This window comes from Mesoplodon mirus (genome assembly GCF_964341445.2).
Source record: "Mesoplodon mirus genome assembly, chromosome: 14".
Taxonomy (NCBI): Eukaryota; Metazoa; Chordata; class Mammalia; order Artiodactyla; family Ziphiidae; genus Mesoplodon; species Mesoplodon mirus.
This window is the reverse complement of record NC_138990.1, coordinates 73175291-73247379: the sequence shown is the minus strand read 5'-3', so window position 1 is coordinate 73247379 and position 72089 is coordinate 73175291.

Genomic DNA, 72089 nt, shown 5'->3' with positions numbered 1-72089 from the left:
ATCTCTTTGGAGTGTAATATGAGTTGCTCTCTTAATCTTCCAACAGGATATCTTACAGGTATTACCTTAAAGGAAATTTAAAAAAAATAATTTTCATTGTTTACTTCTATTAACTAATTCAGTAAGTGAAATAAGATATTTCCCATTGTTTCTTTTTTTTCTGCTTTATTCAGTTACTTTAGTAATTTCTACCCAGATGAATAGAAATAAATGAGTCTCTTTTATTTGAAATATATCATTTTTATGGTTGCAGGCAATATCAAAGTTTTATAAAAGTTTGGCTTTTAGCCCACCATATCTATAATGAGCATTTTCCTTTTTAAATCCCAAAAGGCAACATTGAAATTTTATATGATGAAGTAAATCATCCCCATTACAATCCTTTCCTTGCTTCCTTAAAGAAACCCAGAAATAAACTTTCATAGTGAAAAAGTCCCAAAGGGTCTTTAAAAATATTGTAATATAGATTTGGGCATGATGAGTATAGAACATAAGTGATAAGTGATGAAAGTAAATCTTCATTGTGCTATTATATAAAGTGACTAATTGTGTATCTTTGAAGTCTTTATCTTGGCCTTAATTTGGAGGACTCACTCTCAGTTGACAACTTTACTTCTTATTTATCTGAGAAAATGGAAGCAATTCACATGCATCCACCATCAAAACAGCAAACTTACCTAAATCCATCTTTATATTCTGGTTGCCCTGCTGTTACTGGAGATGAACTGTAATAGGAGTCATACCTCCTACCTAAGGCCAGTGCTTCCCTGGATCTTTTTCCCTTATGCCCACTCAACTGCATCTGCAGTTGTCCCTTCTGTCTCCTGTATCATCAGTTTTGGTCATCAAGAAAGCAACTCTTTGAATCTAACTCTCATTCCATATACCTCTCTCTTTCTCTGCATCCATTCTTAGCAAAATTTTACCTTATGAGATTCATCTATACTCACTGTGTCCAATTCTTCTTTTTCCTTTCCCTTGTGAATTAACACAGTGAGGTTTTTGTCCTACCACTCGTCATCAGCTCTTGTCAAGGCACAAATGACCTCCACATTTGCATATCCAATGGTCAATCCCCATCCTCATTTTATGTAGTCTATCAGCCTCTGTAGACATAGAGAATTGTTCTTGAAATACTTAGTCACTTGAGACACAGAAGAATGGTCCCTTGATATGTTTCCTACCTCACAGGTCATCCCTCAGTTTCCTTTGCTGGTGATTCTTTATTTTTCCAAGCTTGAAACTTTGGTGTTACTCAGAGCCAAGTCACTCTTTGAATTCATTCCCTATGTGATCTCAATCAGTCTCATGGGTTTTGACATCATCTATCACTGATGACTTCCAAATTTGTATTTCCAGTCCAGGCCTCTACCCTGGGCTCCAGATTTATATATCCAACTGCTTATTCACATCTCCATTTGTATGTCCAACAGCCTTCTTAAAATTAATTACAAATCAACATTTTGATTCCTCTCTCAAAACTTCTGCTTCTTTAGTCTTGTTTCAGCAAATGGTACCTCTATTCTTCTAGTTGCTCAGACCAAGAAACTTGGAATAATCTTGATAATACATCCTATCTATGAAAAATGTACCTTAAGAAATATGTCCAGGACCTAATCACATCTCATCTTCCTCCAATACAACCATTATAGTACAAGCCAGCATCAACTCGATTTCCCTTGATCTGCTTTATTTTTCTTTGGAATATTTATCAACACCTGATGTTATGGGTTTAATTGTGTTTCCCCCCAAAAGTTATTTTGAAGTCCTAACTTGCAGTACCTCAAAATGTAACCTTAATTGGAAATAGGGTTCTTGTGGATGTAATTAGTTAAGGATGAGATCATACTGCCATTTTGTGGCATTTAAAATCTAGTCTCCATTAAAGGAGACCAAGACTTCATAGAAAAATAATAATTCCAGATCAGGGGCAAGAATTATGCAATATGAGCCTGGGATATCTTGATGGATTGGAAACCAACATATCAATCAATGTATCATGATGGGTATCATGATGTGTCAAATGGATCTAATCGTCAATATGATGGACCTCCAACTGGCCAAAGATGGAACAATTTGAGGACAAAAAGAATAATTAATACAATTGATTGAAACCATTAAATGCTATCTTATGAATTCAAAATAATATTTTAAAAGAGAGAGAAGTGGGGAACAGAAGAGAACTCTAAGGTAAGAAGGTGGGGCAACATTTCATTGGACACTACTGAAAGTAACTCAGTTCCAACATCTTACCCTGAAGACTGGCAAGTCAAAGGAAAGAAGTAAGCATTTATTCTGCCTCTCCTGTCTAAAGTGCTTTGCAGACTAATCCAATAACCCTATTGATGAGGGAAGAAAAGTTCTTTTTAAGTAAATTCCATAAATTTGTAATAGATGATAGAATCGGAAAAAATCACTACTACTTTCAAACTTCGATAAAATAAGTGATTCAAGCAAAAACCATCAATGGATGAACAATTAGGTGAATAGTTGATGGAGGGATCAGGCTGTCAACACTTGAACCCATTGATCAATCTTACCAGCATTAAAAAATAGGGCTTAAGACACTGTATGCCTCCTGATATAAAGCACACAGCACCACCTATAGATTATCTTTGCTGTAAAATGCTGAACTTCAACCTAAATAAGCATCTAGGGGTAAACTCAATGTTCAGCAAATACAAAGGGAAAAAGGAAAAACTAAATAATACCACAAGAAAGAAAACAGATAAATCCAGACTGTGGGATGTTCTTCAAATCAACTGAGCCAGTTGTTTTTGTTTGTTTGGTTTTTGTTTTTTTAACATGTCAAAGACAAAGAGCATGAAAAGGAGGGAGCAGAAGAGGGGCAGAAGGGAAATGCTTTTGATCATAAGAGGCTTCAGGGACATATCAAGAAAATGTCATGTGTGGGCCTTGTTTGGATCCTGATTCAAACAAAACAATTATAAAAAAGACATTTTTGAGATAATTGGGGGAAATTTGGTTATAGTACTCGGTATTAGATTATATTAGGGAGTAATTGTTAATTTTGTTAGGTGTGGTAATGACATTATAATTATAGAAGAAATATCCATATTTATTTAGAAAAATGTACCCAAAAGTGTAGCAGTGAAATGACACGATGTTTAGAATTTCTTCTGAATAATTCAGCAAAGAATAAAGAAGGATAAATGAAGCAAATGTGGCAAAACCTTGATAATTATTGAATATAAGTGGTGGAGATACAGAGTTCATTGTGTTGTTATTTGCCCATATGTTTGAAATTGTTCATAATAAAACATTTTGGTGTTAGAGCATTACAAAATGCTTCTTCAGAGGAATTAGGGGATGATTCTTCAGAGAATTTCCAACTGGGTAGCAAGGGAGAAGATAGATTGAAATATGTATATGGAGCAAATTGGCAATGAAGAAGGGAGCCAATAAGTTTAGATTCTTCTACACACAGAGCAGTTAAAGAAGGAGAAATGGCAGCACAAGTTGAGAGAAGATGGTGTGTGCACATATTGTGTGTGAGTTTGTGTATGTATCTGTGTGTGTAGGTTCGTGTTTGTGTGTTTTAGGTTTACAAAGAACCGAGCCTTAAAACATTTTGACAGGTCAAAAACAAAATACTCTAATAAAGATGTTTAAAAAAATTAAAAATTAAAAAAAATAATAAAGTGGGTTTCTTGCAGAAAAAAACAAAACAAAAAAACCCCCTAAAATAGCAAAAAGTAACATACCCATTATTTTCTAGCATATAAAGATCTTGAGGGTTTGGTTTATCCAAACAGTCTTATCACTTTCTCCCATGTTCACAGTAATGAAACAAGAATAATTGATTTAAATTAAAGCTGGCAACATTTATATTAGACCAAATTCTGGTTTTCTTTTTTTGTCCAGACACACTTGCTCCAAATCCACTTCTCCGGCCTGCACTCCATATCTACGTCTATGGCCTCTTGGCTCAGAGAGTGAGGTTGATGGGCTCTCTGCTGGCAGCTCTTTCCCCACCAGCCTTCCTGGCCATGACTTCATCCTGTCATTCACCCACAGAATGTCTTCAGTGACTCCCACTGCTCTTTGGAAGACTAGGCAATCCTTGAGCCTTAGTCTTTAAAGCTTTCCACTGCCTAACTCCAATTCTACTTGTTTTATTTTTACTATATTTAATTTCTTACAATCTTCAAATGAACCCTTTGCTCTAGCCAAGTTGTTCTACTTGTGCTTGACCTAAGGCATCTCATGCATCCCACCTTCCCCTACTTTACTCCTACTTGTTACTTCAGGCTCTGCTTAAAAACCATCTCCTAAAAGAAGGCTTCTAGGGCAATGCCCAGTGACTGCTAATTTTTCCCTTTCTCTGAGTTTCTATCAAACTTAACTATGTGAAACACTCAGGTAGGATTTCTTAATTTATATTTTTATAATACAAAAGATTATTTGCTATAACGTGTAGCATATGATTATATATACAATAGTACGAATAAAATAGTTAAAGATAAAACCAAGTTTTAATTTCAAAGACATAGAGAAAGATGTATTTGAATGAGATCCAAGGATGGCAGCCAGCTTTTGGTCATCTACTGCCTGTATAAATTTTAAATGGTTCACGTGGCTATGTTTTTACCACTTTTACCAGAATATGTGTTCCTCAAGGACCAGAATGATTAAACATTAATTGATCCGTTTGGTGTGTCCTTAGAGATCTTCAAAAAGGGAAGGCTCTTCTGCCCCACATGATAAATATTCATCTCCTGAAAGCAGGACAGTGTTAAATGATCCCCAAAGTACCTTCTAGTTACATCTTTTAGTAGTGAAACTTCCTTCTTTTTTTTTTTAAATCTAAGTTTTGTTAAGTGGGTTATATATATATATATATATATTTTTTTTTTAATATTTATTTATTTATTTGGTTGCGCTAGGTCTTAGTTGCAGCAGGTAGGCTGCTTAGTTGCGGCATGTGGGATATAGTTCCCTGACTAGGTATTGAACCCGGGCCCCCTGCATTGGGAGCGTGGAGACTTAACCACTGCGCCACTAGGGAAGTCCTGAAAATTCCTTCTGCTAACAAACTTCAGTAATGTATAGAGCACTACTGCTTAAAGCATGGTCCGTAGACCAGCAGCATTGGTGTTACCTGGGAACGTAGTAGAAATGCAGAATCTCAGGCCCTGTCCAAGATAATATTAAATCAAAATCTGCATTTTATAAGATGCCTTGGTGATTCACGTTCACATTAAAGTTTAAGATATATATATATATATACACACATACATATATACCTATTTTAAAATACTATATATGTAAGCATGCATATACTTTAAAAATATTGAAATGTTTAATGTATACATTAAAACAACATATCAATAATACTAAGGAAAATGTCTTTTCAAGAAAAGGAAACCATTTGATTTCTGCTCTTCTAAAAATAGAGTGCATCCAAAACAAATGTTCGGAATTTTCACTGGCAGTTGAAAAATGTGACACTTAGTTATTTAACAGATATCTTTTCATGTGTTCATTACTTTAATCATATTTTAAACCTATGTGCTAGATTACTTTTTATTAGCGAAACTCCAGCATTTTGTTCAATTTTTTCTTAACAGTCCTAATTTGACCCTTGGCAATCAAAAATAAAAGCAGTTTCACTACCTATTTTCTTGCCTTATTTACCTATTGATATATTTTAAATGCCAGCAGCTGTGTTCATATTTCTTCATTTGCATTATTTAAGCTACAAAGCAATAGCTATGTTATATATTTGTAAACTTCCCTCCAGCATCAAAAAAAAAAATGATTCTTGGTGATACAGCTGAAGATTTCCATGAAATTTCAACCTCTCTCTTAAATGTTTCAAATTACCATTAAAAACAAAAAACCTGAGAAATGAGTCTTTATGTAGAAAGTTGCTGTTGGAGAGAGTTTACTGAAACATTAAAAAATGAGGAAATACTTCTAAAGTTTTAGTTCATCCATAGTCTAATCTGGTTCTTGAAAATCTGCATGATGTGAACTGTCCACAAATACATTCATTTATTCATTCTTTACTTCTGTGTACAAATATTTATTGTTTCACTAATATGTGGCAGGCAGAAGTCTAGGCAGCATATATCCAGTGTAGAATAAAATAGAATGATCTTCCTGCCTTCATGGGGTTTACAGCTGGGCCCCAAATGAGAAAAGATAACCAGGGAAAGGATGTAGCATGAGTATTCCTGAGCCAGCAGAGTAAAACAAGGCCAGATTGACAAAGCCATGGCAAATCTGTTGGAGAGGGGCACAAGATACCATGGGAGAAGTAGGTGGAGGCTAAATTATGCAGGGCCCCGCTGGCTACAATAGGGAATCTTTGAAGAGTGCTAGGCTAAAAATATATTTTTTCCATATATAAATACGTATTTTAAAATATTTTATTATGGAAAATTTTAAACATATACAAGGAAAACAGAATATATAGTATAATGACCACTGTGTACCTATTATCCACTTTCAACAGTTATTAACATTCTGCCATTTTTGTTTTACCTATACTTCTTCCCTTTCCCTATTCTCACTTGATTATTACTGTATATTTCTTTTTTAGGTAAAATTTATATATTCTTAAGTGTACAAATCTTAAATATACAATTCTGACAAATGAATTTACCCATGTAACCCATACTCCCATCAAGATATAGAATATATCCATCACCCAACAATTCTTAAACAGTTTTATTGAGAGAGCATTCACAAAGCCAACAATTTACCCATTTAAAGTATATAATTCAATGTTTTTTGGTAAATTCACACTGTTGCAGAATCATTACCACTATCTAATTTGAGAATATTGTTGTCTCCTCCAAAAAAGAATCTCTATATGCATTGGCAATTACCCCTCATTCCCCCTCCTCAATTCACTCAGAGTCCTAGGTAACCACTAATCTACTTCCTGTTTCTATAAATTTACCCATTCTAGATATCTTGTATAAGTGGAATCACACAATACGCAGTCTTTTTTGACTGACTTCTTTCATTTAGCATAATATTTTCAAGGTTCATCCATGTTGTAACATGTAATGGTACTTCGATACTTTTTATTGATAAATATTAGTCCACAGTATGAATATACTACATTTTATTGATCTATTCATCAGCTAATGGACTTTGAGTTGTGTCTTCTTTTTAGATATTATGAACAACACTGCTAAAAACATTCAAGTACAAGCTTTCATGTAGACACATGTTTCTATGGATATATTGGATATATACCTAGTAGTGAAATTGCCAGGAGTGAAATTTTGAGGAACTGCCAAACTGTTTTCCAAAGTGGCTGCACAGTTTTACATTCCCACCAGCCATATAGGATGGTTTCAGTTTTTTCACATCCTTGCCAGTATATTATTGTTTTTTATTACAGCCATCCTAGTGCAGGGGGTCAGCGGCCTGTTAGGAACTGGGCCGCACGGCAGGAGGTGAGCGGTGGGCCAGTGAGTGAAGCTTCATCTGCCACTCGCCATTGCTCCACATCGCTCACATTACCACTTGAAACATCCCTCCCCCACCCACATCTGTGGAAAAATTATCTTCCACGAAACCTGTCCCTGGTGCCAAAAATGTTGGGGACCGGTGTCCTGTTTTTTTTTTTTGGCTGCATCAGGTCTTAGTTGCGGCACGTAGGATCTTCATTGAGGCATGGAGGATCTTTCCTTGCAGCACGCGGGCTTCTCTCTAGTTGTGGTGTACGGGTTTTCTCTTCTCTAGTTGTGGTGTGCAGGTGCCAGGATGCGTGGGCTCTGTAGTTTGGGGCACGCAGGCTCTCTAGTTGAGGTGTGCAATCTCAGTAGTTGTGGTGCGGGGGCTTAGTTGCCTCACGGCATGTGGACTCTTAGTTCCCTGACCAGGGATCGAACCCTCATCCCCTGCATTGTAAGGCAGATTCTTTACAACTGGACCACCAGGGAAGTCCCTTTCATGTGGTTTTTGGGTTTTATTAACATTTTATTTATTTATTTTTTTAATACAGCAGGTTCTTATTAGTTATCTACTTTATTTATATAAAGGAATATATGTCAATCCCAATCTCTCAATTCATCCCACCACAACCACCGCCCCCCTGCTTTCCCCCCTTGGTGTCCATACATTTGTTCTCTACATCTCTGTCTCTATTTCTGCCTTGCAAACTGGTTCATCTGTACCATTTTTCTAGATTCCCCATATATGCGTTAATATATGATATTTGTTTTTCTCTTTCTGACTTACTTCACTTTGTATGACAGTCTCTAGTTCCATCCGTGTCTCTACAAATGACCCAATTTCGTTCCTTTTCATGGCTGAGTAATATTCCATTGTATATACATGTACCACATCTTCTTTAACCATTCATCCTTCAATGGGCTTTAAGGTTGCTCCCATGAACTGGCTATTGTAAATAGTGCTGCAATGAACATTGGGATGCATGTGTCTTTTTGAATTATGGTTTTCTCTGGGTATATGTCCAGTAGTGGGATTGCTGGGTCATATGGTAATTCTATTTTTCATTTTTTAAGGAACCTCCATACTGTTCTCCATAGTGGCTGTATCAATTTACATTCCCACCAACAGTGCAAGAGGGTTCCCTTTTCTCCACACCCTCTCCAGCATTTGTTGTTTGTAGATTTTCTGATGATGCCCATTCTAACTGGTGTGAGGTGATACCTCATTGTAGTTTTGATTTGCATTTCTCTAATAATTAGTGATGTTGAGCAGCTTTTCATGTGCCTCTTGGCCATCTGTATGTCTTCTTTGGAGAAATGTCTGTTTAGGTCTTCTGCCCATTTTTTGATTGGGTTGTTTGCTTTTTTGAATATTGAGCTGCATGAGCTGTTTATATATTTTGGAGATCAACCCTTTGTCCATTGATTAGTTTGCAAATATTTTCTCCCATATGATGGTTGTCTTTTCATCTTGTTTATAGTTTCCTTTGCTGTGCAAAAGCTTCTAAGTTTCATTAGGTCCCATTTGTTTATTTTTATTTTTATTTCCATTACTCTAGGAGATGGATCAAAAAAGATCTTGCTGGGCCTCCCTGGTGGCGCAGTGGTTGAGAGTCCGCCTGCCGATGCAGGGGATGCGGGTTCGTGCCCCGGTCTGGGAGGATCCCATATGCCGCGGAGCGGCTGGGCCCGTGAGCCATGGCCGCTGGGCCTGTGCGTCCGGAGCCTGTGCTCCGCAACGGGAGAGGCCACAACAGTGAGAGGCCCGCGTACAGCAAAAAAAAAAAAAAAAAGATCTTGCTGTGATTTATGTCAAAGAGTGTTCTTCCTATGTTTTCCTCTAAGAGTTTTATAGCGTCTGGTCTTACATTTAGGTCTTTAATCCATTTTTGAGTTTATTTTATTTTATTTTTTTTGCGGTACACGGGCCTCTCACTGTTGTGGCCTCTCCCGTTGCGGAGCACAGGCTCCGGACGCACAGGCTCAGTGGCCATGGCTCACGGGCCCTGCCGCTCCGTGGCATGTGGGATCTTCCTGGACTGGGGCACTAACCCATGTCCCCTGCATCAGCAGGCAGACTCCCAACCACTGCGCCACCAGGGAAGCCCTGTTTGTGTCATCTTTGATTTCTTTCATCAGTGTCTTATAGTTTTCTGAGTACAGGTCTTTTACCTCCTTAGGTAGGTTTATTCCTAGGTATTTTATTCTTTTGTTGAAATGGTGAATGAGATTGTTTCCTTAATTTCTCTTTCTGATCTTCCATTGTTAGTGTATAGGAATGCAAGAGATTTGTGTGCACTAATTTTGTATCCTGCAACTTTACCAAATTCATTGATTAGCTCTAGTAGTTTTCTGGTGGCATCTTTGGGCTTCTTTATGTATAGTATCATGTCATCTGCAAACAGTGACAGTTTTACTTCTTCTTTTCCAGTTTGTATTCCTTTTATTTCTTTTTCTTCTCCTATTGCTGTGGCTAGGACTTCCAAAACTATGTTGAATAATAGTGGTGAGAGTGGACATCCTTGTCTTGTTCCTGATCTTAGAGGAAATGCTTTCTGTTTTTCACCATTGAGAATGATGTTTGCTGTGGATTTTTCATATATGGCCTTTATTATGTTGAGGTAGGTTCCCTCTATACCCACTTTCTGGAGAGTTTTTATCGTAAATGTGTGTTGAATTTTGTCTAAAGTTTTTTCTGCATCTGTTGAGATGATCATATAGTTTTTCTTCTTCAGTTTGTTAATATGGTGTATCACATTGATTGATTTGCATATATTGAAGAACCCTTGCATCCCTGGGAAAAATCCCACTTGATCATGGTGTATGATCCCTTTAACATGTTGTTGGATTCTGTTTGCTAGTATTTTGTTGAGGATTTTTGCATCTATATTCATCAGTGATATTGGTCTGCAATTTTCTTTTTTTGTAGTATCTTTGTCGGGTTTTGGTACCAGAGTGATGGTGGCCTCACAGAATGAGTTTGGGGGTACTCCTTCCTCTGCAATTGTTTGGAATAGTTTGAGAAGGATGGGTGTTAGCTCTTCTCTAAATGTTTGACAGATTTCACCTGTGAAGCCATCTGGTCCTACACTTTTGTTTGTTGGAAGATTTTTATTTTTTTATTTTTTTTTTTTTTTTTTTTTTTTTTGCGGTATGCGGGCCTCTCACTGTTGTGGCCTCTCCCGTTGCGGAGCACAGGCTCCGGACGCGCAGGCCCAGCGGCCATGGCTCACGGGCCCAGCCGCTCCGCGGCATATGGGATCCTCCCAGACCGGGGCACGAACCCGTATCCCCTGCATCGGCAGGCGGACTCTCAACCACTGCGCCACCAGGGAGGCCCGGAAGATTTTTTTTTTTTTTTTTTTTTTTTTTTTTGCTGTACGCGGGCCTCTCACTGCTGTGGCCTCTCCCGTTGCGGAGCACAGGCTCCGGACACACAGGCTCCGCGGCCATGGCTCGCGGGCCCAGCCGCTGCGCGGCATGTGGGATCCTCCGAGATAGGGGCACGAACCCGTGTCCCCTGCATCGGCAGGCGGACTCTCAACCACTGCGCCACCAGGGAAGCCCCCGGAAGATTTTTAATCACAGTTTTGGTTTCATTACTTATGATTGGTCTAATCATATTTTCTATTTCTTCCTGGTTCAGTATTGGAAGGTTATACATTTCTAAGAATTTGTCTGTTTCTTCCAGGTTGTCCATTTTATTGGCATAGAGTTGCTTGTAGTAGTCTCTTATGATGCTTATTTGTATTTCTGTGGTGTCTGTTGTAACTTCTCCTTTTTCATTTCTAATTTTATTGATTTAAGTCCTCTCTGTCTTTTTCTTTTTTGTTTTTGTTTTTGTTTTTTTTTGGGTTTTTTTGCGGTATGCGGGCCTCTCACTGTTGTGGCCTCTCCCGTTGCGGAGCACAGGCTCCGGACATGCAGGCCCAGCGGCCATGGCTCATGGGCCCAGCCACTCCGCGGCATGTGGGATCTTCCCGGACCGGGACACGAACCCGTGTCCCCTGCATCGGCAGGCGGACTCTCAACCACTGCGCCACCAGGGAAGCCCTCAGTCTTTTTCTTGATGTGTCTGGCTAAAGGTTTATCAATTTTGTTTATCTCCTCAAAGAACTAGCTTTTAGTTCGCTTGATCTTTGCTATTGTTTTCTGTGTTTTACTTGTGGTTTTGATTTGCATTTTCCTAATATCTAAGGATGGTGACATCTTTTCATGACCTTATCATACATTTCTATATCTTCTTTGGAGAAATGTCAGTTCAAATCCTTTGCCCATTTTTAGATCTGGGTATCTTTTTATAACTGTGTTATAAGAGGTCTTTATATATTCTAGACACAAGTCACTTATCAGATATATGATTTGCAAATATTTTCTTCTATTCTATGGTTGTCTTTTTACTTTCTTGATATTTGCAGCATGAAAACTTTAATTTTCATTAAGTTTAATTTATTATTTGCTTCTTCCTTTTGTCACTTGTGTTTTTTGTTGTCATATTTAAGAAACCAGTGCCTAAACTGAGATCATTAAGATTTTATTCCTATGTTTTCTTCTAAGAGTTTGACAGTTTTAGCTCTTACATTTAGATCAAAAGTCCATTTTTAGTTAATTTCTGTGTATGGTGTAAAGAAGTTTTGTGTATGGTGTAGCTTCATTCTTTGGCACGTGACTATCCAGTTGTCCTGACATCATTGTTGAAAAGAGTATTCTTTTCCCATTGAATTTTCTTGGAACTGTTGTCAAACATCAGTTATGGGTTTAGTCTGGATTCTCAATTCAACTCCGTTTATCTATGTGTCTATCCTTATGCCACTGTCTCTCTGTCTTGATTACTGCAGCATCACCCAACAATATATACTTTAAAATGATCACTCCCTCAATGTATGAAATGGTTTGAGGAGGGACAAAAGTGGAAACAATGAGAATGATTAATAGGTGATTACACTAGTTCCTGTGGAGAAATCATGGTGACATGTATCCGTGTCACTGCAAGGAGATAAAAGTGGACAGATATATTTTGGAGGTAGGTCTTAGAGAAGGACTACATGTTGGAAATTAGAGAGAAAGAGATAACAGAAATGATTCCTGGGTGCCTTGCTTAATCAAGTAGGTGCATGGTAGAACCTTTATGGAAGTAGGAAAGATCAGAAAAGAGGCACATTTCTGGAGGGTAATCTAGAATCTGGTTTTAAGATTATATTTATGAGATGTCTTTGAGGTAGCCAACTAGAGATGCCAATTATAGCCTTTGTTATAAAATTATTTCTGTTTCTTGTATTAGCCAAGCTCAGAAAACTCTTAACCTAGACCTTAATTTGTTCCTTCTCATCATTCATCTCAGGGCTCAGATGTTCATCTACCTGGGAAGACTATCTCTGAGCCCTGCCTCTAATTCCCTTCAAATCCCTAACCCCATCCTAGTTTTACTCCATGATGTTACTTTGCTTCTTTTGTCTCATTTAGGACTATGAGAAATTCTGTCTCTTTATTTAAAACTGGTTTACTGTTTGCTCTCCTCAACTAGAATGTAAGTTCTATAAGAAAGGATTCCTTATCAGTTTTGTTCACTGCTATGTCCGTGGAGTGTTTACCTGGTGCTGCTACTATGAACTGCATTGTTTCCCTCCAAAATTATATGTATGTTGAAGCCCTAACTCTCAATGTGATAGTATTTGGAGATGGGGCAGTTGGGAAGTAATTAGGTTTATATGAGATCGTGAGGGTAGGGCCCTTATGATAAGATTAGTGTCTTATGAGAAGAGACACCAGAGAGCTTTCTCTCTCTGCCTCTCCCTGTCTCTCTGTCTCTCCCTGTCCCTCTATCTCTCTCCCATGTGAGGACACAGTGAGAAGGTTGCCATATACAAGCCAGAAAGAGAGCCCTCATAAAGGAAGCAAATCAATTAGCACCTCAATCTTGGACTTCCCAGCCTGCAGAACTGTGAAATATAAATTCCTGTTATTTAAGCCACCAAGTCTACAGATGTTTATTATAGAAGCACAAACTGACTAATACACCTGGATTAAAGAAGATGCATTATATATATATATATATATGTAAAATATATTAAATAAATGAATTCCAAAGCTCAGAAGATTGAAGGTTGGTATGGGAAGGAAATATAATTTGGTGAGTTTTCAACATTTAGATAGTATTTAAGCCTAAAAAAAATGGATGATGTCAACTAAGGAGATAGAAAGAGAAGATGGTCCAAGAGAAATTCCTAAAGGAGCCCATGAAGGAATAGGTAGAGGGCAGGAGAAAACTCAGCCAAGACTACAGTTTATTTCAAGAAAGAGCGAGTATCAGTAGTGCCAAATGCTCTTGAGAAGGCAAGTAAATTACTGTCAGCTGAATCATTAATTCATCAGATATTTACCTAACACTTACTCTACAGAAAGCTGGAGCTAGTGGATGGGGAACATGCACAAAATATGACAGTATGTGGTGGTTTATGACCTAAGTCATAGAAGTAAGGGTGAACTCAAAGAATACATTGGATCCTGGGATGAGAATGTAGAGAGAAGGACATTCATTCATTAGATCATACAACAAACAGTTTTTGAGTACTATTCCAGGAAAAAAAACTGTATTAACACAGAAAAATAATCTTAGAATAGTCCAGGTTTTTTCATTAGAATGAAGGACAGCATGCTGCTTCCAGAATTTTTGACTTGCAAATACTGTAATTCCCTTTATCTTGTCTCTACATGAAGCAATGTATTTTCCTGAGCATAAGGAAAGAAAATGATTCATTGACATTGGAGGGGCTTCCCTGCCGGCGCAGTGGTTAAGAATCTGCCTGCCAATACAGGGGACACGGGTTTGAGCCCTGGTCTGGGAAGATCCCACATGCCGTGGAGCAACTAAGCCTGTGTGCCACAACTACTGAGCCTACAATCTAGAGCCCGCGAGCCACAACTACTGAGCCCTCGCACCACAACTACTGAAGCCTGCATGCCTAGAGCCTGTGCTCCACAGTAAGAGAAACCACCGCAATGAGAAACCCTTGCACCTCAATGAAGAGTAGCCTCTGCTCACTTCAACTAGAGAAAGCCCACATGCAGCAATGAAGACCCAATGCAACCAAAAATAAAAACTAAATAAAATGAATAAATTCATTCACATTGGGGAACCCATTAATGTAGTACCTTTGCAGGAAAACTCAAAGAGGACTAAATTTAATGAAGTAATTTTGAAGTACCTAATATGTATCTAGCATTAAACTTAACCTTATAGTAATATGAAAGAAGTCATGGAAACTGTTATTACCAGCATCCAATTAGAGTATAACTGAGTGTTAAACAATGGCATAGGGACCAGACACAGAACACAATGAGCATGGATTAATTTAATCTCAAAATATATTTTCCTAAAAGTAAGTTAAGATATCGTCCAATGATATACATCCTGAATCATTAGAGCCTTCCTCCCCTCACCTTACTTATCCTCTACTAAAGATATAGTGATTTTTGTTCTGTTATGTGGGAAGAGAAAGATATGCATCCAGATATGCCATATTATGCTTATTTTTCACTAGGTAAAAAGAAACATATCTTGGAAAGAATATAACAGATTATCTGAAGCTGGAGGAGTTTTAACATTTACATTGAAAATGACCTCATTTTCCTCCAAGGGCAAAATCTGGTGATAAAAAGCCTCTTCCCTGAGCTTTGCCCAGGCCACAAATGGGGGACTATCAGCTATAATGAGGGCTATGTGGCTAAGTCCCCACACATTGTACTGAATACTTATCCCAACAAAGTGTCTGTAGACGTAACGAATGTAACAGCCACGTTAGAATTAGGCTGTAAAAAATATTGCAGTATGAATTATTTGTCAAGAAATAAGATACATTGTAATTTGCCAAGAAACAACTGTCTAATGTGTTTCCTTTTTTAAAAAAAAGAAAAAGTGCTTTCTTGCAAAATATTTGGAAAGTAAATTATCTATTACGATTGCTTGCTTGCTAATTGTCAGTAATAATCCCTTTCAATTACTATGGTGAAGTAGGTCAGCCAATTTTTAGTGCTTATAAAACTTGCAGTTTAGAGCCAGACAGCATATCAGCAAGTTAGGTTTTAATATGACTGAGTAAATGGGCTTCCTTTCAGTCCTCTTAACCCTAAACATGGATGTAGATCAGCTGTAACATCTAAAAGCAATTATGCTTAGTTTTATTTATATTACTTTTGTAACTACTTGTAATGATGAGAATCCATTCTCAACTCTTTTAAATTAATTTTTTAATTAATAGATTTTATTATTTTAGAGCAGTTTTAGGTTTAGAGAAAAATTAAGCAGATAGTACAGAGTTCCCACGTATCGCCTCCCCCCATTTACCAACCATTTTCATTTACCAAAACTCTCCTTTGAGTATTTAATGTTCTTTGGCGGCTTAGAATTCTGAGACTTCTTTGTATAGTTTTAGTAATGTGACCACCTTCCTACCATGTTTACCCTCATAATTCCCCTGCTGTTTCCAGTATCTCGTCCAACAATATTTCTTATACAGTTCAGCTCTCACAGCCACTGGAGAGCTTTAGATGGGCCACTTTGATGAGTGACACTTGCAGCAGTGAGTGTGGAGGATGCGTTGGAGGAGGAAGACTCTGGGAGAAGAAAAACCACAGTCCAGGTGGAGCTGATGAGGGATCAAACTTAAAGTAGAGGTAACGGATGAAAAGGAAGAGACAGATGGAGAGAGTTTGGGGGTAAATTCCATGTGACCTAACACTGAGTTAGCTGTGTGCATCGAAGGAAGAGTGGAAAGACGTCTGGGATTTTTGTTCTGAACTACTGGTGTGGCCATTAACAGAGATGTGGGGAAATTCAAGAAGATGAAGAGATTTAGGGAGCTTGGAAATACTGACTCACCATATTTCAGGGAACTCCAAGTGAAGGTGCTCACTGTGTGGTTGCAATAGGGGCACGTCCCAGAGGAAAGCTCTCAGGACTCGTTTAAAGCTGTGTGTGGATCGTCAGGCATGACGGTATGGGACAGGCCAGGGAAGCTGTGGCACTTAAGAAAGAAAAGATCAGTTTATAATCCTTCCAAATCCATGGGTCTTGCTGGCATTTGGAGACAGTAGAGGAATGGAAGCAGCTCTGGTATTAGAATTTGGCATTCTCATTCTAATCCCAGCTTTCCCGCCTCACTGAGTGAACTTAGGCAAGTCATTTCATATTTCTATCTGTCTATCTCTCTGTCACTTACTAAAAAGAGATAATAAGTTTTGCCTAATTTACTTCACAGGTCAGCAAAAGATACAATAAATTAATAAATGTGAAAAATGTTCTCAGAAGTTAAATATAAGACCTTATCTTTGGAGGTTGGAAGCACTTTGGCCATTCAGACTGGGAAGGAAGAGGACAAAGAGAAGGAGGAGGAGAAGTAAAGAAGGGAGCAGGGAAGACCTAGAAGAGTAAGAATTTACTAATCAGAGTGTTAAACAGCCAGCGGCTTCATTAGTTTTCTGGGTTTTTTTTAAATAACTAAATTTATTTAGCATTTACCATCGTATCATATGCACTTTACACTGTCTAATATGACCCCTTTTTTAAAAAAAATTATTTATTTATTTTTGGCTGCGTTGGGTCTTTGTTGCTGCATGCAGGCTTTCTCTAGTTGCAGCGAGCAGGGGCTACTCTTCATTGCGGTGCGTGGACTTCTCATTGCGGTGGCTTCTCTTGTTGCAGAGCACGGGCTCTAGGCGCGTGGACTTCAGTAGTTGTGGCACGTAGGCTCAGTAGTTGTGGCTCTCGGGCTCTAGAGCGCAGGCTCAATAGTTGTGGCGCACGGGCTTCATTGCTCCGCTGCATGTGGGATCTTCCCAGACCAGGGCTCGAACCCGTGTCCCCTGCATTGGCAGGCAGACTCTTAACCACTGCGCCACCAGGGAAGCCCAGCTTCGTTAGTTTTAATCCTTCATTCTGTCAAGAACTGTTATGGGTTGAATTGTGTCTCTCCCAAAAAGACATGTGAAGTCCTAACCCCAAGTATCCCAGAAGGTGACCTTATTCAGAAATAGAGTGGTTGTAGATATAATTAGTTGAGATGAGGTCATTCTGGAGAAAGGTACGCCCTGAATCTAATATGACTGGTGTCCTTATAAGATGCTGGCCATGTGAAGACAGAGACATAGGGAGAATGCCATGTGAAGATGGAAGCAGAGACCGGGGTTATGCAGCTGCAAGCCAAGGAATGGCTGAGCAAACCGCCAGGAGCCAGGGAGAGGCAAGGAAGGATTCTCCCCTGCAAGGTGTCAGAGGAAGCGTGGCTCTGCCCACACCTTGATTCAGACTTCTGGCTTCCAGAACTGGGAGGCAATAAATTTGTGTTGTTTTCAGCCTCCCAGTTTGTGGCACTTTGTTACAGCAGCCTTAGGAAACTAATATTGAATTAATCACTTTCTGTTTAGAAAAGTCTTTAATAGAGCTCATGGATTCTGTTCCAAAGCAGATGGATAAAATAAACACAGTAGCAGGGTAAGTTATATTCAGGGGGAAAAAAGTAATTTTTTTTTCAGTTGCATAGAGAGATTACATATGCAAGTAAGTATACAGTCACTCTTCCCAGCATAAGAAGTTATTTATTCCAGGCATTAAAGCATGGAGTTGGCTGATTGGACAGTCTGATCAGCCTCAATCTGATAGATCATCAGAGATTAAACAAGTGGCCCAAATGTCTTTCCAGAATCCAGAGATGTGAGATTATTATGTCCTGGGTGTCATTTCTGCCTATGTAAGCCTTGAAATTGCATTGATTAATCATTAGGTGGGCCTGCTTCCTACCACTGTTGGAATAGGATGGAAAGGACACCACGAATTCATGTCAGGTATTCAGCATATTTTTCCGTCATGGATTACCTCCCCCTCCCCCTTGCTGACATCAAACAGCCTCACTTATCTCAGGGCTAGGTGGGTGGCCCTTGCAAGTTCTTGTCTCTAGCTCAGCCAGTCTAAATGGCTTGCAAATATTATATGGATAACGAGGTAGAATATTTGTCTCCTGAGTTGTGAACACTGGAGGCCAGGGCTTCAGGCAGCTGTTGTACTCTCACATGGAGCAAGCCTGCTGGAGAATGAAACCACTACAGAGGAAAGCAGGGCCAAGTGATGGAGAGAGAAAAAGACACAAGACATCATTGGAACCAGTAACTTCAGTTATGCCTTGAAGCCATACCATCCACCTGGATTTTCCAATTTGTAAACCTGTGAATCATCCCCTGCTCCCTTTTTCCCTTTGCCTAGTTTAACATAAGTTTTATGACTATATAACCTGGCTTTCAGTTTTCTCATCTATAAATTAAGGGGATTATCCTTGAACTTCTTTCATCACCGTGAGAAGAGCATGACCTGGCTGAACTGTCTGGTATAAGAAGGACAAGAAGCATATGAAGCAAGGTCACCCTAACTCTCCCACAGACCAGTGGCCTAAAGCAGAACTACAAGCCAAGCCCAGCCTAGATCGGCCAAATCCAGTCAACCTACCAATGCATATGCAAAAATACACTGGCTTTTTTAATGCAATTAATGCATTCATTTTTTTTATGCAATCAATTTTAATAACAAATTGAGAGATTTGAGGATTTTTTAAGACAGTTAATTTTACATAAGCTCATGTCTAATAATGGAACATTAATAGGTAATTGCTTTCCCATCATATCTCCACAAAGTCAACTTCCTTGTCAGCATCTTTGGCCTTAAGTCTAAAAGCATTACCATTTTTATTTTCAAATGTCTCTCATCTTCTCTAGGAAAAAACAAAAGCTGCATTTATTAGGCACCAATGGAAATAAAATAGGTGAAAGTATCAGGGGAACCCCTTGAATTTTAGAGCTAGAAAGTAACTCGGAGATTATTGGGTTGGCCCAAAAGTTCCTTTGGGTTTTTCTATAGCATCTTACGGGAAAACCCAAAGGAACTTTTGGGCCAACCCAATAGTTCAATTTCCTCCTTTTACAGATGAGAATCCTGAGGTCTAGAGAGCTCTCATGACCTATCAAAGATCTCTCAGCTAGTTAATGTCAGATGGGACTAGAAACCTATGCTTTTTTTTTTTTTTTTTTTTTTTTTGCAGTACACGGGCCTCTCACTGTTGTGGCCTCTCCCGCTGCAGAGCACAGGCTCTGGACGCGCAGGCTCAGCGGCCATGGCTCACGGGCCCAGCCGCTCTGCGGCATGTGGGATCTTCCCGGACCGGGGCACGAAGCCATGTCCCCTGCATCGGCAGGCAGACTCTCAACCACTGCACCACCAGGGAAGCCCAAACCCTATGCTTTTTAATTCTTACCTCATCAATCCTTCTGTTATGACAAACCTCTTCTGGTGTTTACCACGTTTGGAAGGATTCAGAGCTAATACTCCCTTCTGACCTCACTCTTTCTAGTTTTTTTAAGTGTATTTGGAACTTTTCGAAAGCTGTGAGCTTGAATATCATAGTTTCTTCTTGTCCAAAAAAGGAAGAACAAATAGACACAGCCAGTAAGCCCGATGCTTTGTTATTAGCCTGTTTTATGTTGTATACGTTTCCTATTCCAGAAGAGTATGATGCTTCTGCCATTCAAAAAAAAAAAAAACAGATTTAAGTCACCACTCCATCTCTGTCTTTTATGACAGCAATTTTTTAAAGGTTGAGCAGAGTCACCCCCACACCTGTTTCTTTTAAACTGAAAGGGGACCCGCTGCACTCTGCAGGGAAATCACAAAGACAACCGGAGATCTTGTCAATTTACATCCAAGCTTGGCTGGAGAAAAGTGGATAGCTGATTTGAGGAGATAAGGGAATAAGTACATTTACCTGAAGATGAGCATGGCCTAGCTGAAGAGACCAGAGATAATGAGGAAGGCTTCCTTTGGTTTGGTGGTGAAATCCATGATTCTGTAACATCAATCAAGACAATTTTATCTGATTGCTAAGTTTCAAGAAAACCAGTGAACATTTTAAATAACTATACAGAAAGAGAAGAAAAGAGATAGGGGAAGGCACAATCATTCTCTGTTATATAAAGTTAGAAACTAAAGCCCTAAATGGTATAGAATTAATATTAAATTTCAATGTTATCACAAGGAAGTAGTAAATTTAGGTTAATTTTATAAGAACAAAGGATCCCCTTGTAGATTTCCAGGCCTCACCTGTAAGGGATTTTGACCCTGGTTCAACGCACATAGAAGAGAAACAGTACATTGGCTTGCAAGGTCTAGGATAACCAAGTGAACTTCTTTAAAACTGAACGTTTTTTAAAAGTCTCATTGAGAATAATTACATCATACATTCTTATCACACATCATATATTCTTCTAGATGTTCAATAAATGTGGATTAAGGGCTTCCCTGGTGGCACAGTGGTTGAGAGTCCACCTGCCGATGCAGGGGACACGGGTTCATGCCCCGGTCCGGGAGGATCCCACATGCCGCGGAGTGGCTGGGCCTGTGAGCCATGGCCGCTGGGCCTGCACGTCCGGAGCCTATGTTCCGCAACGGGAGAGGCCACAACAGTGAGAGGCCCACGTACCGAAAAAAAAAAAAAATGTGGATTAAAATCATTTGCCTTATACTTATTAGCTTGTATCATTTTACCTCCTCATTTACCTGTAGACTATAGCTGTAAGTATACAAGCTTATTCTTGTGCAATAGGCAGCAACCAGGGACATAATCTGAATGTTGAAAGAACCTCTTCATCCCTTTCCCAAATACACACACACAAACACACACTAATATGCATGCTTTGTGCAAAAAGTCCATAGTAAATTGGCTTTAATGACTCACTCCTGGACAGGAAATAATCTGCCTGATTAACCCATTATTGTTGCCAACTAGGGAACAATTCGATTTTAGAGCTTGTGGGAAAAATTGGAAACATAGAGTCAGTTAGGATCATGGTACAGGTATCATGATGCTTGGAATTAATGGGGAGGTTCACAAAGAAAAGAGAGAAATCCTGGATGTCAGATTATACAAGCACCAAAAAGGAGCCACCTCCTTCCCAACTAATTTCACTTCCATATTTTAAAAATACAATGATGTGGAAATGATATGCCACAGTATTAATCATCTCTATATTTAAGGTCTGAACTCTATGATTAAGAATGTAAAACATGCACATCTAAAATATTAAAATATACAAACAATGAATGGCAATGACTAATGACTAGTCCTGGCATTAGAGACCATAAATGTTTGGAGATTAATGATACTACTTCAAGGTGGGTGTGGAGAGTGGAGTTCAAATAAGGCTTCGGTACAAGATGAGTCTTGAGCCAGAGCTTCAAATATGGTAGGATGCAAATAGAGAGGGATGGGAAGAAATTCTACATGAGAGAAAAGATAAAAGCAAAGTGTGGGGCTTCCCTGGTGGCGCAGTGGTTGAGAGTCTGCCTGCCGATGTAGGGAACACGGGTTCGTGTCCCGGTCTGGGAGGATCCCACATGCCGCGGAGCGGCTGGGCCCGTGAGCCATGGTCGCTGAGCCTGGGTGTCCGGAGCCTGTGCTCCACAGCAGGAGAGGCTGCAACAGTGGGAGGCCCGCGTACCGCAAAAAAAAAAAAAAAAAAGCGAAGTGTGGAGGTGAGGAAATGTTGGAAGCTTGTGCAGAGGGCAGGGAGGAGACCAGCACTGACGCCAGGAGGAAGATTCTTGAAAAGGTACATACGACAAAGAGGCCAGAATGATAAGCTATGAGCTTTTTTCCATGTAGAATATGGGGAATAATCTATTTTAAAAGAAAAATGTCTGATTCATTTTAGTCAAGTTGACTTGCTTCTAATTACCTAGGCGAGGCCCCTTTCCCCAGAGGACGTTCTGTAAAATGTCTGTACTCTGAGAAGTCTCCCAGCTGTTGATGGCATTTAGAGAATCACTGACCAGATATCCATTTGGACACGGAAAGGAACCCAGGGTCAGATTTGGAGTTTGGAGGACACATAGGCCCCTGCCAACGATACCATTTTATTTGATTTCTCATAACCTGATCTTTTAAAAAATCTCTCCTTGTAGCAACAGTTTATATTTCTAAATACAGAGAAAAAAACTTGCCTATGCCTTTCTGAGCCACCGATCACCGAGTACTTTTTCTCCCATTTTGCATCAGCAGGGGGACCTCCCTGCTCTTTCTGTTCTTGCCTATTTTGTAATGTGATTGAGGAAGCAGTAGATCAATTCCAGATTCTCTCAGAAATGCTGGGGATTGCTCTCTTTAGGGGGTCTAATTCTGCAAGCACTTCCTGTGTGGGCATTTACCTGTTTTTTCACATTTTCATTCCCTATTGAATCTTCCCTGGGAACAATAAAGCGCTACCCCTCCACCCTTAGCTTCCAATCTCCCACCCACCCTCTTTCACAGTCACAAAAGGAAAAAATAGTTCTTTTTTTTCCCTTCTAGCCACTGCCTATGGGCTAAATTTTACAGAATTTATATAATTTTGAGGAATAGGAGACTGTTCTTAATACTGAAGCTTCTCTTGAAAATACAAAGGTGAACAGAAATTCTCACAGTCAATGCTTCATGAAGGGATGGTGGCATCTTAAGAAAATAATCTGCTAAATTAATAAACCTCATAAATTACAGAATCCCTGAATACCAACTGCTGAAATACAATCACTCTCTGACCTGAACCTATTAAATGAAGAAGTCTGCTGTGCATAATTTACAGCAGTGCTATGAATGAAAAATAGCTCCTTAGAAGGGAGATAAAATACAGAAATGGTCTTGCTGTAGAAACAGAATTACTGGTTATTTCAGTTCTTATTTATTCTAATATTGGTTTATGGGTCGTCCAGTAATTTTTATCTTTATCATTGTTTTGTTCTCAATTGCTCAATAATCCATGATCGAGACAGCATTACATTTTGCTGGTTGGATGGCAGGAGAGATGTTAAAAAGGCAATATTCATCATGTTATATTGTACATATGCATAATGTTTCCTTAAAGTTATAAAATATAATATTGCATACAGATACCTATCTATTGGTGATACTGTTACCAATCCAATTAGTCATCTTGTCTAAAGAATCAAAATATTTTGAAGGTATTAAATCAATGGTTCTCAACTGGGAGCAGTTTTGTCATCTGGGACATTTGGCAATGCCTGGCGACACTTTTATTTTTTTGTGGAGGCATTTTCTATTGTTGCATCTGGAGCGGTGGGGGGGAGGTGCTATACATTCTATAATGCACATCCATCTGAATAAAGAATTACTCAGCCCAGTATCAATAGTGCTGCTATTGAGAAGCCTTGATTGGTGATAAAAACCAACATTTCTAGGTATTTGAAGGAAAAGAGATCTTTCAAGAACAATTTCTTGCCAATTTTTAAAAAAATTTTTTTACAGAATATTCAATCCCAAACATGCTATTCTAGATCAGCCAAAATGAATTTAGCACTCACTTGCCTAAGCTCCCTCTGGAATTCTGAGTAAAAGACTTAGCAGCAGCCATCCTTATTTGTTCAAAGACTGCATAAGGGACTTTCTTTCAGGAACATTTTACCCAAACCAAGAAAGAAAAGCTGTTAGAATGTGGGTTGCAGTATATCTCATATGAGGAATATTTTGGAACCAGATGGGCTGAAAGAGATACAGAGAAAGAAAAATCCTCTGTCCTGCCCCTCAAGCTGATTCTATACATGAAATCATATTTAAAATCTCAGTCTCTATTATTTTGAGACTTTGAGGGTGAACAATTGCTGGGATTGATTGGTTGAAAGACAAAAATGAAAAGGGGCATTCAATTGGGCACTCTGATATTTGTATTGCTAGGTCAAATTGTAAAAATCAAGACAAATATGCAGAACTTTATTTTTTTTCTAGATCTAAAGTCAGTTTAGTTCTGGAGCTCCTCCACTCAAAACACACACACACACACACACACTCACTATTTCTACTGATGGTGGAAAATTCTTAATCTTCCCACTTCAAGATCATTCTTTTTTTTTTTTTTTTTTTTTTTTTTTTTGCGGTACGCGGGCCTCTCACTGTTGTGGCTTCTCCCGTTGCGGAGCACAGGCTCCGGATGCGCAGGCTCAGCGGACATGACCCACGGGCCCAGCCACTCTGCAGCATGTGGGATCTTCCCAGACCAGGGCACGAACCCGTGTGCCCTGCATCAACAGGCGGACCCTCAACCGCTGTACCACCAGGGAAGCCCCAAGATCATTCTGTCTCTCTAATTTATAAACATATGTTCCTCTAGTCAAGTTTAAGATTCAAACTCAGTCCATTCAAGTTTCTCCCACTCTTCTGTCCTTCTCCTGGGAAGCTGTAAGTTCTCTGGGATCTGATATGTTTGTAAGAGCAAAGGTTGAAAAAACTGTAAGTATCTATCCCACCTCAGAACCAGACCCACTGGGCTCTGGGACAAACAAGGCCTCAGGCAGAGGACATGTGAGGGTTCCTGTCCTGGTACCTCTTTAGCAAACCTGTCTTGTGCTTCTGCTTCTCCCGTTTTGACTTTGCTTCTGGTTCCAGTGAATGATCATTCTCCTTCTTGTAAGCAACACCCAAATTTGTTACCACAATTCCCGCATGAATTCTGAGTTCCTCTCTGGTACACTTGTTCCTTATTCTCTCTCTTGTTCTCGTGGGCACCTAAGCGTGGGTCCTTACTCTACATTCCTTTTCTCTAAAAGGCATGGAGTCCTGCATCTGAATTCTAGTCTGTAAAAGGAAGCCTGTTGCCTGCTGGTAAAAGACCTGATGTGCCTGAACAGTAGTTAGGGGAGAGGAGGGATGTCAAGGAAGACTGACAAATTCTAACATCTGCCTTTTCCCTGATGCTGGAGTTTGCCACGGTTTCTCAGTTCAAGCTCTCTTAGCATTTTTGGTTCATGGTTGCCAATAAAATCCTGTTCCTGGCAATGAACTTTTCAGTTTTAAACTTGAAAACCTAAAGATGAATTCATGGCAATAACAACAGTCCTGATAAATATATTGGAAGTCTGAAGTGGAAATAGCTTAAATGCCTTATTATGAAAGAAGAAGACTTATTTCTTCATAAAACCACCAGAAGTTCTAGTCACTAACTGCAGGGTCTAAATGTTGCTTTACCCATTCTATGCTAAACATTGCACAGTCTTTTATACTCTCAACAATCACTTAATATATTGTACAACCTACTACAACATTTAATGTATGTATTAGATTATTTTAATGTTTAATCTTTCAAAATTTAAAATTACTTTAAAGAATTTTAAAACTTTATTTTGTCATTGGCCCGATCGTGATGAGTAATTTCAAATCCATTTTTTTAGTTGATTTATTTGTTAGGTTTGTGTGTGTGCTTTACAATATATGTCCAAAATATTAGGAACTTGAACAAATTAAACTGTATTAGCAAACACATTTTAAAAAATTTTAATCTAGTTTGCAAAGATGTTTGCCTGGTGAGGGTACAGTCATTGTTAAAATATAGAGCTTTTAATTTTTTTTTTTTTTTTTTTGCGGTACGCGGGCCTCTCACTGTTGTGGCCTCTCCCATTGCGGAGCACAGGCTCCGGACGCGCAGGCTCAGCGGCCGTGGCTCACGGGCGCAGCTGCTCCGCGGCATATGGGATCCTCCCAGACCGGGGCACGAACCCGTGTCCCCTGCATCGGCAGGCGGACTCTCAACCACTACGCCACCAGGGAAGTCCAAAATATTGAGCTTTAAAAAAGAAATCTAATGTCATGGCTGTTGGACGTTAGGAGAGGCTGCAGACAGACCAGGCCTGAATTCATCCTACCTCTTACCAGGAATGAGGTACCATTGGAATAGATGTTAGAACAGGGAGCTCAGACCATTAGCCACCTGGCTTAGCTAAAATCTGCTGCCATTTCCCCACACACACCTGTAAATGCACATAGGAAAGGCATTTTGAAAATAGAAGTGAATGACCACTGGGAAGTAGTCTTCTTCCAATACTAGGATTGATATTTTCAGCGATTTTGCCTTTCCTTCTACCTGTCTCCCATTGTCAGTGGAAGAGTTTCTTTAACTACCTGAAGATCTTGTCTCTGACCCTCTTTTAGGGCAACTTTTACTTTTTGTGTTCTCAGTCAGTGTCAGTGAACATCTCTGATTTCCCTTTTATTTCACACAAGTGTCAGTGTATTCACCTTGAATGTTCTAAAATTCACTGATCTCTTCTCCCTTCTATCAACCTCTGTAGAAATCTCCAAAAGTGACTTCCATGGGCTCAAAGGGTCATGCTTTTCTCTGAACTCAACTTCTAATTTAATCAGTTCCTATTTAATTGAAGGATAAAATGCAACCTCAAGATAATATTTAAAAAGACATCTTATCCAAGCACCGATCTAAACCCTGAGGTCCTGGCTCTCCTCCCATCTGGGCCGGTGCTCCTTCCATGGAATTCTGCTACTTCCCTGAAGAAGGAAGCTGTAATCCTGTATTCATGTTCACTAAGGCAAACATATAGCAACAGAAATGCAGTCACATCATTGTGATGAGTGTGACCTGTTTACAGTGGGGACCTTCTAACTTGTTTTCCAGACAAGGGAAATCATATCTCACAACTGGTTGTGGACAAATATAAAAAATGGTATTTCAATTTTTAGATTTCCTTTTTTTGTTTAGCCCATTCTTAAGTCTCTGACTTACTAAGGGAACAAAGGTGGTACAGATATTTCCCCAACAGCTCCTAACAAGAACTAGAATGGATTTGTTTTAACTCCTTTTCACCAGGATCAAAAGAGGTAGATTGGAGAATAAAGGAGATGGATGATCTGTATCCAGGCTCCACTTTTGTTTACATAGTAGGACTTGGTATTTCTCACAGGCAGGGAAGGTGGTTTATTCTGTTGCTTAAACACAATGAGAGAATGTATTATCCAAAAATAACACCACCACAGCCCAATCAGTTATTCATATCTGAAATGATAACATGATACGTTTATTCTCTTTAATTATTAAGGAATTATTCACTTATGAAATACCCTTAGTGGGAGATCACATTTAGCTCTGACACTTTTTACACCTTGGGCATATGATAAGCAAGTATTAATTTGGGGGTGGTCAGCAGAAGACAGGACTAAAGTTATATAAATTTTAATCTATGTAGTATAGACAATGGGGGGCTGCAAAATTATCAACTGCACACTCATGCATTTTTAGATGGGGAAATTGAGACTCACAGAGGGTTGATCAAATACAGATCCAGGCTGAACACCACAGGCTCTGACTCCCAGGGCAATGATAGAGCCACTATCCCATGGTGAGGTGGACATGGGACCTCAGACATGGCACAGGGATGTGAATGCCTGTGAGGATCTCCACATGCTGTTGAAAATATTTAAGAATTTTCTTGTGCCCACTGAGGAGTAGGTTCTATTGGAGAAAGAGAGAAGATCCAATACAGAATTTTAAGGTTGAATAATACCTGAGGGATCAACTTGTCTCAATCTTTCAATTTCAGCATGAGGTAACTGATGCCTAAGATAATTACTGGTAGATCCAAGGCTAAAACCCAAGTCACCTGATTCCCAATCCAGTTCTCTTGCCACTTTATCATGCTTCTGCAAGGACTAGAAAATAAAAGTGGTTGCCCAACCTTCATGGAGAGAAAGAGCAGAATGCAAAATTAGAAAGGGAGAGTTATGTGATGAGCAGACCCCAGGCAGGATTTCTGTTCTGGAACATGGTGAGATAGAGTGATGTGAGACAACAGGGTGTAAGGAGCTGGCATTGCTAGCGTTGTCGTTGTCAAAATCTGATCCCCAAACTAGCACTACCTGAGAACTTATTAAAAATGCAAATTCTTGACCTGATCTGGATCTATTGAATCAGAAATTCCACCAAGCTATATTTTAACATGTCTATCAGGTAGTTGTGATGAACCTTAAAGTGTGAGAACCAATGTTGTAGAAAGGTCTTTACGAAGCTCCTCTGGACTCAATTCTCAGGACACAGAATCTTCCAAATAGGAAAAAGCTTTCTATATCAGGCACATCTTTGTTCTTTCTGATCTCTTCTAACTATGAAGATTGACCTGATTGTTTTCATAAAACAGCCACAGACTCTTAACATGGGCAAAATGTTCATTTAATTCTCTCTCATTTCTTTTCAAGCTCTAAAATCCTTATTTCTCTTATAATTATTTCTCACCATATCATTTTGTGCTATCTATTTATTTAGGGATTTTTGCCCCCTGTGGTTTCCATGCATCTATATAGTTCAGGATGGCAACGTAAGGCATGCTACAATTATTTGGACTCACCATATCATCGAAAGCATTTTTTAAAATATGTTTGTTTGTTTGTTTGTTTGTTTTTAAATTTATTTATTTATTTTGGCTGTGTTGGGTCTTCGTTTCTGTGCGAGGGCTTTCTCCAGTTGTGGCAAGCGGGGGCCACTCCTCATCGCGGTGCGTGGGCCTCTCACTATCGTGGCGTCTCTTGTTGTGGACACAGGCTCCAGACGCACAGGCTCCAGACGCGCAGGCTCAGTAGTTGTGGCTCACGGGCCCAGTTGCTCCGCGGCATGTGGGATCCTCCCAGACCAGGGCTTGAAGCCGTGTCCCCTGCATTAGCAGGCAGATTCTCAACCACTGTGCCATCAGGGAAGCCCCAAAAGCATATTTAGCTGAAAAATATTTTTAAAGGATAAATCAGAGTTGTCTTGTTCTTTTAGGTCAACTCTGCATTTGTAAACTTTGTCATTTAATTGAGTCTTGAAGTTGGTGCAATCATGTTCTACTGTAGATATATTTAGCTCTGATTTTTGCTAGCCTAATGATTTTCCAACATTTTTACTTACTAAGCAAAAAGAAACGAAGAAGACTAGTCAATAAAATAGGCAAATAACGTAGCTGACGAAGGGGAAACAGCTCAAGAAAAATGGAGGCAAGAAGCCCTCATGTGAACAATGAATAAACAGCATCGTGCTATGGGTTAAACGGATTTGGGATCGAGCCCCTGCTCTGCCCCCTCACAGAGACAGTCACCTGGAGCATATCACTTCTCCTCTTAGGTCTCTATTTTCTTATCTGGAAACAGGAATATGAATACCCACCTACTGGGTTTTTTTCTTTTTTGATGACAACCAAATTAATTAATTTATGTACAGTACATATTAATGATGTCCATTTATTTCCCCCTCTCTTCTTAATTTTCTGTTCTACTAACTTTGCCTTTACAATATGCTGTTTTGTGTTGTTAAGTGGCTCTCAACTGTCTTATTAACTCACTGAGGGCAGAGAAAGTGTCTGAGCTTTAATCATAATTCGTTTAGCCCTTTACATAACACTCTCAACATCTAAATGTATGTAGTAGGTCTCCAACTACTGAGAGACATCCAGTGTGCCATGGCAATGGTATAGAAAAGTGCCACCAACATTTGTCCACCAACATTTATCATTCCTGCTATAAAGGCTCCTGCCCCCTCTGGGGTCCCTACTCTCTGGCTTTCTGAAGCAGACAGACAGCTGTCATAGGGTTTAGCCACATCATAAGATCAAGAAGGGATTTTTCTCTAAATAGAAATAAAAATTTGGTCTGATGCACTTATACTCTACAGTGGTTTTCAAAGTGAAATCTCTGGAGGTTCAGCATTACCATAACCCGGGAACAAGTTAGAAAGGTTAATTCTCAGACCCCACCCCAACCTAAATCAGAAGTCTGTGTTTTTACAAGCCCTCCAGGTGATTCTGATGCATATTAAATTTTGAGACCACTGGGCTAAAACAATGCCTTTATTTCTCCTTCCTAGTTACCAGGGGTCCTGGCTAGCATCCATGATATTTTTATGTCAAGGGTAGATACAATGGGATAACAATGCATACAGTATGTCAATCAGTAATAGTTATGTAATGAAAATAAAACATGAAATTTCTCAAAGTGTGTTTAATGGATCAGTAATTCATAGGCTATTAATAAGTACTCTGTTTGAAAAAGAAAAGAAATTACTTAGGCAAATAAGTTTAGTGTAACTAAGTAAGATTTCTTCTCTGAGAATTTCTCATTCTTTTAATATGCTCAAAAACATTCTGAATCTCCAAAATTTCCCCAAACTTATTTGAAACCACTTTTCTTTTCAAATAAAAAAAAAAATCTCTTTGCTGATGTAAAGACCTCTTTTGTGGTTGTATATTGTTATAACTGAATTTTGTTATAACTTGTCATTAAGAAGTGCTTGATGGGGCCTCCCTGGTGGCGCAGTGGTTGAGAGTCCGCCTGCCGATGCAGGGGATACGGGTTCGTGCCCCGGTCTGGGAGGATCCCATATGCCGCGGAGCGGCTGGGCCCGTGAGCCATGGCCGCTGGGCCTGCGCATCCGGAGCCTGTGCTCCGCAACGGGAGAGGCCACAACAGTGAGAGGCCCGCATACCGCAAAAAAAAAAAAAAAAAAAAAAAAAAAAAAAAGAAGTGCTTGATGTTATGCTATTTTTACTTGGAGACTTTCAAAAGTATGAGTCCAGTAGTTCTCAATCAGGTTCTCATACCACTCACTCCACCACAAGGGGTTAACTGGCAATGTCTGGGGACATTTTTGCTTGTCACAGGTGGGATGGGGGGGTTGTTTCCTACTGGCATCTAGTGAGTAGAGGCCAGAGATGATGCTAAATATCCTGCAATACAAGAACAGCCCCCTACAACAAAGAATTATCCAGCCCCAAATGTCCATAGTGTCAAGGTTGAGAAACTCAGGCACTTAGTGAGCTGCTTCTGTGTACACACACATCGGGCTACACGACAGGCTTGTCTTCTTCATCTTCAGAGTTCCAGTTCTTACTACACTGCCTGACACAAAAGAGACACCCAATAAGAGCTTAATGAATGAATGAATGAATGAAAAAATGAATGGTTGGGCTTCCCTGGTGGCATAGTGGTTGAGAGTCCGCCTGCCGATGCAGGGGACACGGGTTCGTGCCCCGGTCCGGGAAGATCCCACATGCCGTGGAGCGGCTGGGCCCCTGAGCCATGGCCGCTGAGCCTGCGCGTCTGGAACCTGTGCTCCGCAATGGGAGAGGCCACAACAGTGAGAGGCCTGCGTACCGCAAAAAAAAAAAAAAAAAAAAGAATGGTTGAGGGAAACTTGACTATCATCAGTGAAATGACAGCAAACCTTGCAAGGCAATATAAAATCCATATTATTTAACACAGCAAGTGAAATCCATGTCTGGGGGAACTTTGAGGAGGAGGGAAGGTTGCAAATAACCTTAAATGATCAGAGCAGTTGTGGGAGAGCAGAGAGCAGCCCAGCCGAGGGGGATATGAGAGTCGGCACAGAGAACAGGGGCAAGCCAGGTGCCCTGACACGCCTCGTAGGTCAATGCCACACAGCTTTACTTACAGGATTCTACCTACAGGTTCTACTCCATTCCTTTGATCTTATGTGCCATCACAGACAAGTAGCAAGTGGCAGAGATTACCAAACAATGGCCTAAAAGCCATAGGGTTATGTTTACCACCTCAGAGTTCTGTTTGTCTGTTTGATTCTTTTAGGAGCTTTGTTTTTAACTGTTTTTAATTATCTAAGCAACATATTATGTATCATATGTATGTATGTGAACTTTTTTAAAATTTCAAATGAAGCTTAAAGCCCCCTTTGACCTCCATCCAATCCACTCTCCAGTGTCTGACACCATGTTTGTTTGTTTAATTGACTTTGAATGCCTTTTGGGGGACACTCTTCAGCTCACCACAGTCTCCACCTACTGCTTCACACCCCAACCCCACTGCAATCTATATGCCACCCACCTGGCCCTGAGGTCACTTGCTATATAAGAGGAAAAGCACTGTACTTGGAGTCCTAAGATCACCCTTATTTGAACAAACCTTATTTCTAGGACCTGTGCTCCCTACTTGACAAAATTGCTATGAGAATTAAAGCAAATAACATCAGTGAAACTACCTGGCAAGCCATACTTTCCTGAGCAGGAGATGCCCCGAGCAAGGGAGCGTTTATCTCAAAGAAGCCTACCAAAGAGCAAAACCTCTCCCAGGCCCATGATCTATCTGTGAAAATCAAAGCTTGAATTCAGTAATATGATAAACTCCACTATAAGCAATAATACATGTGAAGCAGTTAGACATTCCCAAAACAAACGCAGTTCATAATTTTAGTATCATTAATGATACTTTAATAGTAACAATAAATCCCTGCTTATTTTTACATAAAAATATCTTGTTACTTTCTATTAAGTAAAATTGATACCCCCGGAAGACGAGTCATGTTTGTCCTACGGCTTCAGATACTTCCTGACACCCTGGAAAACATTAAACAAATGTGAGATGTTATGATTACCAGTTTTTCAAGACCCAGCTAAACAGCTCTTTTATAAAACCTTCTGTGAACACACCAACTGAACTCCTCTGAATTCGAGTAGTGGTTATTTCTCTCTAGTTTTCTTGGGCATTATGTGTACACATGGCCTTGTATTGCTTCTACTGTTGTGACACTGTTATTTAGATATTTGTGGAATAGAGATGCTAGTCTTTAATTGTTCGTGTGTTTATCTCATCTCTCCTCACCTGGATAATGGGCTTCTTTATGTCAGAGGCCATGTTCTCTGTCCCACTTTGCAACATACCACACACACAGTAGGCACCGAGTAAGTGTCTCTAATTTCATTTGAAGAGTGTGTTAGATCCTAGAAGTGCCACAAGAATGTGTCTCTTAAAACTCCTCATCTGTAACCTTGTCCCTTCTGATTTGTAACCAGAGAAGAGCTTTGAAGTGAGGTGACAGTATGCTTCTCTCTTCTGTGTTCCTTGGTAGGAAAGTCCTTGTTTTCCACCCTGGCAAAGTGAGATGATTTGAAACTCTCTAATGCAAAAGCCAGTGTATGCTGTTCTTTGTATTGAAGGTCATCTGCTAGAATCTAAAAGTATGTGTTGGCAGTAGTTATTTAAGTAGAATATTTCTAATCTTCAAAGGGATAGTTCTGTGTTTAAAATTAATTTTCTTATTTGTCTACGGTTGCAACTTAAAAACGCTTTTCCTTAGATGCACTATAAAATGTTAATAGCTACATATAGAGTGACTTTACAACTGTAGTGTCATTTTTCTCAGCTTGATCAGCTCTTTTGAATGGCATCATTATGATCGAAGTTGTTTTACAGTAATAAAATATGAATAGTTTCAATAAAAAAGTAGGCAACATTACAATTAAATAGTATCTGGCATTTTAGCATGTGATAACTACTCATAATGCTGTTGTCAGATAAGCAAATCTACAATATAAACACAATCACAAGAATGACCTAAACAAATCTTTGAAGCACAAAAAGGAATATAATCGGGCGGTGTGGTGCCACAAGTTTGGGGGAAAGCAGAATATTCAACACACCTGGGTTCTTTCAAAGAAATTGTGAAGTTTTTTTTTTAACTATTATATTTACATAGTACCCTTCATCTAGTTTTATCTCTGCAAGAAACAAGCAAATTTTAAAATTAGCACAACATGCTGAACGTCTCAATAAAACTTGGGTCTTAATACTTTATTTGATAAGGTATACTGCAAAAATTAGCATATTCATATTTGTAGGGTTTTTACTCAATTATATTTCCAGGCTATTGGAAAACATAAAAACTAGGATATATAAAATAACTCTATAAATCTTTACACCTTGCACTGATTCGAATGCAATAAAGTCTCCTTGATCCAGGCACTGATTTTCAGGTTTCTGTTCCTTTTATTTTTTCTGAAGATTGACTTACTTCTGGTTCTTATATATACTCATTGTTACCACCGTTAGAGGGGTGGTAGGTAAGAGAAATTTTTTTTAAACATCTTTATTGGAGTATAATTACAATGGTGTGTTAGTTTCTGCTTTATAACAAAGTGAATCAGTTATACATAGACATATGTCCCCATATCTCTTCCCTCTTGCATCTCCCTCCCTCCCACGGTAAGAGAAATTTGATGAATTTCTAGTCAATCAATGTTGCTACTGGTTTGAGCTTCTGAAACAGGTTTGAAGGAGGTAAAAATGGTGGACTCTTTCTTTGGGGGATAAAAGGGCTGGTATCAGCAATGTTAGGACAGGTGATTGTCTTCATAATGATAAAAGTGAGTAAAACTGTGAGGGCTAACATAGAAGCAGCTGAACATGATGAATATGTTAGCTCCTTTATAGAAGAAGGGAAAGAAGCCATTTTTGACATGATTCTCCATACAGAGAGTAACTAGGAAACTTTGTACAAATAAATAAAAGGGTTGTTGAAAAATTTACTTGAACACCTTGTTATATATGCCAATAACACTAAAATGTAACTCCAGATGTGCCCATCTACAGTTCCTTGAAAAATTGTTGCAAATTTGTTTCTCCCTAGAATCCTAAACACACACACACACACACACACACAACCGCCACCACCCAATCACAACCTACTCTCTACATATCTAAACCACATCTTTCTTATGAAGCTATTCAATTCCTCCACTCCTCTTCTGTAACTGGCCTCTCCAAAGCTCCATCTTTTGTCGAATTTTGTCGTCTTTTGTCCTATTGTTTTTACCATCCGCTCGGCACTTACCCATAGCTATTTTAGATCCCTGGTTAGCTACTTCTGGTTGTCTTTCACATAATATATCCTGAAAAATATTTAGTGGGCATTTTTAATATTCATGAGATATTCTGATTATAGCACAGAGTTATCCAAGTAATGAAGCAATAGTCTGTGTCCTTAGTCTGTAAGCGTGGAAAGAATTTCCTATAGATCTGGCTTTTTCATTTTCCTTTAGAGTTCAAAAAGTGTTTTTTTTTTTTTTTTCTCTCTCTTTGCTATATACTCTCTGCAGGGGATACCTAAGTTGAAAGTAGAACAAGAATAAAAAACAAAATTTTTAAAAAGCCTAACCACTGAGATATCAGAATGTCAGCTGAAATTATTACTTAAAAATAATCTTCATCTGTATAAGCAAAAAAAGACAAGAGCCAACTGTGACAGCTCTTATCTGCAACAAGGACCACAACACAAAGAGAGTCCATCCTTTATGATGTTTTCGATTTCCACCCATCCCAAGGGCATAAGTATAAACTAAACAAGGGACTTCTAGTGAGGGAAAATAAAATAACAACACATGTTTTTACCATCACTTTACCAGACTCAATAAACATTGTTTTAAAGTAAAATTAGAAACTGTTAAGTTAGCAGTTTTTACTTTAAAAGATCAGCAAATCCATTAATTTAAGAACAGACATGCAAACCAAGCAAAGACTGGCCAACTCAGGGATATCATCTTTGGACAAATATAAGCATAGCATATATGTTTGGCACCTTTACTTAAAGCAGTGGTGTGGAAAACAAACTTATCTATGATACAGAAACAGACTCAGACATAGAGAACACACTTGTGGTTGTCAATGGGGAGGAAGGGTGGGGGAGGGATGGATTGGGAGTTTGGGATTAGCAGATGCAAAGTATTATATAGAGAATGGATAAACAACAAGGTCCTACTGTATAGCACAGGGAATTATGCTCAATATCCTGTGATAAACCATAATGGAAAAGAATATGAAAAAGAATGTATAACTCAATCACTTTGCTGTACAGTAGAAATTAACACAACATTGTAAATCAACTATACTTCAATAAAATAAATTAAAAAATAAAAAAGCAGCGGTGTGGGAAAGATAGGGAAGTTGAGGACTTTGGTGTTAGACACAATTATTTTTTGTTTGTTTCTTTTGACAAAAACTATATATTTAAGGTGTACAGTGCGATAATTTGATATGCATACACATCGTAAAATGATTACCACAATCAAACAAATTAACATATCCATCACCTCCCAGTTATCTTTTGTGTGTGTATGTGTGTGTGTGTGGGGGGGGGTAAGACCATTTGAACTCTATTAGCATATGTCAAGTATGTAATATATCATTATTAACTATAGTCTCCATGCTATATATTAGGTCTACAGAATTTATCTTATAACTGAAAGTTTGTGCCCATTGATCAATATCTTCCCTTTTCTCCTACCCCTCCGCCCCTGGCAACCACCATTCTACTCTCTGTTACTATGAGTTCAACATTTTTTTAGATTCGACATGTACATGAAATCATGTGATGTTTGTCTTTCTGTGTCTGGCTTGTTTCACTTAGCATAATGACTTCCAGTTTCATTCACGTTCTCTCGAATAACAGGATTTTCTTCTTTTTAGGCTGAATAATCCATTGTTTACATATACCAGATTTTCTTATCCATTCGTCTGTTGACGGACACTTAGGCTCTTTCCATATATTAGCTACTGTGAATAACTCTTCAATGAACATGAAAGTGCAGATATCTCTTCAAGATAGTGATTTTATTTCTTTTAGATATACACCCAGAACTGGGATTGCTGGATCATATGGTAGTTCCATTTTTAATTTTTTGAGAAACATCCATATTGTTTTCCATAATGGCTGGACCAATTTTCACTCCCATTAACAGTGCCCAAGGTTCCCTTTGCTCTACATCCTTGCCAACACTTGCTGTCTTTTGCCTTTTTGATAATAGCCATTAAAAGTTGTGATGTGATACCTCATGGTGGGGTGTTTTTTTTTTGCATTTCCCCGATGATTAGTGATGTTGAGCATTTTTACATATTCATGTTGGCCATTTGTATGTCTTCTTTGGAAAAATGTCTAATTGGGTCCTTTGCCAATTTTTTAATTGAGTTATTTATTTTTGCTATTGAGTTGTATGAGTTCCTTATATATGTTGGATATTAACTAATTATCAGATATGTGGTTTGCAAATATTTTCTCCATTTTGTAGGTTGTCTTTTCATTCTGTTGATTGTCTCCTTTGCTGTGCAGAAACTTTTCAGTTCGGTATAGTGCTCCTTGTTTATTTTTGCTTTTGTTGCCTGTACCTTTGGTGTCAATTCCAAAAAATAATTGCCAAGAACAAGGTAAAGGAGGTTCTCCCCTGTTTTTTTTCCTAGAAGTTTTATAATTTCAGCTCATAAGCTTGTCTTTAATCCATTTTGAGTTGACATTTGTGTACGGTATAAGGTAAGGGTCCAATTTCATTCTTTCACATGTGGATATCCAGTTTTCCTACCACCATTTATTGAAGAGACAATCCTCTCTCCATTTTATATTCTTAGAGCCTTTGCAGAAAATGAGTTGACTGTATATGTGTGGGTTTACTTCTGGGCTCTCTATTCTGTTCCATTGGTCTGGGTGTCTGTTTTTATGTCAGTTCCACATGGTTTTGATTACTATAGCTATGTAATATATTTTGAGATTAGGCAGTATGATGCCTCCAGCTTTATTCTCCTTGTTCAAGATGACTTTAGCTATTTGGGGTCTTTTGTGGTTCTATACAAATTTTAGGATTATTTTTATTTCTGTGAAAAATGCCATTGGAATTTTGATAGGGATTGAATTGAATGTGTAGATTGCTTTGGGAAGAATGGATACTTTGACGATATTAATTCTTCCAATCCATAAACATAGGATATCTTTCCATTTATTTCAGATACCTTGATTATAAAATACCTGCAAGTCACAAGAGAGAGAAAAGGAAATCCTCCAAAAAGGAGGACATTTATACAGACACACACTCACACATAGGTCACGTGCCTTGTCAGTCAGCTTCTCGTGGAGTGCTCAAAGTAACATATGAATCAGTTACCAAATTTAGACCCAGGCCACCATTGCATAAGTTTACATGATTTGCCCCAGCAACCTCACTTCTAGAAATCCATCTTGAAAAAGTATTTTCGCAAGTACACAAAGAAGAATATAACACAGATGTCATGCAAAGTACCCCATCCTTTGAGATCTTAATTGTATTAGAAGTGTGTCCTGCACTCCACCCAATACTTCTTGGGAACTCTGAGGAGAAGAAAGCATTGATGTTTCCTAGTCTCTTCTGGTTCCAAAATCCTGCTTCCATGTAATTAGTTCTGTCACATGTAAACTGTCCCTGTTCAATGTGTCATCCCACATAGGAACACAGCCCTCCTTTTCTGAGATTACTATGAAAACATCATTCACACAAGGCCTTTGGGCATATAGCCAGCTTCATGAAAAGTTTAGAGTAAAAGAAAGATTTTACATCACTGTGGCACTTGGGACTTCCCTGGTGGTCCAGTGGCTAAGACTCTGCACTTCCACTGCAGGGGGCATGGGTTCAATCCCTGGTCATCTCTGGTCAGAGAACCAAGATCCCGCATGCCGCGGGGCACAGCCAACAACAACAAGAAAAGGCACTATGGCACTCAACCCTCTCCTTTAAAGATATTCTGCTTCTCTATCTTCAAGCTTGCAGGCAACCCACAATGGGAGCATTTTCTTCTCCTAATCCTCACATATATCTCCATCTCCTTTTTGGAAAATCATGCCCCTTTTTCATAAAATGGGTGCATACTTATGAATACTGCAGTCTCCAGCAGTGTCATGCTCCAGACTGAGTTAACCAATGTAGAAAATAAATTATGTTATTATATGAAATATGTGCAACTGACCCTCTGCATCTGTAGGTTCCACATCCATGGATTCAACCAAGTGCAGGTCAAAAATATATTTTTAAAAAATTCTAGAAAATTCTAAAATACAAAACTTGAATTTGCTACACACCACCAACTATTTATATAGCATTTACATTCTGTTAGGCATTATAAGTAATCTAGAGGTGATTTAAAGTATAAAGGAGGATGTACATAAATTATATGGAAATACTATGACATTTTATATAAGGGATTGAGCATTCATGGAGTTTGATATCCACAGGGGTCCTGGAACCATGGAACCAACCCCTTGGGTCCCCATGGAACCAATATACAACTATATATTAATATCTTCTTTAGCTATATAAAGACCAGGACTAAACTTTGAAATTGCCTCTTCCAAATACTTCAATTTTTAGACCATCTAAATAGACTGACTAAATTATGCTAGTTCCATGTAATGGAGTATTATATTGCTATTAAGAAGAATGAGGTAATTCTCTATGAATTGACAATAAAATAGGTTATATTAAGTTAAAAAAGAAAATTGTATAACATATATAAAGTATTGTGCTATTTTTTGGTAAAAATACATATATTTGTATACTTGTAGAAAAGGGTCAACATAGATATACATCTCTCTGGGGGAAGGAAACATTGACTATTTATTTGTATTATTTTAACTATCACAATAAGTTGGTTTTTTTTTTTTTTTTTTTTTTTTTTTGCGGTACATGGGCCTCTCACTGATGTGGCCTCTCCCGTTGCGGAGCACAGGCTCCGGACGCACAGGCCCAGCGGCCATGGCTCACGGGCCCAGCCGCTCCACGGCACGTGGGATCTTCCCAGACCGGGGCACGAACCCGTGTCCCCTGCATCAGCAGGCAGACTCTCAACCACTGTGCCACCAGGGAAGCCCCAACACAGTAAGTATTTTTAAACTATTTTTATGGTACAGATACCAGAGAGTCTCAGAAAATTTTTATTAAACATCAAGGAAAACATAATTCCTTTATTATTGGCTTGTTTGCAAACAGAAAAATAATGAGAAAATCTTCAGTTTGTATGAGGTATTTTTTTCCTATCTATATTTGTTATTTCATTTCCTCATTTAGAAATTATTCATATTCATAATCATATTCTTTGGTCACTTATTTGAACATTAACAATTGATGAGACAGAAACTAATACTGGTTCATATAACCCAACCTGAGCCAATGATCAGCGCATGGCATTGTGTATGGATTCAGAACTGGCTTGGGATAGCTGACTAATCTTAACCTCTTGTCTGACAGTTACTTGAGTCTCTCATTGGACAAAATCAAGAAATCAAACAGCTTTGTTCACTGCTGGCAGCCACTCTTCAACCCCAGGGGAGTTAGCCTTCAGATGAAGCTAACTCTGAGGATAAGGGGCAGAGAGACAGAGAGAAACTGGATGTCTGGTGACATCATTGAGCTGATGGATTGACCAACCCTGAAATCTCCCCTAATCTGTATTTCAAGTTCTAGGATGGAAAAATTCCCTACATTAGTTAAGCTGCTTTGAGTTGCTTTCTTCTGTTAGTTGTGATTGAAGGTGTCCTGTTAAGATATTTTTCTTAAGTAAATAATCGGGAAAGTAGACAAAGCCTTATGCACAATAATTGTCATCAGAACTGTTTTAGAACAGTGAAAAAATATACACGATTAAGATACTGAGTACTAGGGAAGCACGTACATAGATTATGACTCATTGATATGATAGAACATCAGGTAGCTATTCAAACTGATGTAATCAAGTAATTTTTAATCAAGAGTCCAGCTCCTAATCATCTCTCTGGCCTTGGTTAACTCTCGAGTACTCTCTGTCCACATTCCACTGTTTCATCTATTTGCTTTTTTTTTTTTTTTTCGGTACGTGGGCCTCTCACTGTTGTGGCCTCTCCCATTGCGGAGCACAGGCTCCGGACACACAGGCTCAGCGGCCATGGCTCATGGGCCCAGCTGCTCTGCGGCATGTGGGATCTTCCCGGACCGGGGCATGAACCCGCGTCCCCTGCATTGGCAGGCGGGCTCTCAACCACTGCGCCACCAGGGAAGCCCCCATCTATTTGCTTTGCCTCACGTGATTTTCTTCAACTAGAATGCCTCCAAAATCTTCCAACTTTTCATTCTATTGATGTTTCCCCTTTAAAATTCAGCCCAGGAGCACTTCCTCCAAGATACCCTCCCATAACCCTTCCTCCCTTGCTCCTCAAGCTGGTACCAGCCCCTTCCCTCCTCCCTTATGATGTCTGTAGTTATCACTTCTCTGATGGTGTTTTAAGTCTCTGATTTTATGTCTGTCTTTACCATTAGATAGAAACTAACTGGCTCTTATTTAGCTGTGCATTCCTCATGCTCAACCAAAGGCTTAGCATTCTATAGATACCCTACAAATATTTATAGACTGTGTGCATGGGTGGTTAGATGAATAAGTGAATGAATCAAGAATGTAGGATAGTTAGCTTCTAATTTTTGTCACGGTTTTCTGTATTGTGCACAGAAACGGGAAAGTCGTGTTTAAAAAGCTATTGGTTATTTATGCAGAAATTAAGACTAGACTTTTAAAAATTACCCATCTTTTAAACTTGCTTTGTAGAAATTTATTAACCAAAATGTATTAATACATATTTATAATTGAAGTAGCTGAAGACAAACCCCATACTGTTATTCTCTCATGAAAAATTAAATTGACTTACTCTTTTGATTAATTTTGAAAGCTTTGGTTTAAGGTTATACGAGTCTGACAGAAAAATTGAGGCCATGATTGATTTACATGACACATTTTTAATGGAAAATACTGTAAAACATTGCAAAAGCTCTCTGACATCTTTAAAGATGAACTCAGATGAGAAATGCCAGGTTTGCAGGGCAAGGAAAGGTCTCTGTATGTAACCTTCACCCCAGACCCACCTTTCCTGAGGACCTTGGCTGGGCAGTGTGCTTTTATTTCCCAACTGCTGCCTATAGGAATAGCAGAGAGACCAGACCTCACTTCCCTATCTTACAAAATACCGCACTTTATAAAAAGATTTAAAACAGCAGAGAGAATATAAAATAAATTCCTAATCTGCACACTACATATTAAAGGTACAAAGCTGGAAAAAAAAAAATCTCTTTTCTCTACTCCTCCTTGAGGACAGACTGTGTTAGTCATTTTTGTAACCACACTGCCAGAAGAGTAGATAGCAGCAGCAGGCATTCCTAGGAATTGCTGAATGAATGAAATGTTAATGGTGGTTATATTGATGTAGTGGAATCATCTATGAGTGTTACTTGTTTCTTTGCATTCTTTAGTCTTTTCTTTTCTTTTTTTTTTTGCGGTACACGGGTCTCTCACTGTTGTGGCCTCTCCCTTTGCGGAGCACAGGCTCCGGACGGGCAGGCTCCGCGGCCATGGCTCACGGGCCCAGCCGCTCCACGGCATGTGGGATCTTCCCGGACCGGGGCACGAACCCGTGTCTCCTGCATCGGCAGGTGGACTCTCAACCACTGTGCCACCAGCGAAGCCCTAGTCTTTTCTAAATTTTCCAATTTTATGCTTGTGGTGTCAGTTTCATAAATTCACAGTCAGTAGAGAGAAAGGGAGAGGAACAAAGATATTCTGATATTAGAAACATCTTTGTTCTCGTCTGTAATTCAACATGCCCCTAATAATTGGTGATTTTTTAATATGTAGCCAATCAAGATAGAAACAGGTCTTCTCCAAGTGCTAGCCTGTCAGATGTGCAGCTTACCTGATTTTCTTTTCTCTCCAGTAATCAGAATTTTTACTCTAATATCTACCCATGTAAAATCTGAATTCACAGGAGAGTTACAGTGAAGAGAACTAATATTTGCTGAGTACCTAGTGAATTTGATGCTTCAGTTACCCCAAAAATCTTCCCACTACATCCCATGGTGGTGCCAATGAGGGACTTGAATATGGGAGTGATCTTTAACTTCCCTGTAATTTCCATCACTTCAAATAAATTTAAGTAAAAACACCATGTTTCTTCTCCAAATGTAGCTTCAAGATAAATCCCTTCACCCCTTCCCAACAAGATTTCCATCTCTAAGCTCCTCCTATGAAGATATCTATAGCAACCACCATAGATATTATTATCCTTATTTTACAGATGAGAAAAGATTAAGTAAACCACTCAAGGGCATGGTTAGTGAGAGGTAGAGCTCCTAAGAGAACACTTGTCTTTCTAACCCCAAAGTCTGTTCTTTTCCTACTGTACCATGCTGCTAAACTTTATAAAACCACAAAATAATAGATTTAGAGTGATAGGTTTAGCATTCATAGAATGAAGGCTATCTACAGTTTATTATTTACACAAGTAATGCAAAATGACAAGTGATTCTGGTATTAACTGCAAAATTCTCCTGAGTAGGAAATAGAAAAGAATCTCTCAGCCAACTGTGGCTAAAGGAAATATTTCTGTTCTTCCCTAGTCTGAGATCTCTTTCAGATTGATCATTCTTTCCTGTTTGTTTGTTTGTTTGTTTTTCACATGAGCTGATCTTCTATAGCCCATGCTGTTCACATCTTAATGATCTCCATATCGTAATAACTATTTTCTTACTTTTAAAACTTAGTTGTTGGGCTTCCCTGGTGGTGCGGTGGTTAAGAATCCACCTGCCAATGCAGGGGACACGGGTTTGAGCCGTGGTCCAGGAAGATTCCACATGCTGCAGAGCAATTAAGCCCCTGTGCCACAACTACTGAGCCTGCTCTCTAGAGCCTGCAAGCCACAACTACAGAAGCTTGCACGCCTAGAGCTGGTGCTCCGCAAAAAGAGAAGCCACCACAATGAGAAGCCCGCTCACCACAACTAGAGAAAGCCCGCTCGCAGCAGCGAAGACCGAACACAGCCAAAAATAAAATAAATAAATTTATAAAAAAACCAAAAAACAAAACACTTAGCTGTTAATTGCAGAAAGGATTTACTCATTTATTCTCTTTTAGATAACTCTTAAAGGCTCTCATTTTATTTTATTTTATTTTATTTTTACATCTTTATTGGAGTATAATTGCTTAACAATGTTGTTAGTTTCTGCTTTATAACAAAATTAATCAGTTATACATATACATATGTTCCCATATCCCCTCCCTCTTGTTTCTCCCTCCCACCCTCCCTATCCAACCCCTCCAGGCGGTCACAAAGCACCGAGCTGATCTCCCTGTGCTATGTGGCTGCTTCCCACTAGCTATCTACCTTACCTTTGGTAGTGTATATATGTCCATGCCTCTCTTTCGCTTTGTCACAGCTTACCCTTCCCCCTCACCATATCCTCAAGTCCACTCTCTAGTAGGTCTGTGTCTTTATTCCTGTCTTACCCCTATGTTCTTCATGACATTTTTTTCTTAAATCCCATATATATGTGTCAGCATACAGTATTTGTCTTTCTCTTTCTGACTTACTTCACTCTGTATGACAGACTTTAGGTCCATCCACCTCATTACAAATAGCTCAATTTCGTTTCTTTTTATGGCTGAGTAATATTCTATTGTATATATGTGCCACATCTTTTTTATCCATTCATCCGATGATGGACACTTAGGTTGTTTCCATCTCCGGGCTATTGTAAATAGGGCTGCTATGAACATTTTGGTACATGACTCTTTTTGAATTATGACTTTCTCAGGGTATATGCCTAGTAGTGGGATTGCTGGGTCATATGGTAGTTCTATTTGTAGTTTTTTAAGGAACTTCCATACTGTTCTCCATAGTGGCTGTACCAATTCATATTCCCACCATCAGTGCAAGAGTGTTCCCTTTTTTCCACACCCTCTCCAGCATTTATTGTTTCTAGATTTTTTGATGATGGCCATTCTGACTGGTGTGAGATGATATCTCATTGTAGTTTTGATTTGCATTTCTCTAATGAGTAAAGATGTTGAGCATCCTTTCATGTGTTTGTTGGCAGTCTGTATATCTTCTGTGGAGAAATGTCTATTTAGGTCTTCTGCCCATTTTTGGATTGGGTTGTTTTTTTTTTGTTATTGAGCTGCATGAGCTGCTTATAAATTTTTGAGATTAATCCTTTGTCAGTTGCTTCATTTGCAAATATTTTCTCCCATTCTAACGGTTGTCTTTTAGTCTTGTTCGTGGTTTCCTTTGCTGTGCAAAAGCTTTTAAGTTTCATTAGGTCCCATGTGTTTATTTTTGTCTTTATTTCCATTTCTCTAGGAGGTGGGTCAAAAAGGATCTTGCTGTGATTTATGTCATAGAGTGTTCTGCCTATGTTTTCCTCTAAGAGTTTGATAGTGTCTGGCCTTCCATTAGGTCTTTAATCCATTTAGAGCTTATTTTTGTGTATGGTGTTAGGGAGTGATCTAATCTCATACTTTTACATGTCCCTGTCCCGTTTTCACAGCACCACTTATTGAAGAGACTGTCCTTTCTCCACTGTACATTCCTGTGTCCTTTATCAAAGATAAGGTGACCATATGTGCATGGGTTTATCTCTGGGCTTTCTATCCTGTTCCATTGATCTATCTTTCTGTTTTTGTGCCAGTACCATACTGTCTTGATTCCTGTAGCTTTGTAGTATAGTCTGAAGTCAGGGAGCCTGATTCCTCCAGCTCCATTTTTCGTTCTCAAGATTGCTTTGGCTATTCAGGGTCTTTTGTGTTTCCATACAAATTGTGAAATTTTTTGTTCTAGTTCTGTGAAAAATGCCAGTGGTAGTTTGATAGGGATTGCGTTGAATATGTAGATTGCTTTGGGTAGTAGAGTCATTTTCACAGTGTTGATTCTTCCAATCCAAGAACATGGTATATCTCTCCATCTATTTATATCATCTTTAATTTCTTTCATCAGTGTCATAATTTTCTGCACACAGGTCTTTTGTCTCCTTAGGTAGGTTTATTCCTAGATATTTTATTCTTTTTGTTGCAGTGGTAAATGGGAGTGTTTTCTTGATTTCACTTTCAGATTTTTCATCTTTAGTGTATAAGAATGCCAGAGATTTCTGTGCATTAATTTTGTATCCTGCTACTTTACCAAATTCATTGATTAGCTCTAGTAGTTTTCTGGTAGCGTCTTTAGGATTCTCTATGTATAGTATCATGTCATCTGCAAACAGTGACAGCTTTACTTCTTTTCTGATTTGGATTCCTTTTATTTCCTTTTCTTCTCTGATTGCTGTGGCTAAAACTTCCAAAACTATGTTGAATAAGAGTGGTGAGAGTGGGCAACCTTGTCTTGTTCCTGATCTTAGTGGAAATGGTTTCAGTTTTTCACCATTGAGGATGATGTTGGCTGTGGGTTTGTCATATATGGCCTTTATTATGTTGAGGAAAGTTCCCTCTGTGCCTACTTTCTGCAGGGTTTTTATCATAAATGGGTGTTGAATTTTGTCGAAAGCTTTCTCTGCATCTATTGAGATGATCATATGGTTTTTCTCCTTCAATTTGTTTATATGGTGTATCACGTTGATTGGTTTGCATATATTGAAGAATCCTTGCATTCCTGGAATAAACCCCACTTGATCATGGTATATGATCCTTTTAATGTGCTGTTGGATTCTGTTTGCTAGTATTTTGTTGAGGAATTTTGCATCTATGTTCATCAGTGATATGGGCCTGTAGTTTTCTTTCTTTGTGACATCCTTGTCTGGGTTTGGTATCAAGGTGATGGTGGCCTCGTAGAATGAGTTTGGGAGTGTTCCTCCCTCTGCTATATTTTGGAAGAGTTTGAGAAGGATAGGTGTTAGCTCTTCTCTAAATGTTTGATAGAATTCACCTGTGAAGCCATCTGGTCCTGGGCTTTTGTTTGTTGGAAGATTTTTTTATCACAGTTTCAATTTCAGTGCTTGTGATTGGTCTGTTCATATTTTCTATTTCTTCCTGATTCAGTCTTGGCAGGTTGTGCATTTCTAAGAATTTGTCCATTTCATCCAGGTTGTCCATTTTATTGGCATACAGTTGTTTGTAGTAATCTCTCATGATCCTTTGTATTTCTGCAGTGTCAGTTGTTACTTCTCCTTTTTCATTTCTAATTCTATTGATTTGAGTCTTCTCCCTTTTTTTCTTGATGAGTCTGGCTAATGGTTTATCAATTTTGTTTATCTTCTCAAAGAACCAGCTTTTAGTTTCATTGATCTTTGCTATCGTTTCCTTCATTTCTTTTTCATTTATTTCTGATCTGATTTTTATGATTTCTTTCCTTCTAAGTTTGGGGTGTTTTTGTTCTTCTTTCTCTAATTGCTTTAGGTGCGAGGTTAGGTTGTTTATTCGAGATGTTTCCTGTTTCTTAAGGTGGGATTGTATTGCTACAAACTTCCCTCTTAGAACTGCTTTTGCTGCATCCCATAGGTTTTGGGCCGTCGTGTCTCCATTGTCATTTGTTTCTAGGTATTTTTAAATTTCCCCTTTGATTTCTTCAGTGATCACTTCGTTATTAAGTAGTGTATTGTTTAGCCTCCATGTGTTTGTATTTTTTACAAATCTTTTCCTGTAATTGATATCTAGTCTCATAGCATTGTTGTCGGAAAAGATACTTGATACAATTTCAATTTTTGTAAATTTACCAGGGCTTGATTTGTGACCCAAGATATGATCTATCCTGGAGAATGTTCCATGAGCACTTGAGAAAACATGTGTATTCTGTTGTTTTTGGATGGAATGTCCTATAAATATCAATTAAGTCCATCTTGTTTAATGTATCATTTAAAGCTTGTGTTTCCTTATTTATTTTCATTTTGGATGATCTGTCCATTGGTGAAAGTGGGGTGTTAAAGTCCCCTACTATGAATGTGTTACTGTCGATTTCCCCTTTTATGGCTGTTAGTATTTGCCTTATGTATTGAGGTGCTCCTATGTTGGGTGCATAAATATTTACAATTGTTATATCTTCTTCTTGGATCGATCCCTTGATCATTATGTAGTGTCCTTCTTTGTCACTTCTAGTAGTCTTTATTTTAAAGTCTATTTTGTCTGATATGAGAATTGCTACTCCAGCTTTCTTTTGGTTTCCATTTGCATGGAATATCTTTTTCCATCCCCTTACTTTCAGTCTGTATGTGTCTCTAGGTCTGAAGTGGGTCTCTTGTAGACAGCATAAATATGGGTCTTGTTTTTGTATCCATTCAGCCAATCTGTGTCTTTTGGTGGGAGCATTTAGTCCATTTACATTTAAGGTAATTATTGATATGTATGCTCCTATTCCCATTTTCTTAATTGTTTTGGGTTCGTTATTGTAGGTCTTTTCCTTCTGTTGTGTTTCTTGCCTAGAGAAGTTCCTTTAGCATTTGTTGTAAAGCTGGTTTGATGGTGCTGAACTCTCTCAGCTTTTTCTTGTCTGTAAACGTTTTAATTTCTCCATCAAATCTGAATGAGATCCTTGCTGGGTAGAGTAATCTTGGTTGCAGGTTTTTCTCCTTCATCACTTTAAATATGTCCTGCCAGTCCCTTCTGGCTTGCAGAGTTTCTGCTGAAAGGTCAGCTGTTAACCTTATGAGGATTCCCTTGTGTGTTATTTGTTGTTTTTCCCTTGCTGCTTTTAATATGTTTTCTTTGTATTTAATTTTTCACAGTTTGATTAATATGTGTCTTGGCGTATTTCTCCTTGGATTTACCCTGTATGGGACTCTCTGTGCCTCCTGGACTTGACTGACTATTTCCTTTCCCATATTAGGGAAGTTTTCAACTATAATCTCTTCAAATATTTTCCCAGTTCCTTTCTTTTTCTCTTCTTCTTCTGGAACCCCTATAATTCGAATGTTGGTGCATTTAATGTTGTCCCAGTGGTCTCTGAGACTGTCCTCAGTTCTTTTCATTCTTTTTTCTTTCTTCTGCTCTGCAGTAGTTATTTCCACTATTTTATCTTCCAGGTCACTTATCCATTCTTCTGCCTCCGTTAGTCTGCTATTGATCCCATCTAGAGTATTTTTCATTTCATTTATTGTGTTTTTAATCGTTGCTTGATTCATCTTTAGTTCTTCTAGGTCCTTGTCAACTGTTTCTTGCATTTTGTCTATTCTAGTTCCAAGATTTTGGATCAGCTTTACTATCATTATTCTGAATTCTTATTCAGGTAGACTGCCTATTTCCTCTTTATTTGTTAGGTCTGTTGGGTTTTTATCTTGCTCCTTCTCCTGCTGTGTGTTTTTCTGTCTTCTCATTTTGCTTATCTTACTGTGTTTGGGGTCTCCTTTTTGCAGGCTGCAGGTTCGTTGTTCCTGTTGTTTTTGGTGTCTGTCCCCAGTGGCTAAGGTTGGTTCAGTGGGTTGTGTAGGCTTCCTAGTGGAGGGGACTAGTGCCTGTGTTCTGGTGGATGAGGCAGGATCTTGTCTTTCTGGTGGGCAGGTCCACGTCTGGTGGTGTGTTTTGGGGTGTCTGTGGACTTTTTATGATTTTAGGCAGCCTCTCTGCTAATGGGTGGGGTTGTGTTCCTGTCTTGCTAGTTGTTTGGCATAGGGTGTCCAGCCCTGTAGCTTGCTGGTCGTTGAGTGAAGCTGGGTGCTGGTGTTGAGATGGAGATCTCTGGAAGATTTTCGCCGTTTGATATTATGTGGAGCTGGGAGGTCTCTTGTGGACCAGTGTCCTGAAGTTGGCTCTCCGACCTCAGAGGCACAGCACTGACTCCTGGCTCCTCAATTTGGGATGATTCCTTGTCTATTCATGTATTCCACAGATGCATTGTACATCAAGTTGATTGTGGAGCTTTAATCCTCTGCTTCTGAGGCTGCTGGGAGAGATTTCCCTTTCTCTTCTTTGTTCTCACAGCTCCCGTGTCTCAGCTTTGGATTTGGCCCCACCTCTCCGTGTAGGTCGCCGGAGGGCGTCTGTTCTTTGCTCAGACAGGACAGGGTTAAAGGAGCAGCTGCTTCGGAGACTCTGGCTCACTCAGGCCGGGGCAGGGGGCGTTAGGGAGGGGTACGGAGTGCGGGGCGAGCCTGCAGCGGCAGAGGCCGGCGTGACGTTGCACCAGCCCGAGGCACGCCGTGCGTTCTCCCAGGGAAGCCGTCACTGGATCCCGGGACCCCGGCAGTGACGGGCTGCACAGGCTCCCCGGAACGGGGGCACGGACAGTGACCTGTGCTCGCACACAGGCCTCGTGGCGGCGGCAGCAGCCCCAGCGTCCCACGCCCGTCTCTGGGGTCCGCGGCTCGCGCCCGTCTCTGGAGCTCCTTTAAGGGGCGCTCTTAATCCCCTCTCCTCGCGCACCAGGAAACAAAGAGGGAAGGAAAAGTCTCTTGCCTCTTCGGCAGGTCCAGACTTTTTCCCAGACTCCCTCCCGGCTAGCTGTGGCGCACTAACCCCTTAAGGCTGTGTTCTCGCCGCCAGCCCCAGTCCTCTCCCTGTTTTCCGACTGAAGCCAGAGCCTCAGCTCCCAGCGTCACCTGCCCCGGCGGGTGAGCAGACAAGCCTCTCGGGCTGGTGAGTGCCCATCGTCACCGATCCTCTGTGCGGGAATCTCTCCACTTTGCCCTACTCAGGTACGTGTGGAGTTTCTTGCCTTTTGGGAGGTCTGAGGTCTTCTGCCAGCATTCAGTAGGTGTTCTGTAGGAGTTGTTCCACGTGTAGCTGTATTTCTGGTGTATCTGTGGGGAGGAAGGTGATCTCCGTGTCTTACTCTTTCGCCATCTTCCAGGCTCTCATCTTAGATTCAGTATTAAGCAACTGTATTTCTCTCTCTTCAACTAGCTCTGTGATTACTAGCTACTGCAATTATCCATGTAATTCTGGAACATAGGAAGATATGTGATATTTCAAATTGCTCACTTCAAATGACTGGTTATCTTATCTTGAAAATTAATTATCTGTATTTGACCCATTTCTAACCTTGTGGTCCCTGTGACAAAAAGGGAAATTTTATATAATCTGCTTTTGTTTTGTTTTTTAAGAATGGGAATAGGATAATCTGATATAGGCTTCCCACCTTGGAGCTGAATTCATTTACTGTTACCTCCAGCTTGAGAACTTTCACATTCCTGCCCTGACCACAGCAGCTGTGTGTGGACTGTTTCAGGTTCACTAAACCAGATTCTTGAATGGAAAACTTCACTTTATCCCTGTGCTATTGTTCTTTACACATCTCATTAGTACTCTTAATTTTCTCCTCAGAACCATCTTCTTATAATCTCTTTCTCATAGAAGCAATGGACATATTTTATAAGCCTCAATCAATTTTTGTCAGGAAAAAAATTGCAGGGGTTCATCTTAAAGACTCCCCCTTTGTCTGCACACATATGAATGACTACAGTGTAGTGATATACACACACAGGCTTCAGATCCATTTGTCCTGGGTTTGAATCTTAGCTCTATAATCTACTTAGCAAAATTTTTTAAGTTTAACGGAAGGATATTTATATATTTTTGCTACTCCAGGAATAAAAGAGAAAAAATTGGTCCCTAAATCTAATTTAAGCTGTTAAGAAAGAAGTTGTTTTTTAGTTTTTGTTTTTTTAGTTCTAGATTTTACCCCTTCTCCCAATTGATGAAAGAAGAGGTTTTCCTATTACATAGAGAGTTAAATTTTAAGAAAATATGAAGCCATATTTTACTTTGATGAAAGCTTATTTTGAAGATCAAGTTTTTGCTTCTCTTTGGTGCTTGCTGGAATCTTATAAGAGGAGGATTCTGCCCAAGGGAGAAAACAGATGCCTGTCAATGACTCTGAAACAGTGACCATTTAATATTGAACATTTACACAGGTAGGTTTTGTTTTACTGTTTAGTTTTAATTATGTTCTTACTAAAGCAGGCTAATATACTTACTATCTAACCAAATATGCTATAAATCTAGCTCATTAACAGATGTTTAAATCATATTATCTCTCCAGAAGCAGGCTTTTTTTTTTTTTGCTTTGTGTGAGGGTTGTATTATTTTATTTATGTACATATGTGTTTAATAAGTTTAATGAAGTATAATTTACATACCATAAAATATACCTATTTTAAGTGTACAAGTCAATGATTTTTAGTAAATTGACAGAATTGTGCAACCATCACCACAATCCAGTTTTAAAACAGTTTAATTGCCCCAGAAGATCTTTCATTTGCAGTTATTTACTATTCCTACTCTCAGCCCCAGTAGCAAATTTTAAGGAGAAAAAAAATCTTCTCTTAAAAATGATCCAATTTTCTCTTAAAACTGAACCAATTCTTCTCCATTATCTACTCTTTAGATAGGTCAACCGGCCAAAGGACTAAAATTAACAAATCAAAACCAAAATTTACCTCAAGCCAAACGAGCTTATGAAGTTCAATTCTTCTCCCAGACTTATTTATCTGTTTATTTATTTTGCATAAAACCGGCACTGTTTAGGTCTAAAGTATTTTGGAAGAAAGATCTAAGAAGTGGAGCCAGCAAGTTACTTAGGCTGCTTCTGTTTATCCCTAATTTAAACTCAATAAAAATGCATTTAAAATATTTCTTTAAGCATAATTGAAATGTATAGATTTTTTAAGAACATAAATTCACTTCAAAATGTTTTTTCAAGCTCATTAACTTTTATTTAAAATTTTTTATTTTGAGTAGACAGCTTTTCCTATACCTTTCTAATTTTCACAAAATATACAATAATTCCAGGTAAAATTTAAACTTTAAAACAAAAGGGTCTCAACATAAAGCCATTGAGGACAAGGGCCAGTTTCCCTGTGTGATTATACACAGGCTGGACACCACAAGTAGTTAAAAGGTGGCCTTTTGAAAGGTAGGTTACAGATCTCTTCAGTAAAGACATCTGCCTCATCAACCTTGTTGGCCTTGCAGAAGGGGTTGCTCCTTACTGACCACACAGACTTCTGCATTAATAATAAACTATCTGGAAAAAAGTAATGAAGTCATAAGGAGTGGGTTATAAGCCTAATATCAGGAACTATCTCATATCTTTCCAACCTCCTTACACAAGTGCTCTAAATGATTTCACTGGATAGTAAAATCTTTCTTTCACAGAGATAAGGATTATTATATCACTATATATACATTCATTAACAAATGCATAATACATAATAAAGAGCCTATATTATAGACAGACCATACAATGACAGAATTAAAAGCATTTTATAACTGGGAAAAAGATATTTGAATTGTGTTGTAGACTAGATAGGATGAGCAAAAGTACTTGATCTTTCAGTAATTAATCAAGAAGTTTTAAGGAAGATGACACATTCCAGAAGTGTGTTGTAGGTACATGACAGACTCAGATACTATGAAATTGGATCATGAAATGACAACAGACAGAACTCTGGTGATATCTAAAAACTGGAGTTTTGTTACCAAGTCAATGGTAGGAGGCCTATAAAAATAAGACCATTTTTCAATTCAGTTCCTTTCTTTCAAATCCATGAGGATTTATTGAAAGCTTATTATGTGAAAGCCACCATGCCAGAGCCAGAGGCAATGTACTTGTCCATATAAATAAACGTAAAGGGGAATTTCTGCTCGGTTGGCACTCAGCAAAATACATGTTGTCTTAAAGCATGCCAGTCATAGTACTGACTGCATTTCATTTGAGCCCAAACTTAAAATTGTGTAAGGATTAGTCATCATACCTATTTCTCACTAGGCTGAACAATCAAGTCTTCAGATAGAGAGGATTGTCAAGGCAACACTAAAAATATCCCAAGTAACTTTAAATTTTCCATCATAACCTTGAAGCTCTGAAAGATAAAATTTCTACAATTTTTCAAACTGTGCCAAATTTGATACAGTGAGTCACCAAATCCAAAGACAATTTTGAAATGATATACACTCAAAGGAATTCCTAAGATCACTGATGACCCCTCTACCATATGTATGAAGGCTGCAGGACAATGTTGACATTTTGCAGAAACTCTGAGTTCCAAACAAGAGCAAGGAAAGAAGTGGTGGTAAGGGGGAGCACTTTAGGAGAGCTGCCTTTGCAGGTGGTTTCCAGAAGCAACTGGAGGATGTGTTTTCACCAAGCCTCCTGATAATTTCTCCCGTACTGCCAACATTTCACTCTGAGTTATCCAGGAAAATCTATTCATCAGTAAATTAATTGGCTTATTTAGCATCCTCTTCTTGAAATACAAATAGCTTTCAAGAGAATAAAAAGGCTATATAAATCACTATATAATAGTGATTCACAAGTTAGTGGAAATTAGCCTGAAAACGTTTAATATAATTGCTTTCCTCCTAATAACTTAAAGCAACTACATTGTCAGAATGGTAGTTTTTATTTATTAGAGTAGCTGTAAAACAATTAATATGTATACATTTTTTTCAGATCTTTAAAATTTAAAAAGACTTGTCACATGTATTATCTAGCGTGACACTCATAAATGTCATGGGACACAAAGACATAGTTGTTGCTTGCCTACTATTGGTTGCTTGCATAAAACCCTGATTTTGGATACTTCCCATACCTCATTGTGACTCAGGGTTAAAGCAAGGAAAGTCTAAGCTAATCATGATTTTTTCATTTGCCTTACTAATGATGGGTTTGGGGTGAGCATGTAATTCATTTCAGGACAATGAGATATGCAGGAGCCTGTTGAAGGGCTTCCAGAAAAGGTTATTTTGATCTAAAAAAAAGGAAGAAGGAAAAGGATGCACAGGAAGAAATCTATCCCTTTTCTTCCATCAGATGTTCTTATACAGGTTCCCCCGGTACCTGAAAAGAGAGTGTTCCTATGAAACCTTTCATAAGCCAAAATGGCATCAAGTGAAGATTCAATTACCTTAGGACACATCTTGCAAACGATGCACAAAATAAATCGAGATAAAGCACAGAAGCTCACAGACACTGTTTAAAGCTATGGCAGCTTGATACTGAGATACTGAGTGTGTTTCCCAGGGAAGGAGCTTGGCGGGGCCGCTATTGCTGCTCAGGGTGTTGCTGCCTCTATAATTGCACCTGCAAAACGAACGCTGAACGCTATTTTTCCTTTTCAACTTTTTTTTCCTAAAAATGAAAATATTCTTCAGATTTCTTCCAGTTAGCAAAAATAGGTACTAATGTATTTCATAAAAGTGAAGTGGTGTACAGTGAACTTTTGAAAATCAGGGGACACCTGTATTGGCATGTGAGGCTACATAGACTTCAAAGGGAATAAAACCAGAACTGCAGAAGTCATCTTGCTTCCAGGAGGTTGTTAAATTACCATCCTGGAAATGGATGACAGAAAGATGGAAAGTTCCAGGGTCCTTAGTCATGTTACTTAGCCACTAACTTAAATACTTGAGTTACTGGACACCCTTAGGATTTTGTGTTTTATGTATGAATTCATCTGCCTTATTGTTTAAAATAATTGAGTCAGAGTTCTTGGTCAGTATTAACTGAAATCACAATACATGTGAATGGGTTAGATTTAGAGATGTGTGATAACTGAGGTTCAAAAGTTTTAAAAACTTGACCAAGACCACAGGGTAATTGCAGGTATGTGACATAGTTGTAATTTCACATTCCAGGGATTATGTGCCTTCCACTTAATTTTGTTGAGTAGAAACAGTAAATAGTATTGTGATGTTAGAAACTTTGGGAAATGACATAGATTTATTTTATCGTCCTCAGAATAGGAATTTGTGGTAGAGGGCTTAGGATATCAGGAAGAACAATGGGAGACCAGAGTACAGAAAAGGAGTAGCAAGGTATCATGCTCACATTTTGCCTATTTTGAAATTTTGTCTAAACTTAGCCTGAAATTCATGAGAAAAATTGAAACTCTCACCTCCTTCTTCTTATTTCACATGTACTTCTATTCCCAGAACCCCAAACATTGGTAAGTAGTATTGGTAATTCTGCTATGTTCTATTTAATAGAGCTATTTTCAGCCAGATAACTTAGGTAGGATCTCTTGGAGACATAGAAAAAAAAATTTAAACTCCATTTAACCAAAGGAAAAAGATAATTTTATTAAAGAATGAATGGGGAATCCCCTGGAACAGAAAGGTAGGGGGCACTGCTTGACTGAATAAGGGTTTAGAGCCAGGAGTTAGAAATCTATCAGGAACTTATATGTGCTGTCACATAGGAGTCTCTGGGGCACCATGGGTGCTCTTCTCTAATTTCTCTCTCTCTGTGCAGACCAACTATTTCTCCACTCCTCATGCCTAGGGTCAAAAGATGCATCCTCCCATCCCCCATCATCTACCAGCACCAACTTTCTAAGCAAATGACTTTCTAGGCAAATCCTCTGTTACAATGGATCCATTCTCACCATGTCACAATTCTTAATCCTTGATTCTTCAGAGAGAGAATAGGTCTGGCCAAACCTAGCTTCTGGATTGGTTTCACTCTAACCAGACACCCATACTTTTGTTCAATCAACTTTTGCATAGTTGATGGCCACTTTGAATCATCATGGTCACCTCTGTGGTAAGGGACAGTTCTCAGAGAAGTGGCTGTGGCTGGGAAGTACCCTCAAATTAGGTCTGCCCAGAATTTAAAATTTCATTTTATTTTGTTGTATAACGATTTCAAAGTTTCTAAAAGCCAATTATGTTTAAATAAAAATTTAAACATAATTTTGTGGTCATAAGTAGGAAACTTGCTTTTAGTGACGAAGGGGAAAAAAATAACCAGACATCCCTGATGATGGCAATTACTTAGTGTGGACAATGACGAATAAGTGAAAAAAGCCTCAGAGGTAACCATGCTAGTATATCTCACCATTTTTCAAAGTGTAATTATCTGTGTAATTTATAATTACCCATTGTAGTGTATACATTACACATACAAAAATATTTATATATATGTACATATTCAAGGGGAATTCAAAAAATAATATTTTATATGAAAAGTACATTAAAAACTAAATTCTTACATAGATTATTCAACTGCATTCCAGTAACTCAGCGCTGTGCCTTCAGAACTGTAAAGGTAATTCTAAAATTTCAGATAAACAAGTGATATATAATACTGTAAAGACATCAGAAAATACAACATATTTTAAATTGGTGAAATGAGTAATGTTAAAAATAGCTCACACAACAAATGACACCAAGCATACAAAAATACATCATTTAAGTCAAGAAAAAAATGCCCATACATGAAATAAATTGAAATTAATTGTTAATGAAGGTTAAGGAAGTACAAGTATAAAAACTGTTAAGAATTGTACAGGTTATAAATTTTAACCATTAGGGTTTTGTAAGCTAAAATTCATGTTCTAGGGCTTCCCTGGTGGCGCAGTGGTTGAGAGTCTGCCTGCCGAAGCAGGGGACATGGGTTCGTGCCCTGGTCTGGGAAGATCCCACATGCCGCGGAGCGGCTGGGCCCGTGAGCCATGGCCGCTGGGCCTGCGCGTCCTGAGCCTGTGCTCCGCAGCAGGAGAGGCCACAACAGTGAGAGGACCGCGTACCACAAAAAAAAAAAAAAAAAAAAAAGTAATGATAAGATTTCAGAGTGCCATGACAGGAAATGTCAGAATTAAATCATATGGATTCACATGCTGTACATAGAGAGGTTATCTACGAAGGGAGCTGTTTCAGCATAAAAATGAAAGTAAAAATCACACCATCTATTTAGGAAAGTCAGAACCACACAAACATTTACCTAGTACTGCAAAAACAAATTTCCCACTTTTTCAGAAGATAGGGCAATTTCATTCCTTTGTTAGTTTTCACTTTCACTAATCTCTGGCCTACCTGGGTTGAGTGAATATGCTAAAACGTGATGCAAAAAGCTGTTCTTGTTTCAGCTTCATTGGGAACCAGAAATAGAGTGCATCTCAAGGGATTTATAACTGAGCATGGCAGGCATGAAATGTTTGGAGTATTCTGATCAGATTTTGGCTAAGAATGTGAATTATGTTTATTCAAATGCACTTCAATCTCCAAAATCTTTGGGGCAAGTCTGCTGTGACTCTGACTGAAAACTGACATTTTATACCTTAAATGAGGCTGAGTCCACTGTGGCCGCGGCAGAACACTTCCTCTGGAAGCCTGAGCCTTCCCAAGGCCTCCACCCAGGAGCCAGGTCACAGTGGTTCCTAGGACACCACTTCCCAGACTGAATCTATGAAAACTAAGCAGCCGCTATCATTTTGTACATTGGTCATCAGGACAATAAAGGCAAATCAGCAGGGACCCCAGATGAACACTGCCAGGAGTCCTCAGCCCCTCTGGCACCCTAAGGGCCAGTTAATTCCATTCCGTCTTTCATGCTTATAATCTTAGGACAATGAAAAATATACAAATTACCCTACTCACCTAATTCTTCAATATGTGATTTGCTGCTTTTTCTATGTCTTGTTTTCCTACTGTGACACCCATAATCTTTCTCTTTGTCAATTCCTTGTATTTGTTCTTTGAAACTTTAAATTCAGTTGCAAATCAGCTCTCCTACATTATCAAGTTTCTCACATTCACTCCATGTTGGTGTCTCCTCCCTTGTGTATATTTATTTGCAATAATCTTACTGAGGTAAAATTTACATTTTATAGTAATCCCGTTTTTTTTTTTTTTTTTTTTTTTTTTTTTTTTGCTGTATGTGGGCCTCTCACTGTTGTGGCCTCTCCCGTTGCGGAGCACAGGCTCCGGATGCGCAGGCCCAACGGCCATGGCTCACGGGCCCAGCCGCTCCGCGGCATGTGGGATTTTCCCAGACCGGGGCACGAACCCGTGTCCCCTGCATCGGTAGGCGGACTCTCAACCACTGCGCCACCAGGGAAGCCCCATAGTAATCCCATATTTTAAATGTATAGTTTCATGAACTGTAAATACTTTGATCACCTCTCCAATCAAAATATAGAACTTTTCCATTATTCCAGAAAGTTCCCACAAGGATCTTTCCAGTCAATTGCTCACACTTTCCTCTAAGCAACCATTTAAAAATTTTTATCACCATGAATTAGTTTTGCCTAATTTATTACTTCATGTAAATGCAACCACATCGTGTGAATTCTTCTGTATGACTTCTTTAGTTCAGTATAATGGTTTCTGAAATTTGTCCATGTTGTTGTTTGTATCAGGAACTCATTCTTTTTATTGTTGAATAGTACTCCATTATATCAATATACTACCTAACATTTGGGTTGCTTTGAGTTTTTTGCTCTTAGGATTAAATCTGTTGTGAACATTTATGTACAAATCTTTTTGTGAAGGTATGTTTTCATTCCTCTTGAGTCTTAGGATTGGGTTGCTGATTTGTAGGGTATCTGGTTCTTATAATAAATTAACCATGACCCTCAGGTTTTGTAACTCAGTCTAGTGAATTTACTTAAGGTTAAGTTCACCTGCAAGAACTGTATCCCTCCTCAGCATAATGATAAATAGGGCTTCTACGACTGGAAAGCAATCATGAGGTGTGATGAATTCATCATGGAAAGCTCCCTGGAGGACCCATTTCTAGACACCATGTTTCTCTTCCACCCCACTATGGATCATGTACATTTTCATTTGAAGTTCTATACATCTTAACAGGTCTGACTTCCTGGTGTCAAACTACTGCCTACATTCCACCATTCACTGTGTCACTTTTGGGAGCACACTTTTCCTCTTTCAACTTGGGTCCAGTGATTGGGGGCCTGTAAATTAACTGACAGTAAACAGATTAACAGGAGAAAAGAAAGGGTTTATTTACACATGTACTCCATACATGCAGGAGGTTTAGCTATGAATAACTCACTCAATAGCCAGAGATTAAAAATTTATATACAAAATGTAACAAAAGTGAGGGGGATGTTTAATGTTTCAATAGAAAGGCATGAAAGGTTCTATTGGGCTTTCTGATGCTAATAGAAATGGGCAGCCTGTTTCTGTGGCAGCTGAATTCACAGAAAACTCCCTGGAGGGGGTTAATGGCAGCTGTATTTTCTGGAGGTTCTGCTTTAGTCAGATAAGGGAAGTTCAGATAAGATTTCTTTCTGCATCTTTTTAGTGCAAATGTTTTCACTTTAAAATAATCTTTACAGCAACTTCGGAGGTCTGAGTGGGTCTGCATATTTCCCTATCAAAACTTTCCTAGAAATTTGACAAGAAGTTAGGTTGATTGCTGTGGAGAGAGATTCAGGTTAGAAGTTGTGGGAAGTCTGCAAAAGGAGAGAAAAACAAAGACTAATGGTTGGAGAGGATGATAAACCCAATTTTTAAGTCCAGAGGACAGCTGGTCAAGAAGATTTCTCAATTTTGGGCTTGAAGCATCTTTAGTGAGCATTATACTGGTAATGTTACTGTCATGGTCATTTCCTGGAGCAGAGATTGGGAGGCGCAAGTGTTCCTGTGAAACTTCTAAGGTGGCCAACACTTGTGGTGAAAAAGCCTTTGAAGTTATATCAAGTCAGCCACCTTCAGCTTACAGGTCTTCAGGAAGGAAAAAGGCAGCTTTAGTTTTCAGAGGTGCCAAACCAGGAGGGTAGGAGAAAAATTGGAAACATTAATTACTGACAAAATGTACGTGAATGCAGGATCCAGTTTACAAAGAGGTAAAAAAATAGCTCAAAGACAATGAACAAGAATGGAATCTGATAACTCACAAGGATGGGTTATAGTTTTCCAATGAAACACAAAATTTCTCTGTACAATCACCCCCATTCTGATCAAATATAATCAAAGTAAAATAACTCTTGTTTACAAAATAAATCTAGTCTCATTAAATTTGGCCTGGTCATTTATGTAAGTTCAGCAAAAATGATAATTGACCACATAGGCCTTTTTAACTTTGCTTTGCTGGAACTTTCCTAAGGAATCTCAGATTGGACTTTCAAAAGTCTCTCAAGGCTAGGACACCAAGCTAAGGACTTGCTACCAGACTTCACCTACATTACCTGTAGATTTGGGTGAATTCCTCTCTCCTTGGGGTCCCCAAAGCTGCTTAAGTTTCATAGACTTGGAAACTTAAGTGGCCTTCCTTACTCATGTGTAATGCTGGGAACCCTGTAAGTCAGTACTGGCTTGTTTTTTAAAGAGGGCTTTGTAAACATTGGATCCATAAAGTCAACTGTAGTTCCTTAAAACTGTCTGCTCATATCTGATGCTGTGCACGCTATTCTCAAGTATGACATTCCAGCCAAAGCCTCGGTAATATAACCAATTTTCCCAATTACAATACAAGGAAAACAGATTCCTATTGAATCTAGGCAAATTACTATATTGCAATGAAAATAAGAATACTCAATAAGAGTTTCCAAATTCTGGAGAGATCAGGTAGGGAGGAAAATACAAATGTTTCATTTTTGTTTAGAAAGGTATAATTTACTAAATTGTTGTGAGTTATAGCTAGCTTAAGAGAAAACAAAAAGGGATTCCTTAAATCCAGAAAATAGAATATTAAAGAACTAGCAATGCTCCAAACATAAGGCCATAAAAATGATAATCATTCTTCATCAGTCCATTCAGTCCCATGTTGTTAATTCTTGCTGTGATTGATCTTGGGTTAGCTGTTTTATGAACCCATCAGCTTCCCCACTAAAGTTCTGGAAATCCTTACTCAGTCCAGTGGTATGATCTCAAAGTTATTTAAGCAATACCACCAGAAGCCTATACCCCAGAGTACCTGTCATAATCCTTTCCATGGATGTCTAAGACAGTCCCTTTTGTTGAGAACAAAGCATTCTGGCTTATTGCTGATTGCAAGTTCTTTCAGGAAAGCATCAGAATAAAATAATAACTATCTGTGAACAGCAAAAGACTTAAAATGGCCATCATTAAAGATTTATGAAGAGTTCATTATAAAAATACAGTCATCCTCCCTTTATCCACAGAGGACACGTTCCAAGATCCCCTGTAGATGCTTGAAACTGCAGCTAGTACTGAACCCTAAATATACTGTGTTTTTTTCCTATACATAACATACCTATGATAAATTTTAACTTACAAATTAGGCACAGTAAGAGATTATCAACAATAACTAATAATAAAATAGAGCAATTGTAACTATACTGTAAGAAAAGTTATGTGAATGGGGACTCCCTCTCACTCTCTCTCTCAAAATATCTTTTTGTATTGTACTCACCCTTCTTATTGGATGATAAGGTGACATGAAGGGAGGTGAATGGAATAGGCATTGTGATGGAGTGTTAGGCTACTATTTGACCTTATGACAGAAAGTCAGAAGAAGGGTCATTTGTTTCAGGTGATCTTGGATCAAAGAACCATGATGATGTTGATGGTTAGATGTCAGGAGCAGACAATGTCAGCAGTTGGGGAACCTGAGCAGGAGAGAGCAGGATGGCACAAGATTGCATCATGCTCCTCAGAAGCGTAATTTAAAACTTACGAATTATTTATTTCTGGAATTTTCCATTTAATATTTTCAGACCATGTTTGACTGAAACCCATGGAAAGTGAAATGGCAGATGAGGGGGGACAACTGTAATGCAACTGATAAGAAAATTTTGTTGTTTCTGTGACATTCAACATTAAGGGTAATAATGGGAATTATGACTGATAACCTATCAGGAGATATCATGAACAGCTGGAACACTGACAAATTTCTATGAATTTTATATAATTTTGAAATACTTATATTAACAATATGTATCCATGCAAATATAACCCAGAGAAAGTTAAGTATCTCCTCATTTTTTTAATGTAGATTTTCAGTGGATTTTAAAAAATTTTGTTTATTTAATTCTTTATTATTATTTATTTTATTTTATTATTATTATTTTTGGCTGCATGGGGTCTTAGTTGCAGCACACGGGATCTTCGTTGAGGCATGCGGGATCTTTTTCGTTACGCCACGCCGTCTGCTCAGGTTTCTCTCTAGCTGAGGTGCACCGGCTTCTCTCTAGTTGTGGCGTGTGGATTTTCTCTGTCTAGTTGGGGCGCGCGGACTCCAGGGCGCGTGGGCTCTGTAGTCTGCGTCACTCAGGCTCTCTCGTTGACTGAGGTGCACGAGCTCAATAGTCGTGACGCACGGGCTTAGTTGACCCGCGGCATATGGGAATTTAGTTCCCCGACCAGGGATCGAACTCACGTCCCTTGCATTGGAAGGCAGATTCTTTACCACTGGACCACCAGAGAAATCCCCTGCTTTTATTTGACAATGTTGTTATGCAATTAAACATATGAAATAGCCTAATTATTTTTTAAATATCTCTCTTTTCACAAGGTGAAAGAACAAATCTTTTGAGATTTTCTAGGAACCCTCTGGGAAATCTCAAAGTCAGTTTGAGATCAAGATTTTGTTTAGCATTTGACTTGAGGAAGATAAAATATCAAGTTGTGAAAAATGACAAAAAGTTTGAGCAACTGATTAAATAGGATCACATATCACTATGAAACAATAAAAGACTTTTTTTTTTTTTTTTTTTTTTTTTTTTTGCGGTATGCGGGCCTCTCACTGCTGTGGCCTCCCCCGTTGCGGAGCACAGGCTCCGGACGCGCAGGCCCAGCGGCCATGGCTCACGGGCCCAGCCGCTCCGCGGCATATGGGATCCTCCCAGACCGGGGCACGAACCCGTATCCCCTGCATCGGCAGGCGGACTCTCAACCACTGCGCCACCAGGGAGGCCCCTAAAAGACTTTTAAAGTAAATATAGGAGGTAAAATGATTATAAAAAGAAAAAAAAAACTTAGCTCATCTAAAGTTTGGTGAGAAGATTCAGTTCTCCTAAATAATTGAGGACAAAATAAAGACAACACACCACAACATAAAGACAGAATCTTTGTTTCCTACGTGGATTATTCAAAAAATAAAGAAAAACCTTTTACAGTCTTATGCTAAGAGCTCACCAGTTATCTAAGAAACTCTGTCCTTTAGAGAGAGAAAAACAAACTCTAGCTTTACATCAGTACACTATTACTATTAAAGCTCATTTTAAAACCTTATAATAAATTCATTCAATCTTAGCCAACTTGACCACATGAGATAAGATTCTCTCTCTCCCTTTTTTTTCCCCTTTCTTTTTCACAGACCCTTTACAACTTTCCAGATCCATTCAGGTTTTTGTCCTTCATTGCTCTCTTTCTCATTCTAGAACAACCTTTAAACAACCTCTAAATAACTACCTCAGGACAATATTACTCTCTTTTAGTCTCTTTTTTCCTTTAAAAAAACCGCCACCCCCTATATTCCTTGAATACGTTTCATATAGAATTTTTATCCTTCACTCTTACTATTTCTAGTAGTTACATCCCCAAAATTAGTTTTCCAAAATGCAAATGCAATCTTAATACTACCTAATATTCAACAATTACAGCATATCACCTACTGGATACATTTCAAATTCCTGACCGTGGAAAGTCCTTCTTGATTAAGATTTTGCCTATTACCATATCCTCCTCAAACCCTCTGCTTTTTTTAGGGTACAGTACATAAGAGCTATTCCATGAATGGACTGTGCTTTGTCACACTTCCAAGTATTAGCACATAGTAGTCCTGTCCCCTGAAATTTACTCTCCACCTCTGACCACATGTGAATTTCCATGCTCCCTTCAAGAGTCAATTCAATTGTTTCCTCCTCTATGAAAATTTTCCAGATTTCCTATTCATATTTAGATACTTCTTTCTCATGGCTCCCATTGCAGATGATGCCCACTTTCCTTCCAGTAACTGTCACATGATATCATTTCATCAATTTTCATATTTTACCTCTTTGTGACATAAATTCCTTGAGGGCAGGAATATGATCTTTTCTTCTATATATCCCCATCACTTATCACAATGCCTGATCAGTTGTTGATTGAATAAGTGAATCAATGAATGAATGAAGTTTTGGGAGCACTCTTTCAACTCAAGCCTTTGTGGAAAGACGTTCCAGTAACAGATGTCATGCTAAGGGAGAATGTACAGGAAGTGGAGGACTTTTGCTTCCATGCAAATCCAGGAGGCTTATATATGATAGTACTTGAAAGTATAGCACTTTTGTATAAGCCTGTTTGTTTTTATCTTGAGCCTTACAGTAACTGGTGACATGAGCAGAACAGGTATTATTTCCATTTCATATTGGCTGGACAGGGAAATAGGCACTGAAAGGTTGAGGGTCATAGAGCTAGCTAGTAACAGAGATGGAGCTAGAATGTAGTGCCTAGAAATAACTCATATTCCACATTTTTCAGGTTTTCATTACACTCTTCTTTTTAAGCCTTGTATATTTTCCTTAACACGTACACACTGACTAAGTTCTAAGACTATAAGACACAGAGCTAGAAAGACCCTTAGAAATCACATTATCTGTCCACTTATAATGAGAATGATTCTTCCTCCCATAAGACAAAAAACACCTACATCATCTCATTTACTCTGAGAAAGTGGTGTACTTGTCACCAGTGTCACTTCTCCACAGTTGCAAATAGGTACTGTTTTGTCTCACAGAAGCCTTAGGAGCAAGTACAATGCACTTCTCAAGGCTATAAATTCCTTACACTGTGGCATCCTCCTCCCTTGGATTGGGATGTTAAGAAGGGAATCTTGGGCCTCCCTGGTGGCGCAGTGGTTGAGAGTCCGCCTGCCGATGCAGGGGATACGGGTTCGTGCCCCGGTCTGGGAGGATCCCATATGCCGCGGAGCGGCTGGGCCCGTGAGCCATGGCCGCTGGGCCTGCGCATCCGGAGCCTGTGCTCCGCAACGGGAGAGGCCACAACAGTGAGAGGCCCGCATACCGCAAAAAAAAAAAAAAATAAAAATTAAAAAAAAAAAAAAGAAGGGAATCTTTCTCTCTCTCTCAGCCACCCCTCCCCATTCCCCACGCATGATAGAGAAGAAGTCCTGCTTGGGAGATTGTTGTAACCCTGCCCTTCCATATTCTGAGTGATTCTTTTTTTTTTTTTACAATTTATTTTGTTTTATTTTTTTAACATCTTTATTGGAGTACAATTACTTTACAATGGTGTGTTAGTTTCTGCTGTATAACGAAGTGAATCAGCTATATGCATACATATATCCCCATATCTTCTCCCCCTTGTGCCTCTCTCCCACCCTCCCTATCCTACCCCTCTAGGTGGTCACAAAGCACTGAGCTGATCTCACCGTGCGATGCAGCTTCTTCCCACTAGCTATCTATTTTACATTTGGTAGTGTATATATGGCATTGCTACTCTCTCACTTCGTCCCAGCTTACCCTTCCCCCTCCCCGTGTCCTCAAGTCCATTCTCTATGTCTGCATCTTTATTCCTGTCCTGCCCCTAGGTTCTTCAGAATCATTTTTTATTTTTTATTTTTAGATTCCATATATATGTGTTAGCATATGGTATTTGTTTTTCTCTTTCTGACTTACTTCATTCTGTATGACAGTCTCTAGGTCCATCCACCTTGCTACAAATAACTCTATTTCATTTCTTTTTATGGATGAGTAATATTCCATTGTATATATGTGCCACATCTTCTTTATCCATTCATCTGTTGATGAACACTTAGGTTGCTTCCACATCCTGGTTATTGTAAATAGAGCTACAATGAACATTGTGGTACATGGCTCTTTTTGAATTATGGTTTTCTCAGGGTATATGCCCAGTAGTGGGATTGCTGGGTCATATGGTAGTTGTATTTTTAGTTTTTTGAGGAACCTCCATACTGTTCTCCATAGTGGCTGTATCAATTTACATTCCCACCAACAGTGCAAGAGTGTTCCCTTTTCTCCACACCATCTCCAGCATTTATTGTTTCTAGATTTTTTGATGATGGCCATTCTGACCAGTGTGAGATGTGAGGTGATATCTCATTGTAGTTTTGATTTGCATTTCTCTAATGATTAATGATGTTGAGCATTCTTTCATGTGTTTGTTGGCAATCTGTATATCTTCTTTGGAGAAATGTCTACTTAGGTCTTCTGCCCATTTTTGGATTGCGTTCTTTGTGTTTTTGATATTGAGCTGCATGAGCTGCTTGTATATTTTGGAGATTAATCCTTTGTCAGTTGCTTCATTTGCGAATATTTTCTCCCATTCTGAGGGTTGTCTTTTTGTCTTATTTATGGTTTCCTTTGCTGTGCAAAAGTTTTTAAGTTTCATTAGGTCCCATTTGTTTATTTTTGTTTTTATTTCCATTTCTCTAGGAGGTGGGTCCAAAAGGATCTTGCTGTGATTTATGTCATGGAGTGTTCTGCCTATGTTTTCCTCTAAAAGTTTTATAGGGTCTGGCCTTACATTTAGGACTTTAATCCATTTTGAGTTTATTTTTGTGTATAGTGTTAGGGAGTGTTCTAATTTCATTCTTTTACATGTAGCTGTCCAGTTTTCCCAGCACCACTTATTGAAGAGGTTGTCTTTTCTCCATTGTATATTCTTGCTTCCTTTATCAAAGATAAGGTGACCATATGTGCGTGAGTTTATTTCTGAGCTTTTTATCCTGTTCCATTGATCTATATTTCTGTTTTTGTGCCAGTACCATACTGTCTTGATTACTCTGGCTTTGTAGTATAGTCTGAAGTCAGGGAGCCTGAGTCCTCCAGCTCCGTTTTTCTTTCACTCTTAGTGATTCTTAAGGGCAGCCCTCTGGCTTGAGGAATGCAAATCAAATGACAGGTCAACCTGTCATAAGTGAGCCAGGAGGCAAGTGTGAGCTGACATGTCAACCACACTGTGATATTCATCTCCAGTTATTACCTGGATCAAAGGAGGGACAGTGGGAATCATCTTCTCACTTTTAGTCATATCACCTCTTCCACTCAGATGCAGTCAAGCACCTCTCCCAGAATAAAGGATGTTGCCATAGTGGCTATTTTTTTTTATTGTTATTGTTTTGTTTTAGATTTTGCTCTTGTTTCACGTTTCCTTACCCACTGTCACTACAGCTCTAGCCCAGTCATACAGGGTATGATGGTCAGAGTAAAAACTTTCAACCCAGCATAAATCCATGGAAGTGATCATGAGTGGATATAAGTAATGTCAGAAAGAAAAGACCTAAAATTCAAGCCCTGAAGGATAAATGTATCTTACTAAAAAAGACAAGTCAAAATAAAAAGGCAACATCATGCTCAAAACTCAGTTGCAAAGTGCATTACCCCTCATGCCTAAGTTATGATGATTTGTAAAGAATTGTTTGTTGTTAAACAATCAGCAAAAACATGAATTTGCTTTGTGTTTCATTTCTGCTTTTCAAGTTTCTGTAGCTGTTTTGTGCACTTAACATACAATGTCTGTTCATATCAAAGACACAGATATTCCCTAGTTTTTATGGCACCTGGTTTTTCTCAATACAGGGGCAAGGAGAATTTACAGCAGAATTTGAAAATGAAACAAGCATGCTATAATACTTTGAAAGTTTAGTATACATGCTTATTGTCTTTTCTGGAGGTGGGAAAAAAGATTAAAATGAGTTCTTTTGTGCTAAATTCTACTTTTCTATCATGGAAACTTCACAGTAAAAATAATTTTAAAATTTGTTGCATGAAATGTAAATGCTTCCTTTTTATTTGAAAATCTAAGTGTGCTTCTGATTTTCATGACAAAACAAAAGCTTTTCTGTGCTTTTTATATAAGTAAGTAAATTATTATTCTAGGTAATCTGAAACAGAAATATCTCAACTGATAAGAGTTTTGAAAGAAAGAATGGAGCTGGAAAGTGTTGTTCCTTTGGACGTAGACCTATGTCCCCCTCCTCCAAAAAGGAAGCCAAATGGTAGACAATATTATCATCTGAAAACAGCCTAATTATTTGTTATAAATAACAATCATATTGAATCTTAATTCAAGTCTCTTTATATCATTTTTTAATGTTAAGTTTAATGCAAGGAACAGCAGCTCTTGCTATGTCACTTATCAAAGATAATAAAAACAATAAAAGCTGGATTTGTCTTTTAGGCTTGAAAAAAAACAAATTTACACAGAGAAAGTGATATACAGCAATGACACAAGCTATACTCCTGTTATCAGAAAATAACACAATTGAGTTGCACTGGGCCAGCTCAAGTTGTCATATCATGTTGCTATTGTTTCTTATAAAATAAATAGGTTTGTTTATCATGGGCCAATGTGACATGGCAGTGCAAAAATCATATTCCATGCTCTGGCAGCTGGGAAGAGAGCAGGTGTCACCACTCAGCTAAACCTGCAAAATCCTTTGGAATTCCTGTTTATTAAAGCCCATATTCTTTGCACCTTGCTCACTGGCCACTCTACATCTCCTGCAGCCAAATTCACAAATATCTTCACTGATAAGCCAATAAAAGTGCCCATCCAGAAAAACAAAGGTCTGTCTTAAGAAATGTTAGAATACAAATTGATTTCACCAGGGGCAATCCACCTGTACTGTGTCATGTACACTTACTTATAACCAATTAAACTGCTCTTTCACCACAGCTAAAATACACCTTTTTAAATTGCTCTGTTCCTTTATATAAAAAAGTACAGTGCAGAAATATTACAATGCACCATTCATAATAATTTCATTTGCCTGTCTCTTTACCTCCTCTTGATTGTTCTCATTTTATCCCCAGCATCTTGTGGCTTTTCTTTTGTAAGCTGCATTATAGAACCTTACAGTGAGGGCATGATAATGAAGAAAAACAAAACTAATAGGAAAAAATTATAATTAAGCAGTCCATGGTACATTTCTGCATGAAGCAATGGAGACAATTTACAACATTGGTCCTACCTGTAGGAAAAGCTGTTGTTGTGCTAAGGCACATTTTTATGCTGATAAACTATTGAACCTAGAGTGCATTCATAATGGCTTTCCCATATTATAACTATATTCTATGTCCTAAGGTGAGAATCAAAGTAAAAAATAAAAATCAGAGTAAACTGATAATACTTTTTTTCCCACTGAAAAGTGGAAAATTCATATCCTCTTTGACACTAAAAAATTATCATTTTTCTTCTTTATTGTGTGTTATATATATGTGTACATGTATACATGTATATATGTGTATATACTCACATATACATGTATACATGTACACATATAATTTATATAACATTTTATACATATGAAATATATACACACTATACACAGACACTATATATGTGTGTATATACATATGTATATACATACATACATGCACATATAGACACATGGTACCTTGTGGGAGTCTATAAAACAAGATACCATAAGTATAGGGTTCATATTCATGGAATAATGGAATACGTTCCATATGTGAATCTCAAGGAATCCTTTGAAGGGTTAATTTTCAAAATATGCCCACTGATCACTTTTTAGTTTCCCTATTTTAGAGATGTGTGACCTGTGGTAGTGGAAGGAAAAGTGGTTTGCACATATTAGCATAATAGATAGAAGAGCTCAGCTATCACAATGCCCATTTCCTCTTCTTGAAAACAGCATCCCAGTTCTTTGCCATCCTCCATTGAACTTAGAATTCCTGGGACTTAGAAGTCACTAAGTGGGCCAATGGATCAAGCTAGGTCAATCAAATCAGACTCTTCTTGGAATTAGAATCCTGAGTAGAGTGTCAACAGAATAGACAATAGCTGGATCTGACTCCTCTTGATCACAAAGCCCTGGAAAGATTGTTCACTAATTCTGTATACCAGATCCCAGTGTCTGCCCTGAGATTTGACTTTCCAAAGCTTGATAGTCATGCTTTTCCTCCAGTTCCAATGGCTGTCCTAATCACTTCCAATAAATTCCCTTTTTGTTTGGATTAGCCAGGATAGCTTTGACCAATGCATCCAAAGAAACTTAGCTGAAATAGTTAGCAATATTTTCTATCCTGCGTACAAGCCACTGGGCTGCTCTATATCCAACATGAAGAAAGGCTTTCAGAAGTATACTTGTGATATAATAAATAAAGCCTCAGTCAAAAGAACTTTAATTATGATTTTGCCTTATTAATTATGGAATTTTTTCAAATCATTTAATACCTCTGAACACCAGTTTTGTCATTTGTAAAATGGGTACATATTTCCTGCTTAGTTATACTGAGCATTAATTGAAATATAAATTATTTGAAAATACCTTGTAAGTTGTTAAGTAGAATGCAACTCTTAGCTGTTGTTATTAAGTCCTTCATTCCATCGTTGCCACTTATGGGCTGTGGGGCCGTTTTCATTTCTATGCCTTAGCACCCTCATCTATAAAATGAAATACAACAACCTCATAGGGATGTTGTGATTATTAAGTAAGTTAATAAGTATAAAGTGACTGGTGCAAAGTAAATGTTATAAAACTATTTTTGGCTGTAATATTCTTACAATGTGAGTTCACAAAAATCTAAATATGCATGTTTCAGCATAGTATCTGTCTTTTTACCCCACTCTTTTATTCCTCTCTATTAAAGATTTTGTTAATAAGCCACAATAGAGGCATCCAGATTGGAAAGGAGGAAGCAAAACTATTTGCAGATGACATGATCTTGTATATAGAAAATCTTCAGGAACTTACTAAAAAAATTATTAGAACTAATACATGAGTTTAGCAAGTTTGCAGGATAAAAGGTAACCAATTGTATTGCTGTGTGCTTGCAATAAACTATCTGAACATGAAATTAAAAAACAATTCCAATTAAGAAAGTATCAAAGAGAATAAAATACTCGCAAATAAATTTAACAAAAATGTGCAAGGCTTATACTCTGAAAATTACAAAGCATTGTTGAAAATAAATAAGATCTAAATAAATGGGAAGCTATCCCATATTCATGGATCAGAAGACTTAACTGTGCTAAGATGGCAGTATTCCCGATATTGATCTACAGATTTAATACAATGCCTATGAGAAGCCCAGTGGGTTTTTTTTGGTAGAAATTAGCAAGTCGCTTCTAACTTTCTTAGGGAATGTCATGGGACCCACCATAACCAAAAAAATCTTGAAAAAGAAGAACAGAGTTGGAAAACATACATTTCCAGATTTCAAAACTTACTACAAAGCAAACAGTGATCAAGAGAGTGTGGTACTGGTACAAAGATAAACATATAGATCAATGGGTTAGAATGAAGAGCTTAGAAATAAATCCATGTATCTACAATCAACTGATTTTTGACAAGGGTTCCAAGACCATTTAATGGGGAAAGAATAGCCTTTTCAACAAATGGTGCTGGGACAACTGGACAGCCAAATGCAAAAGAATAAAGTGGGATCCTTACTTTACATCATAGACAAATATTAATGCAAAATGGATCAAAGGCCTAAATATAAGAGCTAAAACTATAAAATTCTTAGAAGAAAACATAAGGGTAAATCTTCATGACTTCAGATTCGACACTGGATTCTTAGATGTGACACAAAAGCACAAGCAACATAAGAAAAAATAGATTGAACTGCATCAAAATTAAAAGTTTTGTGCTTCGAAAGACAATATTGAGAAAGTGAAGACAACCCACAGAATGGGAGAAAATATTTACAAATCATATATCTGATAAGCGACTTTTATGTAGAATATGTCGTCTTACAAGTAATAATATAAAAATAATAACCAAATTTTAAAATGGGCAAAGGATCTGAATAGACATTTCTGCAAAGAATATATATGAGTGGCAAATAATCACATGAAAAGATGCTTG